At 44.2% G+C, this 61,709-nt stretch overlaps 2 protein-coding genes and 1 pseudogene across 2 annotated transcripts; 2 read left to right on the plus strand and 1 right to left on the minus strand.

Moving 5' to 3' along the window:
- The first annotated feature begins 12,435 nt into the window (after positions 1-12,435).
- LOC120837856 lies at positions 12,436-13,517 on the plus strand (annotated as a pseudogene).
- Positions 13,518-26,462: 12,945 nt separating this feature from the next.
- On the plus strand, positions 26,463-27,672 carry LOC121833418. Its single transcript, XM_042286688.1, has one exon. The coding sequence runs from the start codon at positions 26,538-26,540 to the stop codon at positions 26,988-26,990; it is 453 nt and encodes a 150-aa protein (XP_042142622.1). The 5' UTR covers positions 26,463-26,537; the 3' UTR covers positions 26,991-27,672.
- Positions 27,585-51,731, minus strand: LOC115322009. The gene is made up of 2 exons (XM_042286819.1): positions 51,114-51,731; positions 27,585-27,698 (listed from the first exon to the last, which is right to left on the minus strand). The coding sequence occupies exons 1-2, from the start codon at positions 51,729-51,731 to the stop codon at positions 27,585-27,587; spliced, it is 732 nt and encodes a 243-aa protein (XP_042142753.1).
- Between the last annotated feature and the right edge of the window lie 9,978 nt (positions 51,732-61,709).

The raw sequence follows: 61,709 nt of genomic DNA on the forward strand, positions 1-61,709 counted from the left end.
GCTAGACTTTTTGTTCCGGTTATCAGCGGACGGCTTGACCGTGAAAGCCCCCACTTAACCCACCCATCCTGTCCCACCGCCCTGCAGACGGCTCTGCGCCCTGCGAGCTGCGAGATTTGCTTTGTTTTTTATTCGTTCAAAAAGAGGATAGCGGGGAGTGTTGTGGTCCTCCGAGGCCATTGCGAAGGGTCACTGTCATTTCGGCCGATAGTCGCATTACGCCCGAGAGTACATTATGGCCGAAAGGAGCGAATGGGCAGGGAGTGGTTTTCAAGCCGAATAAGGCAGAACGGCCGAGAAGTGCATTCAGACCGATAGTCTCTGAATGGGCTAGTATGGCCGCCTTCTCGGGGGGCGCGTTTTGGTTGATAACTTTAGTTGCCACCAAATAAGAAAGATTGTGCAACATATTTATTTTATTTGTCAGTGCACATTGTATCTCGGTGACGGCAAATTCTGCGTTTTTTGGTTTTATTGCTTTATCCTTTACGACTAATTAAACATATAGCGCTTTGACCGTTTAGACTAGCTTTTCTTTTTTGCTACACTCCGTGACATAATTTTTTGGCAAAGGGCGAAGCTATGCCCTCGTGAGCCAATTAGAGAGACGGAACGAAGCACGTGGCACTTCTCTAAGGCAAGAATGCACTCCGACGGTGAGTTAATTGTCATGTTCTGACATTCTGATGGCTCATGTGTTTTTCATATTTCCTATTATGTGTTTTCTTCAACGTTTCGCTGTGAAAAAGATTGAAAATAAAATTCGAAAATCAATCGCACTCATCGTTTTCGTGGCTGCCTGGTAGAATCAGAGACATAACTAATTTAGTTAAAGTGCTGAAATTTGAAAAGGCCCAATAAATGTTTCACTGAACTCCTAAAAAGTGGATGATTAAAATATAGAAACGTTGTACCGAAGAGGCGCCCTAAATTCATACCATTTATTTTGAAATACGTGTGCGTGTGTGTACATAATCCAAATATGCAGATGAAGGAACTACTGATCAAACGAATCAGAAATGATAACGCGCATAAAAGCAAATAAATAAATGAGAAATTTGGATTGGCAAGGCCGGCGAACCGACTGTGCCGGCCGTGAAGGGTGAAAACAAACCAAAAACCGCAGTATTTGCAGTCACCGGCAGATACACTCTTAAAAATGTCATAAGTTTACTTTCCCGCAGAACATTGTAAACAACTTATTTTTCGCAATTAGGTCAAAGCTGGAGTTCTAGAATGATTTGCGGGTTCTAATTTTCGCGACGCGGTAAGATCTCAATTTCGATTCTAATGTGTTTACATTTTAACGGAATTGTTCGCGGGACCCATTTTTCGCGAATTATAGGCGATTGGCGAAAATTAGGTCCTCTCGAAAATTAAGTAGTTTATACTATTCGGAGCGCCAATCATTGTAATCTGAGAAGAGACCACGGCGACTGACGAGACTGAAAATATGTTGATTTCATCCGCCACGCTCAATGTGGCGCCATCTATTTTATTTGGTGGCAACTAAAGTCGTCAACCACAACGCGACCCCCGAGAAGGTGGCCACACCAGCTCATTCAGAGACTATCGGTCTTAATGCAGTTTTCGGCCGTTATGCCCCATTCGACTTCAAAGCCACCCCCGGCCCCTTTCGCCCTTCTCGGCCTTAATGCACTCTCGGCCGTAATGCGACTATCGGCCTTAGCGAGATGCTCCCATCGCGAAGGGGCCCTTTGTCACATTCTTACCGGATTAGGAAGAAAAAAAAAAATCGCGGTTAGAGAACGCCTTATTTAGCTGCCTGATACTTTGGATTCATTTGGCTCGGCAATCTTCGCGTTCCGAGGTTTCTCGTACGATACGATTTTCAAATAGCATGTAGACTGTTGATATCGTCATTACAAAAACGAAATATGGCATATCGTAATTACAAATTTAATTATGCAATGTGTCGTGTCCAGGGCCGTAACCAGGGGGGGGGGGTTAGGGGGTTCTGACACCCCCCCCCCCTCCCCCCCCGGAAATTTTTTTTCTGCGTACGGCCCTGGATGGTGCACTTGCAGCCAGCCGATTTTAATCTCCACCTCTGCGCACGCGCAGTGGCACCGGTCGGCTACCGGGTACCAAACCGGGACCGGTTCTCTGGTTTGCTATAACTCTCCATTATATGCCACTGATGCACATGATTCATAGGCGAAAATAAGACAATAGACATTTTCAAAATGGCCGCCGTTGTCCCCAAACCCCCCCCCCCCCCCCCCCCGAAATTTTTTTCTGGGTACGGCCCTGGTCGTGTCATAATGTTGCGAAATAATCTACAACAAGTCAGAATGGTGTTGCGTCCTAAATAACGGCCCCTCAGAGCCTACTTTTCATTCCCGCGGAGCAGTGCTTTAAAAATAAAGCTACTTACTCTAAAAAGTGTCTGATCTCCTTGTGCGAAAAAAGAAACGAAATGAACCAGTTCCCGATACCATAAGCAGCCATTAGAGTCCCAACTTATTTTTCTAGAGCACCGGATTTCAGCGGTCACCCCGATTCCTAAATCGGTGTGCGTTTTCTAAATGGGACGAAATCAGAACTATCTGTCGTACTGCCGAAATGCCAAAAAATTAATAACCACAAGTTTAGATAGTGATGCGTCCTATATACGTACTGACCAAAGCGTAGTTTTATAGTGATAAAGCTATGCTTTAAACATGTTTTTAAAGCAATAACTTCCATAATTACGTGTTCCGATTAATCGCTTCTCAGAATTGAATTGCCACTAAGGCCCTAGCACATTTCACCGAGCACCGGATTTGTTGTTGCTTTGTTCGACCGGACGAGACGCCGCCACCGCAAATCACTCAAATAAGGAAACGCTGTTGCCCATAGTAAAAGAGTAAAAGTGCGCTGGTTGATTTGTGGGCCGTGTGATTATATTTTTTTATAAAATCATAGGGAGAATGTTTTTTTTTTCTTTCTTTTTTTGAAATGAGTTAATTATATGTAGGGTTCGGAGTTTTCGGTTTAAACCGATAAAAACCGATAAAGTACGCCAAATTCATTTTTGGAAATTCGGTTTTAACCGAAAAAGGTCAGTTTGTAGGTTCGGCGTTTTAGGTTTAAACCGATAAAAGTATGTCTAATCCGTTTTATAAAATTTTGTTATAACCGAAAAAGGTTACTTTCTTGGGGCCGCGTCGAGGTAGGGGGTGGGGGGAGGGCAGAGAGGGCTTTGCAAGGTTCGACATTGTGTGACGCCTTCGTGATTGCCCTCTCCCAAGGTTCAACATGCAACAAAAGAGATCTTGAACTGGCCTTCACGGGACATCTGTGTCCTTTCTGTGATCGGGCCTAGTTTGTCAAGTTCCTGTTCCTAAAAAAAGTTTGGGTGTCATGCACTTCAGAAGACATCGAGGAAACCCGTTGATACCTTCTTATCACCCTGTCTCAAACTTCCCTGTGGTTAAAAACATAAATACAATAGATTTTGTTTTGCCATTTCACTTGTTTCTGTACGGTCATCACCTGAGACGGTCACGCCGTCAGAGTGGGAAGGAAAAAGAAGCGTGCTGAAGATTACGCCCGCGAATTCCGCGATTTTGAGATGTGTCCTGACGGAAGTTGTAGCGAAGACCACGTATATATATGTGTCATTATTCTTTGAGTGATCATCTGATCCAGTGTCCGATGGTGTTTCTTCCATTTTCACCAAAAAAAAAAAAAAACGGTAACATTTTTTGAGAATAAATATACACCGAAAAAAACCGAAAATCGAATTTTAAAATAAACACCGAAAGAAGTACGCCGAATTTTGAAAAAATAAAAACCGAAAACGCGGAACCCGATTTATATGTCAAGCGAAACTGAGATAAGGTGGAATGTCTGCGTATCAGTAAGCCATGTACTGCGGCCACCTCCGCAGCGGTCTTCGTCGCATACTATGACCGATTCAAGTTTAAAAACATGAGATCGGTGCACCGACGGGTACAGTCCTTATTTCAGCAGAGAATACCTTATTTCAGTTTCTAGATTTATCTATTTAAAAGAAAAAGAAGAAAAAGTTTTTTGAGCAGAGTTTTAGAGCCGTCTCGGAAGCGATTTAGTATTGGCTGATAATATATTCCATTCCATGAGCGAAGCGAGTCGTCATCGATTGTCTCGTCGCTGTCGCCGTCGCTCGTCTCGTCGCTCGCTAAATTGCTTACATGCGGTTCAGCCTTTACACATGGTACTCGGCGACAACAAGGACATTAAAACGGCACGCCCCTGAGATAAACTGCTTTCTCCTCTTCTGTTCAACGAAGCTTCTTCAACGATATGAAATTAGCACACACTACCAACGTACGACCGCGTACCCAAGCCAGTCAAACCGCGACCTCGAACATGGCGGATCGACGGTGGCGTTTCCTGGCAAGATAGAATCTGCAGGCTCAGCGAATACCACCCCTACGCTTTAAAAAGAGGAAAAAAGTCTTTACAACTACAAATACAGGAATACGTTGTAGAGAGGGCAGAAATACAAATGCTGAAATACGGAAACTGCATACATTTTTCAAATTTGTTTGAGACGCCAACTGAGAAAAAGCTTGAAGTTTGAAGTGGAAGCTTTTGCTCCCGAAATTACTTTCCCGCAGGCTTGGCACTTTGCCTTGAAGGCAGTGGTTTCGGACGGGCTCAGAAGGCAGTGAGCTCAGAAAACGTTCCATCAAGTCGAATAACATAACAGCGCACAAGAGAAGCATGCCCCCCCCCCCCCCCAAACTCAGACACACCAAAAAATATACATTCACTCGGCGCTGACACACCAAAAAATATACAAGTGTATATTTTTTGGTGTGTCTGAGTTTGCGAGTGTTTCTCTTGTTGGGTGCGCTGTTACGTTATACGTCATGAACTAACAACTCGCCCAGTCAGCAGTCTTGTTCCATCAAGGATTGACCGCGGTCCTTTCCCTGACATCCTGTCTGTCTGATGAGCTATGCGAAAAAACTTGGACCTTTAAATAAATTTTATGTTACCCTAAATACCATCAGAACTTCACCACGCTCCTGTCCAATTAGGTGATATGGGCGCCCCTGTCAAGAGTGATCACATGACGTCACGGTGGAATGAACTGGTATTATTTATCCATAGGCGTGGCCTTGAACATGAAACTTTACCCACGCTGCTGTATGAAAAGAAAATACGTACTTTCGTTCTAGGTAACCTCGTTGAAGATCGTGCAGGAAGTTGAATTTGGAATCTTCGAGAATAGTGGACAACCTAAAACTTCCTGGAACACATGTTCTATCTTCTGTTGGGGTTGAAAAACGATACGGTGGCATCGCTGTTGTGACGGTCCTTCCTGCCGACCTGCCGACGCTATGACGCATGGATGGCAGTCCCCAAAGCTCGCCTAGCGTTATCCAAACGATCCAAACAGAGGTCCTCTTGCAGTGCGACCTGAGGTTGCCGGCGCAGGTGCGAGCTTTCCGAGAAACAGCGCGCTCGAGACGAGTCGCAGGTGTACGAAGTCTGGGTCGGCACAGCGAGGCCACGTCTGGCCTCTTTCCTGGGTATCAGACCACCAGAGCAGCGGGTCACCGGGTCACGTTCACGTCGAGTGATGACGTACCCTTGAGCCCTGTAATATTACGGGCGCAGACGCATTCGGATATCTGCTGAACTTCACTGCGTGAGTCATGCTACTATTCCAAGTCAACCACTGCCAGGCTCGTGGTGCCGGACTGTGACTCAGCTTTTCCGGCTGGTTGTACTGTTTACGCTAAGGCAAGAAAAACGAGAGACGGTTAGAAGCGGGCATTGGCGGCCTGCAAACAATGACTCATGAAATCCTTACCTAGGGACGTGCGACAGAAGATGCTAAGACTCCACTCCTGGCACGCCACCTGGTTCGAGTCCCCGACTACGCAACACTTCTCAGAAGCGAGAAGAGGACTCATTAAAATATAGTTTGGAAAACCGGAAGGAACCTTGGTCAGCATAGTAACAATGCCCCAGCACCTCCTTAAACGTAAAACCCTAAGAAAAAAACAAACAAACAAACGCTTGTGGTTTTCTTTTTTTTTTCTTGGGGGGGGGGGTTATTTTTGAAGAAATGTAACGAAACACATTTAATCATAATTGTATCGCGATACAAATAAACATTTTAAATATATATTGATACAGGAATATAGATAGTGGCGAAAAAATGTATTGCAATACAGAAATACAGATACGAAATATATTTCTGAAATGCTATCGCGATTTGTATCGCGATACTGCCCGGCCCTGGTTTATACAAGGTCAATTCATATAGACGCTTTGCACACGAGCTATATTGCAGCCGCCATTACTGACCTTCTCTTGTCTTACCGAGATACCAAGCCGCTGAAGCGCGCTTCGAGGAGCCTCCACAAAGGCCATTGCTGGGGAGAAAGACACAGTCGGATCTAAAATGGCAATAACCTGTCCTGCTGGGGCAATGGTGGAGGGAAATGATCAAAATAAAAGGAAACAAAAACTGAAGGTCTCTTATGGCGGCGCCCATGAACAGCTGCTGAAAAGCGCCTATAGGTCGCGAAAGTGGAACAAAAAAGCGGCCCAAAACCAATCGTTAGCGTCATCACCCTGGAGGCCGCGCTACCGCAGCGCGACTATGTTTTGCGCGGCCAAACACTAAGCTGATAAAATATTAAAGACACACTTTCAGTGTCTTATATAGTTGACTTTAAATCAAAGTATTATTTATTATAATAACTTAGTTTAGACATCTTTAGAGTGGTGAATTTTTCAGGTTATGTTCTATATGTATTATGTTGTGCATACTTGTTGCGACATCTACAACGTTGCTATTTTTCGCCGTCGGCAGAAGTTCGCAGTCCTGATACGCCTCGTGTTTGCGTTTTTTGCGTTCGCCAGTGTGCCTACATTTCTGTAGCTCCCGTCGAACTTTCACTTTTTGCAATAGTTTAAAACGACTTCGTAGTCTTAAGTTTTCCCACGAACGGTCTGCACTAGTTGAATCCTATTGCGCCGTTCTGTTGCTTTTGTCGTCGAGCGCCGGACGGGCGCGTTCAAGGCTCTGTCGTCGGGACGAGGCGCCCGCCCCATGTAAAGAGGCGCTGCGCGGTAGCGCGATGCCCAAGTGATGACTGCACCGCTGGCATCACACTCCATCGTTTTCCTGTAGACGCTGCAAGGTGAAGCTTGTAGCAGCTGTGTCCGCTGCAACTATGTGTGATGTCCTGATGTCCGTTGTCCGGTGATGTCTGGTAAGCTCTTGACCTTTTCTATGGGCACTCATGCATGCTCATTTAGTAATAAGCACCCGTTGATCGAGCTTTTTTGGGCCCAGTCTCCGTTCCAAGCTTCGCGAGACGAAACTAATCTTAGATATTAGTGGCGGCTTTGCTTGACCTCTGCTGAACGGCTGCGTGACCCCAAAAACCTAATAAGAAACAATGACTGAACATTTCAGTTTTAACGAACTTTTATAATATGGTGTGAATAACACTAAAACGTCCTTTCTGCTTGAAACGTGTTTGGTGTCGTCCCTCTAACGTGCTGGCGACTATCAGGTCTACTTGCTGTGGATGTTGTGCTCGGGAATCTAGTAATGTAATCGTCTGCGTTGTGAACCTATCTAACCTCACGGGCACAGAGGTGTGCTCCGCGCTCATGGCGTTCGCTGGACCCAGACGGGAGACCAAGTACAATGATGTGACTAGTTTATCGCTAACATTATTGTGTAATCTTTTCTTTCTTAAATGTCAACTTTAGCCAAGGGTATGCAAAGTAATACACTGCTTCACATTCAGGCGGAGGGTCTGGGTTGAGTTCTGCCGGAACACAAGCCTACAGAACAAGACACCACAGCAGCTGCGGGAACGGGCGGTATGCTCCAGGCACTTCAAACCCTCTGCATTTCTTTACCGAGGAAGGCTGCGTCGTGATGCAATACCAGCATATTTGACCACTGAGGGTGAGCACGAAATATTGTTTTCATTATTACTGAGAATAATAATGACTTTATTTTACCATACAAGTATGGTGGGAGCTGAGGAAAAAAGCTGTGCAAGCAGCTTGACTGGTCCTCAGCCCCCCACAGGTACACAGCATTGGGGAAGTCATACACAAGAATTTATATAATACAAAATACTTAACAACAAAAAAGTAACGAAACAAGAACAAAAGCAAAAATCTTCTAGCTAATCAACAGCAGTAAGGATTGTTTAATTAGAAAGAAAATAATCCTTAAGCGCACACATATTGGAAGATTCGACATCAAAATAGAGCCCATAAGAGTGTTCAGTAATGTTGGCAAGGTTATTTTAATAATTTGGAGGCAATAATCTGTTCGTGACGTTTCTACTGCCCAAACATTGGAGTGACGGGTGGAATATGTTGCAGCTTTTTTTCGAAGTGATGATAATGACAATAAAAAACTGTTTAACTCGCGACATTCCTGTTTATACTTTATGCTAAGTCTGAAAGCATAGTGATCGAATATCTTCACTACACGCAGCTCTCTGAAAAGTTGGTCTTTTGACCAACTTTGAAAAGATGAGCTTATTCAGAAAGTATTTTACATGCAGATACAGGGAACTTTTTTAGTGTACATAACGTGTGTGCTTAACTTTGCATAGGTGCCGGGGATGCCGTCCAGAGCAGCAGCCCTGGCCAATTGACTAGCGAGGGCGAGCCCACACTGGCCAGCAGCAGTAGCACCGATGGGCCCACATCATCACGGTGTCACACGCACCACACTACAGAAGGTAAAAGCAATTGCATATTTATTTATTTATTTATTTCAATACCCTCAGGGCCCAGAGGGCATTACAGAGGGGGTGGACAAGAACAACAACAATGCAAAAACATAAAAAAGCAAAGCAAAGGCCAACAATGCACTTCTGCTAGAGAGAAGAAAAGATTAGCCTAATATGTATTAGCAAAAATGATTAACTAATGCAGCTCTAAATAAATCAACTGATGATATGTTTACAAAAGATGCGGGAAGGTGGTTCCAATCGGAGGACGTTCGAGGAATGAAGGAGTCAATGTATGCCGAGGTTTTGCAAAGAGGTATGCCGACTTTGAAGCGATGATCGATGCGGGGAGAAATGAAAGATGGGCTCAGAAGTAGTTTGTCCTTCAGCGAGGCGTTAGAATGATACATTTTGAAAAACAGACATAGGCGTGATATTTTTCGTCGTAGTGAAAGAAGAGGCAGAGATAGAGTTGATTTCATAGATGATACACTAGCAGTGCGGTGATAATTGCAGAAAATGAAACGCACCGCACGATTTTTCATGGCTTCAATGTTATTCATGAGCGTCGTTTGGCCGGGATCCCAGATTGCTGCAGCATACTCGAGCTTTGAGCGAACTAGAGTTTTGTATAAAATTAGTTTGAGGGACATAGGGACTGAAGAGAAGTTTCTTTTGAGATACCCAAGCATAGAGTTAGCATTAGCGATAATGTGATCAGTATGAGCTTTCCATGACATGTTAGAAGTAATATGTACGCCAAGATATTTATAAGAAGACACAAACTGCAGAGGAGTGTTACAAATTGAGTATGACGATGGGGTCTTGATACCACGAGAGACACTCATAGCTTTACATTTATTAGTATTAAGAGACATCTGCCAAAGGTTACACCAGTCGGATACCACGCATAGGTCATCTTGGAGAAGTGTGGTATCAGAATCGTTAGTAATTTCACGGTAGATTACACAGTCGTCGGCGAATAAACAAATGGATGATGATACACACATGGGTAGGTCATTTATATAAATAAGAAACAAAAGGGGCCCTAAAACGGACCCTTGGGGAACACCAGATATAACGGGACTGAGAGAGGACTTAGCTTCATTGGTAGTAACAAATTGAGAACGATCAGTTAAAAAACATTTAATCCATGACAAAACATTCGGGTCTATCTTAAGTTTACTAAGTTTATAAAATAGGAGTTTGTGAGAAACTTTATCGAACGCTTTGCAAAAGTCGAGGAAGACGCAGTCAACCCGGGATCCACGGTCAAGAATGGAAAGGAGGTCATTAGTGAAAGTTAAAAGTTGAGTTTCACATTACAGTGATTTGCGGAAGCCATGTTGTGAAGGCGAAAAAAAAAATTCGAATCTAAGAAATTCACCAGATGAGAGTAAATGATGTGCTCTAAAAGTTTACAGGGCGTGCTGGTTAAGGAAATGGGTCGATAGTTAAGAGGACTATGTTTGTCACCTGTCTTGTGAAGCGGAACCACCTTCCCTATTTTCCAGTCACTTCGCAAGACACCAAGGCTAAGGGATTGTTCAAAAATTTTAACAAGATAAACGGAGATGTAAACTTTAGTATGCTTTATAAATTTAGGGGTAATATTGTCAATGCAACAAGAAGAAGATATTTTAAATTGTCGATAAGTTTAACAATTCCGTCATAATCAAGTATAAGAGGATTCATGGGGAAAAAATCATAATCTGGATACATAGGAAAACATGACCCAACGTCACTGGAGTATGCCTTAACAAACATATCATTTAAAACAAAGGCACACTGCTCTCTCGGAATGTCGACGCCACCAACCCCAGTAAGCGTAATATCAGTCCTCTTTGGTCCGTTTACGACACTCCAAAATTGCTTAATACTATTGGATAGCATAGAAGGTAGAGTTACATTAAAAAAGATTCTCTTGTCTTCATTGATGGCTGCCTTATAAGCATTTGCGATGTAAAACATGTATGACCATGTTTTTAATCTATAGTCCGCTGCAACCTGAGAACGAAGGGCGAGGGAAAGACGGGCCGGGGAGGAGGAAGCAGACGGAACGCTAAAGAGAGAAGGAGGTTTTCCTCTCTCTTCTCCAGCGTTCCGTCTGCTTCTTCCTCCCCGGCCCGTCCTACCCTCGCCCTTCGTTCTTAGGTTGCAACGGGCTACATCTTGTCACATGCCGCAGGAATTTCCTGAAACAATACCATGACTGATGTTTTTGACAGATTTTTTAATTGCCTCGTCATTGCTTTGCAGATGTGGGGAGCAGTCTCACGGCTCTGACCTCTGGCACGAAGACTAGCCCTCCAACCAGAGTTCATGGTAAGTTTTCGTAGTGTGCCTTGTTTAGGACAGTCTTTGAAGATTACTTTGTTGCGTAATACTTGACCAGTCATAGCTGGTTCAGCTTTTTGCAACCACTCTGTCACTTTGTTTCCTTTGTTTTGTTTCTTGTAGTGGATCACACATACGCGATGCAAGGCGCGATGGATGGACATGGCCCGCCGTCTGCAGGAAACGATGTGTGGGCACCTGAACGTTCCCCTGCCGATTATGATGCGTCGGTGTCTTCGACTTCTGCGGTTCCTCACCAACGTAGGTGTCCGTCATGATGCACAAAGTTTACTTGTACTTCCACATTTTCTACAGTGAAGGCACATTGTTTATTTCATTATTTCTCGAAATGTTTCATAATCGCTTTTTCTTTCCCCTTGTAGGGTCCTGTGCCACCCGCACCGAGGGCAAGGGGAAGATGGACGTGTTGAGGGCCAGACTTCGACAGCTTCGGAAACATAACAAGAGACTCCAGCAACGACTGCAGCGACGGCGTCATATGCTGACTGTCACTGAGATAGTTGAAAGTGTACGTAGCCTTGTCTCTCCAGCCATTGCTGCCCTTGTGGAAGGTCAGCTGAAGATGACCAATGCGAGCAGGTTCGGTAGGCGGTGGTGCAGCCGGAACAAAGCCTTTGCCTTGGGCTTCTACTTTCACAGCCCTAAGGGTTACCGGTACTGTAGGCAATTGTTGAGGCTCCCATCCGTTAGGTCGCTACAGCTTTGGCTTCAGCGTGTTCCCCTGAGGGTTGGTTTTTACCCAGAAGTTTTCAAACTAGTCAAAAGACGTGCAGCTTCTTTTTCACCAGAAAACAAGCCATGCATTATTGCCTTTGACGAGATGCACGTCACGAAAGAGCTCTCGTACAACCCCTCTGTGGACAGGTTTGAAGGGCTCGAAGAAAGTAACACTGGAAGAGGCCATAACCTTGCAAACAAAGCTCTTGTGTTTATGGCTAAAGGCATTCGCACGCCATGGAAGCAGCCACTTGGCTATTTTTTTGCTCATGGGGGAACACCTGCCAACATTTTGCGTGACCTTCTTTTCCAGTGCCACAATTTGCTTGTGAAAGCTGGCCTGGAGCCAGTAGCTGTAGTATGTTACCAAGGCAATCAAAATGTCGCTCTTTTTAATTGCCTTGTTACCCCTGAGAAGCCCTACGTAACTGTGAATGAGAAGCCACTTTTTTTTCTATTTGATGTTCCACATCTGCTGAAGTGCTTACGAAATATGTTCTTCAAGTACAATTTTCAAGTTGGGGACCAAACGTTGAGAAGCTCCTTCCTCAGGGAAGCTTACGAAAAAGACAAACAGCTTGAAATCTGATCCATGCCAAGGCTCAGTGGGAAGCATTTTAATTTGACTTTTGCCTCCAAAATGTTAGTGAAACTAGCAGCGCAAATATTCAGTAATCACTGTGCTGCTGCAATGTTTGCCATGGTAACTTTCCAGCAACTGCCAGTTGAAGCTATCAACACGGCCCGGTTTATTGAACAAATGGATCGTCTTTTTGATAGCTTGAACAGCTCACAGAAACGCGGGAAGAGTGCATATGTGTCTGCAATGCACGAAGGCTTTGTTCACAAGGAGTTTCTGAAAGAATGCCTTCATATGTTCGAAAGCCTTACCGTTCTTGGGTGCCCACGGCAGCCTGCTTGCATTCGCGGTTTCTCCTTGACCATTCGGTCTATTATGCTGATTTGTGAGCACCTGACATCTGAGTATGGTTTCAGATACCTCCTGACTCGCCATCTCAACCAAGATTCACTCGAAAGCACATTCTCCGTAATAAGGTCAACGTCTGGTGCGAACGCCAATTCCTCTTGCCGGCAGTTTCAGGCAGCCTTTAGACATCTCCTAGTTAGCAACTTGTTTAAAGTGTCTGACAAGAGCAACTGCGAAGAGGACATGGTAACTCTTTTAGCGGCTCTTCCGGTTGGTTTCTCAGCTCCCTCAGCTTCACTTAGTCTAGGAATCTCACTTCCACAATGTGCAGCTGACCTCACATCCTGTAGTTATCCCACTTTATTATCACTTAACAACATGGTTTACTTTGCTGGATGGCTTGTAACAAGGTTTGTCAAATATCACACATGTCAAAACGTGACTCAGCAATGTGAATTGCAAATCAAGAATGCCACTTTTTCTGATGACAGCCAAGTGTTGTATTTGAGTGTGAAAGGAACGGCTGAAGGAGACTTTGGAAGCCTCTCGGTCCCCTCACCTTGCTTTGTTTCTTTCGTTCAAGCTTGTGAGAAGGTTTTTGTGGCGTCAATTGACAGCCTTGTTTTGAAAGAAGGCGTTGGGAAGGCGTTGTGCATCACTCTTCATGAGAAGGTCGAAAAGCTGCTGACACTCTGCAGTGAGGATGTCTATGGTGATTTATTTGCTTTGTTTACAAGGGTGAGGCTTCATTGGTTCGCCCGTAAAAAATACTGAGCTCCTTGATGCAGCTGTGAGACGCAAAACCTAGCAACGAGTCCAGTGGCTGTGCAGATGAGACAACACTTCGTTATGCCCACAGGAAGTCCCTTTAGTTTGTCTTACGTGTTGCATTCAACGATCACGCTGGCATACCGGATTGTGCGAGTACATACCTCTAAATTATCACACGCTTTGCCGAAACTGCCTACTGCGATGACCAAATGAGTCTGTCATACTTTAAATAAAGTGTAAAAGTTTGTTTCGCATGCTCAGACAGTGCGATCAACGTATAGGTTCAGCTAGATGAACTTGAATTTTCAATTAATCAATATCAAAATTTCAGTGTCACAGCATGCAAAACTAATTTTTTGTTCTAAGTAAAATATGTTAGAGTCATTCGACCCTCGCTGGATAATGCTAGATGCCGTTGCTCACTGAATGATGGGACAGGGTGTCTACCAAATCACTTATTCCAAATTTCCCAATTTTCCCAAGGTTTTCCTCTCTATTTCGATAAAATGTTGACCGTTACTTCGGTTCAGGGAGTGCCTGGTGGCCCGCGCTGCCTAGTGACGTGTCGGGCAACGTTATTCAGTGCAGAGGCACCACCGTGAAATCCTTGTGCAATCATCGGGCTTCGTTGCACGCTGCCGTTCCACTTTCGCTTATCATTTTTACTGATTAGGAACTTTTTTACGGTTCCCTTTATATTACCCTGTTCTTTAAATATAATCCGCCTTACTTAAATATTTTAAGTTTTCCAGGTTGGTAGACACCCTACACACCCTGTGCATTATTGAGGAGTGTGTGAGAAGAAGCGTTGACCTCGATGTTTTCTTGTACAGTGTGACGACTTGAGACATAAACCTGGATTAATGTTTGGTTGTGTGAGGTATAAAAAAGCATATCAAACTGCGATGAAAGGTAACTCAGTGAGTCAGTATGGTGCTAACAATTTGCCACAAAGGGAATTATTATCCTTTTTCTAATCCTTTCTTTCCTGTCATTTTGTGGCAGTTTCCTGCGTACTAATCCTCACATAAATAGCCAAGCTGTGGAGCACAATATGTGTGTGACGAGCGCATGTGCTATAACGAAACGTCTCAATTTTCAATGTCTTGAAGCATTAATTCATGTGGACATTCAAATGCAAAAGACATGCATAGCCCCGCACCTCCACCTGTGATTGATATAGTTAAATCTAGTTACGAGCTCTCAACGTGAACAGTGCAAGATAAATGCGTAAACGTGCCTCCCGTTGAGAGTATTAAGTGCGTGCATAGAGTTGTCCAGACATTACTTCACTTCGTTTTTAATGCCATATCTATCTTCAAGTGTTCAGTGGTGGTGTTGTAAGTTTGTATATAATAAACTGTGTAAACCAAGCTTGTGCCTTTTTGTCTTTCTTGGCGAACAATCCGTTGTTACAATGATAAGTACGCCTTCATAGGCGTGCTGTAACACACTGCTTAGTTCAAGAAGATAGTAACTTATTGGTGGTTTCCAGAACTGATAAAAACTGGTTCTTTTGGAAGAGGGATTACGTGGGAGTGACTGATACAAACAAGTCTATTAGGCGTGAAGCAAGGTTCGAAGGACGGTAGCAGGCATGTAGAACATCTGAAAAACTTTAAATTTCGCGCCACCGGCGAAAATAATTTAAATTTCGCGCCGAAAACAATCGTGACGTCACAGTCTTGAGGAAAATGCGTCATATCGTGTTTCTTTGTTCCTTTTTTAATAAAGCGTCACTTCCTGTACGTCACGGGCGAGCATGACTAATGAAAATGCCGCGCAACTAACAGATGGCGCTGTGCCCCATGAGCCGCCATCTTTTGCGCCTATGGGCTCCATGGAAGCTTCGCTACCATCTATACATATACCTTGGTTTATACACAACCATCTAATATAATCGAAGTCGTGGGTCATCCAAACCACACACTCAATATTAAAAATAGAAACAAAATATGATAAGTATTTTTTTGTGACTTCTAAAAAACTGCAAATACGTTGACTGAAAAAAAAAAAAAAGTTACCCCGCTACGCGATTTTCGGCAACACTCTCTTCGTTTATATTTATTCTTCTTCCCAATTCTAGTTTTGGTTTCGGTTTAAGTACTGACCAGTTGACCAGTTGCGTTTTTTTTACTTTATTAAAAAAACAAAAAAAACATGTGACTCTGCGGCAGAAATATTGTCTGGGTAGTCTTCTGACACCATAATAAATTACCAAACAAAAAATAAAATGAATACATTTTGGGGGGTGTCAGTGTCCCTTTATGGTGAGCAAGGTGGTGGCATAATTTCATGAAAAAGCAGGCAAGCTTGTGCAAGACAAAACGTATATGCACTGACCGATGCAAGATCAAGCTTTTTTGTACAATTAGATCTGTATGTGCCCGCCTCCCTCAGTCACACCCTTTATCGGTCTGTGTGGGTGTGCGCGTACAAGTTTTGATTGTTTTCTTCGCATCAAGATATGCTTGCATGAGATGCCACGTGATTAAAGAAGAAGTACAAGATAGATACCATTTTTGACCACCTGAGACTGGATGGAAGAAACACGACGACGTCTTTGAGACGTCGTCGTGTTTCTTCCACCCAGTCTCAGGTGGTCAAAAATGGTAAACTTACACCAGCTCGCCTGCGCCCTAACTGTTTTCTCATTATAGATACCAAGTTCACCTCTCCGTTTATCGCAGAAGAGCACCGCATATTGCTCGTATTCAGCATGCAACACATTCTTATTTGCCAGATATTTTTGTTCTATTAAAACAAAATAGATTTACATGGATGGTATCAAATTACAAAGAAACAATAATACACGTTTTTATGGTATTAGATTTGCGGGAAATGATCTTTGTGAAAAAGGTGTTCCGAAAAATGATCATAGCAATATTCATGTGGCTTAAACCATGATTTAAATCTTATCGTTTTTTTCTTATTCACCCTGAACTTAATGGATTTGTGATAGATAATCTTTCAGGATGTAAATGCCTCGTCGATTTTGTGAGAAAGTGCAGTGGTTGCGCCTTCTAGAAACCGGAAAGGTTTGTCGTCGGAAGCCAGCCTAAATTGTGATTGATAAAATATGTAAAATTTATTTTTTGGGACATAAAAAGCGGAGGACAGGTAGATATCCCTCTTAGGTCTGCCCCAGCTTTCATGCAACGTCATCCTCAACGTATCGACTCAAGAAGCCAAAGTTCCGTCCGTGCGCGCTTCCGCCGCCACAGCTTCGCTCGCGAAAAGGTGTCTCAGGCTACTGAATTAACGTGTCTCACTGTGGATGCCCAGCTCCTCCGCTAGCGGCGCTACGCGCGTTTCTCAAAACGCCTCCTATAGTTGTCGCATGTAGTGTACAGTTCAATCTCCTCGAGAGGCTATTCGACTGGCGTGTTTCTGTATTGCCGTCTGTCCTCCAGATCGTTATTTTTTTACAGGGTTTAGTTATTCAATGTGAAAGAAAGTGCCTCAAGGTCAAAGCCACCGTGATAAAGTGTTGTGCAGCTTAGGTGAATGTGTCTGGATGTTAAGAGGTCATCCGCTTACTGTGTCCACAAAGAGTGCGTCCTTGAAGAGGTCCATGATGTCAGCATCGGGTGCATATAAGGATTCAGAAAAATGAATTATTCAAGCTGCGTTCGAGACGTTCTCCGAAAGTTGTCTTTTTCTTCGATTTGAAAGTCCCCCAATTTTTGCGCACCGCAGTATCAGGCGTTACATTAAAACTAATTATCAACGGTTTGCCCGCACGCTCATTGTTATTACAGGAAATACACCGCCCACACTGCCTGCACCGGCCTAAGTAAATCGAATATAATCTCCCAATTTAGGCAATTTCCAGTTTTGCCTCCTGCAAACCGCTGTCTTTCGAGTGTAAAATACGTTGTACCCCAACACCACCTAGAATAATGAAAGCCTGTGCACTAAACTTTTGATCTCATCACAATGAGATCGAGCGAAGACACCGATTGGATACCGAGTGCTGCGTCAGTGCTCTGCTCGGCCTCCTTTCCACTGAACGCGTCGAACGACGCTCGGCATCGGGCTCCAGTCCAATAGACCCTTTGCAAAAATCCCAAAAGCCCGCGCGCGCCGCGCGACGAGTGACGGTAGTCCTCGGTACGCCCCTTGCATCGTTTTTCCTCCCGCTACCACGTGGCATAAGCGAGCAGGCACAGGTTACCATAGCAACAACGTTCGAGCAGCCCAGAGCCGAGTCGGATCGTTGGACGAGCGACGACGAGCGCAGGGGGAGAGGGTCAGCCCCTGTTTTCATCCCTCTCCTTTGTACCGCACCGCCTCTGTTGCGGTACAAAGGAGTCTTTAAGGTCTACCGTAATAAACTTACAAAAGTTTATTACGGTAGACCCTTAAAGTCTTTAAGGTCTACCGTAATAAACTTACTTAAAGTCTTTAAGGTCTACCGTAATAAACTTACTTAAAGTCTTTAAGGTCTACCGTAATAAACTTACTTAAAGTCTTTAATGTCTACCGTAATAAACTTACAAAAGAATTAAAGAGTGCCAGAGAAAGATATTTCAACAAATCATTTCTATCATCAGCACAAAGAACGGACATCATGTGGAAAAAGCTTAATAATGTTCTTAATCGTTCATCTGAAATAAAACAAATAGATAAAATCTGTGCAGATGGCACAGACCTAAGAGATCGTGAGCTGGCAAACGCCTTTAATAATTATTTTGTGAACTTGCCAAGAGATAACCCAGGAGAAAACGCTTGTGCTTACATTGAAAATCAATGTGAGTGTTCCATATTTCTTCAGCCAGTTGTGGAAGCCGAGGTGACGCTTGCATTCTTGGCATTAAGGAATAGTAAAAGTTGCGACACTGACGACATGCAAATAGGGCCAATAAAATACGTGTTGGATGTCATATCTCCCTGTATGACTATATTTTTAATTTGTGCTTGCAGGCCGGGGTTTTCCCGCAGAGAACACAAATCGCAAGGGTAACGGTTTTGTACAAAAAGGGTGACAAAAACGATTTCGGTAATTATAGGCCTATTTCAATTTTATCCGTTTTTTCGAAGGGTTTTGAAAAACTTTTGTTGTCCCGTATGGTAACATTTGCCGACAAAAATAATATAATCACTTCATCGCAATACGGATTTCGTAAAGGCCGGTCTACAGAGCTGGCCCTTCTGGAACAAAAGGAATGCATTTTGCGTAGCTTTGAGGATAAACAGATGATTCTTGGTATTTTCCTTGATTTTACGAAAGCCTTTGATTATTTAAACCATGACTTGATGATAAAAAAACTTGAAAGGTACGGATTTCGCGGACCAGCGTCAGCTATCATTTCATCATATCTTGCTCATCGTAAACAATATGTTCATATCAACGGGTACTCTTCAGATATCCAACCTATCTTATCTGGCGTTCCACAAGGCAGTATTTTAGGCCCTTTTTTGTTCAATTTATACATTAATGACATCGTGAACGTAGATAAAAATACCAAATTTATCATCTATGCTGACGATACAAGTTTGTTTTTCACAGGTGTTTGCTGTGATGACTTAGCACATAAGGCGAATCAAACTCTGCAGAAGTTTAGTAGTTGGAGCCAAGCTAACGCTTTAAAGATCAACGTGAACAAGACTAAGGCTATTTTGTTTAAACCGAAAAATAAAAATGCAGCTATTACAAGAGATATCGTTTTAAATTCAAGAAAAATAGAAGTTTTGACCAGTTTTAAAACTCTTGGAGTTGTTTTCACGCAACATATGACTTGGGATGAAAATGTAAACCATATCTTGATAAAACTCTCACATGTGATTGGCATAATGTATCGTCACCGCTCTATTATTCCAAAAAATGCTAAATTGTTAATCTTTAACTCGTTATTTCTTTCACATATACATTACTGTCACCTCGTCTGGGGAAATACTACAATGGCAAATTTGAACAAGATACTTATGCTACAAAAAAGATGCTGCGAATAATATGTAATGTTTCATACGATTACCCCAGTAAACCTCTGTTCACTAAGTTAAATTTAATGCATATTTACAATATCTATAAATATCGGTTATGTCTAAGTTATAGGTCTGAAATCAAAAATAATGCTATCAATCTTAGTGAACTAGCGTCCTTATCGCTGAAATTGACAACATATCCCACTCGTAGCCTAGACAACTGGAAAGTCCCCAGTTGCAGAACAACCTATGGTGAGCAAATGCTATCCAACGTTCTTCCGACCCTACTTAATTACCTTAATACTCATCATATTGATCCTTTAACATCAACAGTAAAATATATCAAAGAATTTTTCTTTCTTGTAGAGTGAATTGCATAGCAAGTGAATATTCCACTGAATGTCCTCATTTATATGTTACATTTATATTTGTTTCGAATGAATTTAGTGGATGAGTATAGTATTACATACTCGTGCTATATATCTTGAATCTTGATTGTCTTGAATATCTTGAACCCTTAAATTTGCACATAAACCGTTTGTTTAGCAGTGCTAATTTATCTGCTACATTGGAATGTTGTACATTGATTTACTAATCTGCGTTTGTTTTGTGTGTTTTGTTTTTTTCGTTTTGTTTACAAAGTGATGCATATCTTTTGTGACCTGCCGCTGTTGCCAATTGGGGAGGGGGCTCAGGACTCGTCAAGCTGCACAAATGCAGCTTTTTTCCTCCGTCCCCTTCTATCATGTACTTGTGCTTGATGGAAAAATAAACATTATTATTATTATATTATTATTATTATTGTTGTCTGCTGCGCCAACGCTTTGTCGAACCTGGTCGAACCCTGCCACGGTCGCGGTGCAAAATAAGTTGATTCTGTGATACTGGAAGACATGAAGGTAAGTTACGACCAATAACCTATTCAAATCACCTTTCGCTATGCGTTTACGCTGCCACAGATGAGGTACACCGTCAACGACGTACGACGTTCAAGCAAATGAACGGGATGGCTGCTGGCGGTGGCTGCCGCGACGCGCGCGCAGTCGCGGTGGCGCAACGAAAAAGCGCGTGATCTGTACCTAGGGTTCCCGAAATTCCCTGCCGTCGTGGCGCTGTACATTTTACAGCAGGTCTATTGCCGAGTTGGCGCCATCCAACTGTGATGACGTTTCATGACGGAATGAGTGGGGCGTTCAGGAGCCTTCATTATTCTAGATCAGGGGTAGTCAACCCACGGCCCGCGAGCCAGTTTCATGCTGCCCCCGGCGGGACACCAGAAAAAGACCCTCCCCCCAATGGCCGCTTTTTTTTTCCTGATTCCTCACACAGAACAGACTCAAGAAGCATGCGACAGTTTTGACTCCAAATCAGTGTTGCGGAATGGGCAGCCCCCTTCAATTCCAATTTCATTGCGGGGAATTTGAGTTTTCGATAATTCAATTCCTTTCAACTCCTAGAAATAGGGACATTGGGCCCATTCCCTCCAGGGCCCGTTTGCTCGAAGCGCTAACCGCGGCTAAAGTTAGCCGCAGTACCTAGGAGAGGGATTTTGAAATCACGTGACTGGCTTGGTAGGGATGTGGGGAAACATGGCGGTGCCCCCGTGAGTGAGCGCCGCTCGCTTTGGAACTCATATGTCGTTGTAGCCATAGGCGTAGACTTCCGGAGTACATCAACACTCGTACCCCTCCCCCCCCCCCCCGGACCCGGGCCCGGGCCATGATCCTTACCGAAGCGCTGTTTCCGTGCCATGTAACGAGCTTCTAGTAGTGGCACTTAAACAAAATAACGCCCACGTTGCCTTTATTGACAAAATACATGGGAAATGGAATCCAAGCGTGCTTTTGTTAGCTTCAATCTACAGTTCTGGCGAAACAATAATGTGCAGCACCCCCCCCCCCCCCAAAGAACTTTTCAGCCTGCCCCCCCCCCCCCCCCCCCCCCCCCCCTTGGGAAAATGGAAAAACTACGCCGCCGGTTGTAGCTGCACTATCGGGCGCGTTAGTCAGCAACGAATGGTGCAGAAGGCTTTCGCTTTGCCTTGCCTCACCTAAATCGCAAAGCACGAGCATGATTTTGCCGCATTTCTTAGATAGTCTTTCGATTCTGGCCATTCCTAAGCCTAAATGAACGCGATAATTGGCGGCATGGCAACATCTTTGGGAAGTGGATTGTCTTGACTGAACCAGCCGGGTATTGATAACACACAAAAAGCAGACAGCGTCCCGATTGGTGACGTGCGCGACCGAAAGCGTCGCTGTGGTCGGCCGGCCATGATTGGCCGAATGCTGACTATGACGTCAGGAAAGGATTTCTCGTCAAAGCAAATAAGAGGAATGTAAGAGCTTTAATTTTGATGGTGTTGGCAGTGTCGTTTTGAGAGGGTAATGATTTCAAGCTTCCACCATGCTCATTGCCAACACCATCAAACTCGTTGTTCGCAAGGTAATGACGTCACGAAAGGGAGCCATGGGAGGGTGCTACCAAAACATATCGCCGCTAATAGACCTTTTTCTAAATTACCCAAGGATCGAGGAGAACGCTGGTAGTGTAATTCTAGGGTCCGCGCGCGCTGGCCTTCCTCTTATAAAAGATTCCAAGTAATATTTATAATAAGGCTTTGACTAACGAGCGTGCAAGGCAAAATTTGTTTTATACTGTTTGAAGGGGTATTCACACGAGGGAGAAATCCCGGGGATTTCTCCCCGGCACGCGCATTCCACGACGAAAACGGCAGGCTTTGCGATGTGCAAAAGCCTCGCGTTTTCATCTCGCGATGCGCGCGTGCCGGGGAGAAATCCCCGGGATTTCTCCCTCGCCAGCACGTGCAAGGCATGTAACTACACTCGTAGCATGCACCTCGGGGCTTGGGAAATTTAGCGAAACACCTATAGGGACCGCTGTCTGCTTTTGTGTGCTATCAATACCCGGCCGATTGAGTCAAGGCAATTAACTTTCCAAAGACGTTGCCATGCCGACAACTATCGCCCTCATTTAGGCTTAGGAATGGCCAGAATGGAAAGACTATCTAAAAAATACGGCGAGGTCATTGCTCATGCTTTCCGATTTAAGTGAGGTAAGGCAAAGCGAAAGCCTCCTGCACGATTCGTTGGTGACTAACGAGCCCGATATTGCAGCTACAACGACATATTAGTTCCAAAGCGAGCGGCGCTCACTCACCGGGGCACCGCCATGTTTCCCCGCATCCCTACCGAGCCCCCCAGTCACGTAATTTCAAAATCCCTCTCCTAGGTACTGCGGCAAACTTTAGCCGCGGTTAGCGCTTCGAGCAAACGGGCCCAGGGTCCGTTTGCTCGAAGCGCTAACCGCGGCTGAATCGTTCCATTCCATTTCTCTAATTCCTAAACATAAAAAATGACTCTTTGCAGTTACATTCTGTTCAAAGCGTTGCCGGCATAAGCAGCATAAAGCAATTACTAAAAAATGCTAAATGCTTCAATAACAGCACGGATTCTACTAACCTCACGGTGCTGGATTGCCTGGGGTAACTGGTAGCGTCCGCAGCAGTCCATCGCAAGGTGGAACAAAGTACGCAGATATTAAAGTCAAAGGAAATGAGCGGGAATCCGCTAGCTTGCTTGTAACCCTAACCCATTTGAATTTAAAACATATAACACAGAAAACAAGCACCGGAACAATCACCAAGCTCATTACCAACACAACAAAGGGGCAGACTTACACGGAGCAAAGCGCAAGAGGAGAAGAAAGAAGTGAATCTCCCTCTGTTTTAATGCCGAAGAAAACCAGATTTCGCACTTCAAAGGTGTGCGCGCGAATGCACGTGGAAAGCAGCAGGGTTGGCCACCTGCTGAACAACGCTCCTTGAACAATAAGAAAACAATAACTGATCATCTATCGGTGGCGCGCGAGTCGACGAGTTATTAGAGCTTTGTGAGTTATGAGTCGCCACCTGCTCCCTCAGTCTGTGCGCGCGCGTGCATTATCCATGCAGTCGCAAAAAAAAAAAAAAGAAAAGCAAGGCAAGAAGGAAGATAAGGAGCCGTGCATGGCGGTTTCTTGCTGTGCCGCCCTCTTCATTCTTTTCGCTTGGTGCTTGGTTTCTTGTTTCGCTCTCGTGTAACACCAGTGAAACCCGTCGCCTGCGGCCTGCGCGTTAGTGAAAAGCGCCACCGTTAACCCCCCCCCCCCCCCCCCCCCTGCTGGTTGGTTTGACTCCTGTTTTCCGTATCGAATTTTTTTTTTTGTTAATTTATTCCTGAGCAACTAACTCGCTGACTGGCTCGGTTTAGCAAAACGCCCCCCCCCCGCCCCCCCCCCCCCCCAAAAAATAAATAAATAAATAAAAACAAATAAAGAGTTAGGCCCATTCTATTCCCGTTCCATTCCGGGCGAAATGCATCTAATTCCATTCCCATTCCGTTCCCCTCAACGTTGCCGCCATTCCATTCCGCGGTCGCGAAAATGCGGAATGATTCCGGAATCATTCCAGCTCCGGGGTGCCAACTCCGCAACACTGTAATAAGGTAGAAAGTTGGGCTAGTTGGTTTTGGTTATACATAATGACAAATTTTATTTTGCGCTGTGTATTTGTCATTATGTATATCCACAACACTGCTCCAAATGGGGTTCCACAAGCACTCTAATTGGCATTGTCCGGCATCCCCATACACTTGACTTGGACCGAGAACGTGTTCCCTCCCTTTTTTCCTTCTCCTCACCTGCACCCTTTCTCTCCCCTCCCCCTTCGCTACTTGCGCGTTCAACATGAGGGTGAGTAAAACAAACTATCTCTGCTCCTTTTTATCGGAACCGAGCTGCCATGACACGTTGAACATCCCCGTTTAAGCAACTTCGAAATATGCACCTGAAACGATCGCGACCGTCACAGTAGTTATCTGTACCCAAACCACGTTATCGATACGCCATCTGTTTCTTCAAACAGCCGTGTGACAACTAGAAAGATAGTGCTCGAGTTGCTCGAGCCAGACGGCTAGCGTCGAGGAAGAGCGCCGACTGCGCCCACTCCGGGAGACCTCGGAGATAATGCTTAAATCGAGCAGAAAAGCTGATTCGCACATTTGTGTCGGTTGCGTTCCCAACAGCCGAAACGACAAAGTCACCGGGGCGAGCGTTCGGCGTACACGACGGGGTGAGCGATGCAGAAGGTAGCTTCGCGAAGAAATCGTGAACCGCGGTTGGCCCGGAGTTTTGGTCGTTTGTGTTGGTTCGGCCGTTGTGGACGCAACCGTTGCAAATGTTTGAACAAGCCGTAAAGCGGAACTGCACTGTTCGATCTTGCACGAGCCACGGTCGTTTACAACCATGTGTCGTGTCAGCATATCTAGGCACGATAACAGGGCGTATAAAAATATTAAAATAAACGAAAGTAAAGTACAATTTGAATGCTTTTTTTTAGCATTTTTGTTCTTGTTATTTTTCACAGAGTTAAATCGACCAATGAAATTCTGCCAGCTTAGCGTTCGCGAGTAACGTCAAAAAGCGCAATCACGCACAATTGAAACGCGACCGAGATACATCCGATTTTGCTCGCCAGAGGCGCTAGCCAAACTTGACAGCTAAGGCCCTTATTGACAGCGCATCCAGATGCCGGCCGGCGCTACCCGCTTCGGGGCACCCCGCTGGCCAATCTCGATCCCTTCTTGACTTCGGGAGCTCTAGTTTGAACTGGCGTCGTATCGCCAGAGGAGCGGGTAGGCGGGCCACAGTCTGGCGCCGGGCGACGCGGCCGCTAGAACCTTCGGAGAGGTCGACCCCACGCAGGCACTGCTGCGTTGTTCCAGGGAAGCAAAGGCTGAACTCCCTCGAGGTTAGTCCTTGCTCGTTCATCTGCCGTCACTCGCTTCGCAGAGCGAGCGTTGATGTCCTCGTCGTCCCGTATGTCATCACAAACGCGATTTCAACTTGATGTCACCGCGTTTGTCAGTTCTTCGTGCTGTGTTTTTATGCACAAGCAATAAGTCCTTTACCGCATTCAACGTCACAGGAATAGGACTCGCCAACGGCTTGCAACGCCAACCGTTGTAAATATTTTTTTTTTCTGGTCTGACTCAATAAGCCGGACGCCTTGGAGATAAAATGAACCGACTTCGCGGACGATAACCTGGGCACACTGTTCAGCTAAGGCGAAACAGCCAGCGGGACTTTCATTGGGAGCTGCCCGCGGGCTCCGACACACGCCTTCTGTAGTTTCCAATCATGTGTCGGTTCTCGTATAGATCGACACGCTGTTTACAAACAAGCCCGCGTTTGCCCACACCAGGTGTGGGCACTGCGCATGCGCAGAAACCGAATTCGAGTGAACGGAAGCTTCTGCGCATGCGCAGTGCCGTCGACAGCGCCACCGCAGCTGCGTGACGCCAGGGACGCGTGTTGGTCTATAGATGGATGAATCCGGCTGAACCTTTTGGATCGGGCGGTAGCTTACGCCACCTAGCCATTTTGTTTTACGATTTAAGTTTAGAATATTTAAATGCGAAAACTATGTTTACTCCGCACTGAAAAGAAAGTGAGGCTATAAAACCCCCTTGCCATTAGTTAATAAGAAAATACCTAGTTTTATCTCGCTTTCTGCCACCATTCACTTAATCTTTGCTTGGTAATCTCAACTGTCTTGAAATCTACTTTTCCTTTGCTGTCTCTAAAACCTAATGACTTTATTAAATCTATGTTGCCTTCGGTAGGCAGAGGGTGAAACCATTTTACAGTAGAGTATCCAATGCTCAGCCGTCTCGTCTTTCGAAAGAAGACTTCTTTTGAAACACCGCCCCCTGTTGGCAGCTGTGGAATCCCAGCACAATGGCGGACTAAAACCGTAAAGTCACGGCACACTTTACGCGTTTGGTCGGATGAAAAGGCAAAAACACACCCGCAGAAAAAGGTGATCGGCGCAGTGACGCTACACTTTGGAAGCTGCTTCATTGGCTCGTTGCATCCCAGCGTTGGGTGTGATCCAACTTTCGCTATCCTATAGAATGACTCGCACGTTTCACGATGTCAGTTGTTCCGCCATTGTGCAGCTTTTCCGAGCATCTAGTAATCAACGCGTGACTTGCGGAAGGGGTTTATTGAGTGACACGTTCCCGCTCGCTTCGTTCCCCATCTTAACCACGCAGATGCAGCACCCCGACGCAGTTCGTTCCGGCTCGTCGTCGTCGTCGTCGTCGTCCGGCTGGGCCAGCGCCCGTCACAAGGCCTACACCCTGCTTGGTGCCTCCGTCTCGGTCAGCCTAGCCGTGCTGGGCACGTACCTGACCGCCGCCGTGCATCCGGGCTTTCTGCCCGTTCCCTTCTTCGCGCTCTTCGTGCTGTGCCACGTGCTCGTGCACCCGTCGACCGCCAAGAGCTGCTACTTCGGCCCCCCGGTCATCCGCTACGCCATGCCCAGAGAGTTCTCCTACGAGATCATGGTCCTCAAGGCTCAGCCAGACTACATGACCGTCCCCGTCAGGAAGGAAGCTCCGCCGCGGCCTCGACCACCTGTCCGAGTGACTACGAACCGCGGAGCGTACTGCGCCCCGATCGTGCCCAGTTTCCAGGTGCCGCCCGTGGCCATTGTTGTGATGTAAGCCTGGAACTCTGGTTCCTGAAGCGCGTCTACGTCTTCTGCATGTTTACCGTGTCCTAAACAGTCTATCGCTCTGCAGAAGAATCTGGAAACAGATTGCGTCTGATGAAATCGTAGAAGCGTCGCGCTGTCGCCGGCCGCTCTCGTGGTGGCCTTACAGCAGTGGTGCACGGTGGACGAGGCAGACGCCTTTTCTGCAGCAGGTCACTCTTCAGCCCGAGTGTCCACGGAGGCTTCAGCAGGCGGGAGGAGTTGGGATGTTCACTCCGGGGCTTCTAACGCCAACCACCAGTATCGCGACGTCCGAGAACATGACGTGGCGGCTTTTATGAGGTCATTTGATGCCACTTCGGGACCATTTTCGATGTACAGGCTGGGCACGACACGAAACAAACACACCAGTCGGAGACGCTCTTCAGGTTCCATACTGAAACGTGAAGAACTGGCTTTCTCAGTTTCCACGGGTAAACTATTCGGGGGAGTTTGTTAGGCGATGCTGAATGGTGCTATCTGACGTGACTGACCTCTCCGGGCAGTCTCTTTTTCTACCTATCGTGGTCGTGCGGCCTTCATCGTGATCCAACTTCATAATATTTCACTGCCAATGTAAATACGTATTTATGGTGTACATAACGAGGAGGTGTTCCTGCATCAAAAGCAATAAATGTTTTGTTTTCCTGGTATGCTGCTTTTTGTCTTTGAACTTCTTCTGAAATGCTTTTTTTTTTTGTCAAAAAAAGGCGGTTGCAGATTGTTTTTTGATTTCTCTTCTCGTCTGCGTGCACGTGACTGCTCATATTGTGAACTTTAACATATTTCAATTATAGAGCGTGGGCCCAACGAATGGGACACATTTTAAATTAACCTCGAAAATCGGTTTTCTATGCTCGCGACAGTACTTTAGCAAAAAAAAAAAAAAAAAAAAAAAGCGACTGCGTGATGCATTTTTTTACTATTAAAAATCTAGGTGGAGTTAAAATTTACTAATGGAAAGTAAAATCGTCTTATGCAATTCGACCTTTGTGGAGAGTGAAAAAGTGGACCATTAGAGCCGTTTTATTGCGCGAAACAGGGAAGTCGGAATTGTTTTCTTCGTCCACTTAGTTATTTACGCAAAATAAACGTTCACAACAACGCTTGTTTTTCAACACTGGCACACTATTTGCTGAACTGCATACTGAGCTATACAACTTCTTGCGTTTCAGTTTAATTTTTGAATGATACACGCATTTTTTTATTTTTAAACAAAACAACTAAAAATGCACCACCCAGCCCCACCTTTGTGCTAAATTAGTGTCGGAGCAAGCGGAACTGACATCTTAAAGTTATTTAAAGTGTGCTCGATCCGTCAAGCCCTCACCGTAGTGCCACCACCATTTCAGCCGTTAAGAAAGAAGTAGGAAAAATCGCTGACTGAATCTAGCGTGTATCCAGTTTTCGTCAAATATTTGTGAAGTGCATTTCAGCAGTCTGTTTTTCGTTCCGAAGTATTAGGGTGTACTCATCTAAACGGGTGCATTGAACGGGTTCTACCCTTTTCATCACCCAAACGTTTGCAAGATAGAACGGGTACCAAGTAAGGCTGCCGGATTCATATCCAATCGCTATCGATGCACAAGCTGTCTGCATCGAAGTTCGCCGCAAACTTTTCGACCGATAAGTACCGAGGCAATGCTGACTCGGATGAAACTATTTTTGTCCCCTTCTGCGTAATCGTTACTTCGGAAATATTTACGAATCTGATACGTTTGCAAACTGTGATAGTGCAACTAAAGAAAGGACAGTAAACCCATTATGCCTCATCGCATTCACAGACGGACACTTCTATGAACTCTCTTTCATTAAATGCATGAACGAATGAAAGTGTCCGTCAACGAATGCTGTAAATAGCGCAAGCGTGTCTGCTCGGTCAACGCGCTGTTTCCAAACACACGAGGCGTGGTCAAACGCGCAGTTCCCGCACGAGGTGTGGGCACTGCTCCTGCGCAGTGCCCAGATAGTGTCTGGATATGCGCCCTGCCAATAGCAGCGCCACCGCAGCGGCCGTGACGTCAGGGCCGCGTCTTTGTGTATACCTGCCTGCTTTGGCCTTATGGCTGGCCGCGTGTTTAAAATAAGGAAAAAAGAAAAATAAGCTTCGTTGTTCGGTTTTACTTCACAAGATGGGGCTACAGGAAGAGGGGCTATTTCTGCAGTGACGAAAGTATGTTTGAATTACGAAGAGCGCCCGAAGCAGCGGAGCAAGTTTTTATAATAGCATCTTCGATCAACCCGCACCGGAATCGCACTGAAACCAGCACAGTGCACAGCGCTCCTCGGTCGTGCAGCGCGATGTCGGTGCAACATCGAGGACAAACTGCGCCGCGCCGGTGCACCGCGGCGAGCTCCACCTTGCGTCACTTCGCGCTTTGTTCGTTTATTTTGCGTTGGTCAGCGCACGGTGCCCGTCTGCTGTCAATTTCTTTTATTTTTTTACTCGCGGATTTGACGGTCCCACAGAAATAAACATCGTGGACGTGATTGTCGATGGGGTCACGAAGCGGGTGACAATTCCACATGTATATGTTGGCCATCATTATTAGTTCAAGAAAACGAAACACCAGATAATAGCCGTACCTCGCTGTCATCGAAACGCCTCGCGCCGCTTTCCACGAAGTTCGTGCTTTTCGGGCGTTCCTTGCCACCAAAGCAATCGCTAGCAATCGCGGCGATGGTGGGAAGCTCGTCGTCTCGCCGTCAGAAGACCCGAGGAAATCATCTAGTGCAGCTGCGAGGCGTGTTCGTTTTTGCAAGATCGCAATCTCGATAGTCTGCGCGTCTGCTACTGCCGCCATCTTTTCGATTCCTGCTCCTGGCCGCAATGCCTGATGGGACTGCCCCACGGCGCACCGCCGATTTTCTTGGTGCACGTTGGGGCAACGAAAAGCCGCACCGGGAGGGTGCGCTTCGTTGATCGAGGACGTACGGTGCGCACCGGTGCACTTGATGGAAGATGAAGGGGCGAACCTCAGTGCCCCGGTGCGCACCGGTGCGGATGATCGAGGATGCTATAAACTTTTGAATGCGTTTCTGTATTTTGACATCCTGCGCAGGCCAGGCCGAATAAAGCTAATCTACAGTCTTACCGGTACAAATCATTATTTTCCCTCATCTTCGGGTATATGAAAAAGATAAAGTATTATCATTATTAGTTTTGTGATAGTTCTACTGATATGGTGTCCAAATAATATAAACCTTTGTTTACTTCATAACGTTTACATCCTTTACGCCTCAAACTTAAAATATATATAACGAGTTTTTTTTTTCTGTGTGAATGTTTACGTAAATGTAAATGAATGTGCTGAAGTCGTCTTCGCAGATACAGCTCAGCGCTAACTCACCGCTACAGACACACCGCTGACGTTGAGCGCTGTAGCAACAACAACAACAGCAACAGAAACAATCAATCAATCAATCAATCAATCAATCAAATTTTTATTATAGAGTGCCCAGGACCAAACCTGAGGTCTTGGTGCTGGTACACTGGTAGATAAAAATACATTATACACATCTCTGCAGAAAAGGAGATACATTTCGAAGCATGATACAAGGCAGTACTGGAGTAATTAGCAGAATAAATCTAAAAATGAGGCAGTGATAGTAGACGCGGAACACAAGCCCGTAGGACAACAAGTGCACCACCAGAAAGCACGCCATGGAGATGACGAAATTCAGACATAACAGAGCCATTCAGCAACGCTTATCCTGCACGGGCAAGTTTTTAATAGAAAGGACAAACGTCCTGTAGCAAGGGTGGAAAATATTGCCGCCCGCAGAGCCGAGAAAGCAACGCTTCGTCACGGTCTTCTAGAAGATTCCCGTTCATTCTCGCACCAGACGTAACTTTTCCTCTGCTTTGTTATTCTCGAAAGTGCCAGTTCATCCTCGGCCCGAGCGTGCGACGCTCGAGCCTTCTTTGCCGAACTTTCGAGATAGTGACGCACGGTAGATAAGCAGCTACCCGCGACCTTGTGGAGTCAGTCACGCTGGTGCTTTCTGTTTCGCCGCCGAGTCGCCGCCTGCTTTTCTGCTCCCTCTACGCTCTTTCGTTACATATTTTGTTGGCACAAGTTCGCCCATTAAACCTTTATCTTCAGTTTAATTTTCAACTTCTCGTCGCCTTAATTCGTGACAATATAATTTTTTTCAGAGTAATGATTCAAACGCTGTGCCATTCTCACCATTGGGTTTACCGGACTAAACGTTCTAGAAACATATAGAAACATAAAAAGATGACAGAAGACGAGTAGGCACATGTGGGACCCTAAGACACAGTTCAGATAACAGGCTCGGAGAATTGATGAGTTCATGCAGCGTTTTAAACAAAGAGTAAGTCCGCGTTCTCCCGACGCCGGTGCAAGCTAAGCAAACCAACACGCTTTAACGCAGACTTATATGTTAAACAGTGAACATCCTCCTTTATGCCCCGATGTTTAAAGATAGAAACAAACATTTTTTGCACACGTTCGATTTCCAAGGAGTGACTTTTAGAAATTCCATTCCAAACAACTGAGGCATATTCTAACTGCGACCTGGATAGCGACCAGTATACACGAACTCAACTCTGTGACGTCACGGCGCGGTGGTAGCGCGTCAGTCGCACTTCCGATCTGGGGCTGTGGGCAGAAGTTTCCATGCCAGACGTGTATTCCTGCGTTGTTTGAAAGGAACCAGACAAAAACCTGCCTTCTCGTCAAAACGCCGCGACTGGGGCCATACCAAAAGCGTCAAAAAAGGTTTGGAGGTCAGTTTTCACGTGCTCGGTTCGTCCGAGAATCTGGATATGTGCCGTGAAAAGGGAAAAGCAGACGCCGTCGCTTAGGCGGGAAGCACTTTGGGTTGAATTCACGGATACTTGTGGTCATCAGATTTGTTTGTTTTGTTCCAAGAAGAAGGCCAGAAAACTGTCAAGTTGTGCGGACCAACTGCGGACTACGTTCGGTGCGTCTTCAAGTTCAAACGGCCACCTGATCGTTCGAACTGTTGTCTGCTGTTTCAAACGTTTCTGCTTGGCGTCTGCTCTCTTAGACGACGCCGGCCCGTAGACGAAATGTTGGCCTGGTATACTTGCGATAAGAAGTTAGTGTAGGCCTCAAAAGACTTAAATTTGAAGGCTGGTAAGCAGGCTCGATGTAAACAGTAGATACAAGGAGTTGTTGATCATTGTTACCAGCGACTATCACCGACTTGTTATCTATATTTCACTTGGTCCGATTCTGCTTGCGATTTTCAGTATCGACGTGGAACATCTCAGCTACGGTTCACGCTTTTGCAGCCCGAGAGGCGTCGCGACTGAAAATTTCGAGCGAAATCGCATCATGCGAATCAGGCTCTACACTCTTAAAAAAAAAAGAGTCGCTGTGACTTTCTTTGGGGGGTATTGGCGCGCCGCAGATTTGACTCCTCCACGACTCCAGTTTGTAGAGTCACTTGACTCTTATTTAAAAAAGAGTCCTGCGACTCTCATCACACTGGAGTCATGGTAGTGTATGGGCGACTCCAGGTGACATAGTCAACTGCGACTCTTTAACGAGTCTTATCCAACGGAGAAAAAGAGTCACACGACTCCTTCCTGGTAATCCCCGTTACCCTGTAACAAGAGTTGTGAGGACCCTCCTTTTATGAAGAGTCCCCCGACTCCTGTTGCAAAAGAGTCATGGGAGTGTATGAGGGACTCTCCGAAAGATAGTCAGTGCTGACTCTCACTTTGTCTGGAGTATAGCAGCCCTATTCAAGTATCAGTTTGTTGAACAAAGGGAGGCATTGTGATCGTTAGGAGACTTCTTGCCACCTGCGAGGTTCAACTTGAATTTCCCTAAAACAAGGCTAGAAACATCAACTGTGTGAAAGTATAAAAGTTGAAATGGAAACTGCGATTCCACCTAAAAGAAGCGGTAACATCAATTGTCTGCAAGTGTAAACGTTGAAATGCAGAACTTATATCTTACAATTTCCTGTAATGAAACATGAAAAAATGAACGATGATGGTCTTAACGATGCTGAACTGAATGCTGGTGTAAAAGTTATCATGAAACACAACCGAAGCTTTTAGGACAGCATTGTGTTGTTACAGTGGAATTTGCACAAAAAAAGAAAAAAAAATTCAAAGTTTTTTTAATCGGCAGCTTAACTTTCTATTAGTTTGATTATACTTATCATTTACAATAGGTTGTATACCTTCTTTATCCCATGTCTAGACTATTGCCAAGAGCTGGTGTGAACGAGCATGTTCTGTTGCTTCATGCCTGCTTTGAGTGGACAGGTGGGTGGTAATACATTGCAGGAATCTTCAAATTTAACAATAAAGATAGCTGTTTTGTCTCAGCTCATATCACTGCCATTTGTGCAAATGCAACTTCATGAGTCCTACCATGCAGGTACTGCAAAACAAACCACAAGTATTTAAAACAATTACTTTATTAGAAACTAATGTGATACATATTGGCTCAAAAGCCTGCTTCGGCTTATCACAGGGGTTTTATCACAATAACTAAAAAAATAACATCACAAGAAATAATACTAATACATAAAACTGGTATAACTATTAGACAAGAACGAAAATAAATTACAATGAGAAGTTTTGTGAAGGCTTGCTTTGCCTGCTTGGTGTTGAGGATTAAATAGAATAAAAAAAATGACAACAAGTTTCCTAAAAGCTTTGTTTGCCTACTTGCTATTTATTCAAAGCTTTGTTTTTCTTTTTGCAGTTTCTTCATTTATGGTTTGGATCCTCACATCAACAGATGCACAAAAAAAAAGAAATCTAACAGAAGTTTGGATACACAATGGAACACACGTACCTTTTTATTATAGCTGGAATATTCACCAAATACATATGGAAAACATTAAAACAGTAACCGTCATTGGTAATTCTTTTTCCTTTTTCTAGGAATGTGCTCCGAGTGCTGTCACAACTTTCACAGCTTTTACTGAAATCGTTGTATTTTTTTACCCATGAGGTGCTCAAGCACAAAAAGTGTGCTTCGTCGATTCCCCCCCATATACTGACCTTTCTATGCCAGTACATGGCTAATACCCGAAAGATTCTTGCTGAAAAGTCCAGGACGTCGATTCATAGGTCCTCGCAGACAAGGCACATGCTTTCAGATGTCCATGGGTGCTTTCCAGTGAAAAGTAACGCCGTGTTCCCGAAAGTCTTTACTGGGTGCTGGGGAAAAAAAGCCAATGATAAGAAATAAGTTCTGGAAGTCAGAAGAAGTTGTAGGTGAGCAAAGTAAAATTGTCGAGGACATGTTAAGTGCCCACAGTGTCATAGATGGAAAGTCCATGCAGCAGAATGAAGGCAAGTGAGGTAGACGCCCCTTGCTGCCTTTCTATATTTCGTTTTCCCCAATTCTCACTTGATTGTGAAGTGTTTCGTACGGTGGAACCATTGCATCAGGGTGTCTACCAAATTACTGATTTCAAATTCCTTGACTTTTCTAGAATTTCCTCTGACTATTTTGATAAAAACTTTCTGACCACTTCTGGGTCGAAGGTTCATAATTCGGGAACGTTATTCAGCATAGTCGTGCCCATGCGCAACCGCCAAGCTTTGTTCCGTATCGCCGTTCCACTTTCAGTGGTCATTTTCCCCGATGAACCCAACTTTTTGACGATTTCCCTGAAAATTTCAGGTCGGTAGACACCCTGATGACGTATCAGGTTACAGATGAACAGCATAAAAATGCAGACTATTGCATTCAAAATTATTTTAGCCATCAGGAGGAACCTAAAATATTCCCATGGAGAGAGATAGAGAGTGGAGGGGCGGGGGAGGCTGCTGCTGCTATTGTCTACTTTTTTTTTAAAAAGAATATCAATTTAAGGCTCAAAGGGAACGTAAGTAATAAATCAGTAAGTGCACTGAGAGCACCTGAAGCACAAGGGGCACGGTCCCTACTAAGGAAAGAGGGGAGGGTACCAAGTCTAGCTGAACCTGTTCTGCAGCACCCTGCATAAGCTAGGTGATAGGCAAGACTGGGGCTTATCTACTGAGATTGTCTAGTACAGTCAAAGAAAACATTATAAAATGCTTTGCTGCGCAAGCTGCTTTGTGGCTGCAATGAAAAAAAGAGTACATTAAGACAGGGACAGGGAAGGGAGGGAAGACTTTTTTTCTGAATAAACTAGATAGTAATGAGCGCTTGTTTCTTCCTTTCTCGTCCCCGTCTTATTGTGCTCCCTTTTTAGTCGTAACGAAAGCAAGCCACGATAGAAATTAGAGAGGGCTTAAAGCTTGCTTTAACATCTGTGTGCATGTGAGGGAGCGCTTCATGTACAAGGCCTACTACAAGGTAGTAATCATCACAATTTTCCATCTGAGTAACAAAATAATGCATCTCTGCATTACAAAGTATCCTATAACTTTTCGTGTGCTGTACCGATATAGGCATCTTTTGCATGCAGAAATGGCGGGACACTAAAACTAATAGTAATTTGTTTATCATTGCTTAGATAAATGTTTCTGAAGTTTGGCAGCAAAGAACCGCCTTCCAACATGAGCCCAAATCTGGTGTTTGCTTTGTTTTAAGTCATGGCCAAGTACTCCTAATAAAATATTGAAATAACCAGTTGAGAAGACAGCAGATGATACTTACCTCACTTGGTCTCCAGTTTTAAAAAAATATGTTTACAGATTGGCATAGCGAAGACACCCTTTCAAACAGATTTATCTTAAACAACCATAGTTAAATGTGATTTATCTTTAGCGTGAGTAGTTACATCGACCACGCAAACGGCACGGCTTTCCCCCGCTATTGTCTCTTCCCCTATCTTGTTTTCTTTTGCGAAGATCGGCATCGATAAGAATAGCGTAGGCCCTGACAGCAAACAAAGCTTGTTAGTGGTTGTCTTCACCAATTTAATCATAGCAGTCTAACCCTCTTTTTTAAGAATGCAAGCAAAAAGATGCTCTCCCACTGAAAAAAAAGGAGTAAAATGGATTAGAGTATGACCATAGCACCTTTATACTCACAAAGCCTGCCAGTTCGACGACGGAGTCATAGAGTGCCTGGTCACAGATTTGGAGCGTGAGGATTTGGTAACACAGAGCATTAAAGAGCCATTCCTCGGGGAACCTGGACTTTTGCAGTGGCGAGTACCCAAAACATACTTTTTTCGTGTTTCGCGTCCGCTGCGGCGAGACTTCTCCGTTGTTTGCCACTCCACCTTTTCCATTTCGGCGACCGCTTCTCGTGGCAATCTGCCAGGTTTTGTCAGTATAAAGGAGGCTATGGTACGACATACACTGGTGCTCTGTGGCGGGGCGCCATCCTGCCGTGTAATCTTTGGGCAGCCCCTTTGTCCACAGAACTCTGAGAATGTAGAGGTTATCTATCCTACCTGTGACCATTATCTGCAACTCACAAATTTCAGTGCTGCATTGGATTGTTTACAACAAGGCATGCAAGTGAGTCATGTTTTTTTTATCCGCAAAACTTTGAAATGGCCCAATTGTTTACCTCGGCCAAAACTGCACGGTTCGGGGCACAGCCACGCAGGCGGCAAGGCGTTGACACCAAGAGGTCCCGTTCTCTTTCCCTCGCTGGCTCTTGTGGTACCCTTGTCTCCGTCGACTGAAAGGAAAGTCCCTTCAGTGTCGTGCATACTTGAGCCTCCACTGAAGCGAAAATGATTCCATATGAACCTACTTGCCATTAAAGACCAAAGTTCACTTCTTCACTCTTATTTTCTAACCTCCTAATACAAAGGTTTGTTAACAGGAACACCACCGCTAACTAGAAAACTCATTCGTAATGCAAGTCGTCCGCAGTAAGGATTTATGCTCAAGGTCTAATTAAACAACAAGCATGGGCACTGAAGACACCCTCCTACATGGGTGGGTATTAGTGGACCCGATTTGGCTAACATTTGCGAGGCCTAGCTTGACAACATAATAAATGACATTGTTTCTGGTCACATTATTTTTTTTAGATGCCTTGGCATTAGTTCTGACCTTGGACTGGTTTTGAGCGCACCAATATAATGTTTGCAACTTCGCCATGGGAACCACGAAGTTCTTTCAAAACTAAATTGCAAGCTTTAAAATAAAATAACAAAAAAAAGTTGTACAGATGCGCGAATATAATTACCATTGTCTATGCCCGTACCTGGTGGCACCTGTTTCCAGAAAAATCAACAAATACCAAAGTAATGCACATATTATGCATCGTGAAGAGGCCTGCTGACAACCTGATGAAATGCCAAGAACGCATGAACTGTTAAGTTTTCCGTTCACTGCATGGTTCTCCAAAGGCCCGTTCACACTCTTGCGACCTCTTTAAAGGTTCCTTAAAACCTCTTACAACGAGAGGACACACTTGCGGCATCTATTGGGTAGCAGTGTAAGCTTGGCGGTCCAGCATATTTACTATTTCTCTTGCGCATTATCCTTTCTTTCTTGGCTCGAAAAACTTTTGTCAACGTTATAAACAAGCCTTTCTTACAGGTATTACACACATTTGACCGCGGAAATCCCGCGAAGCCTTCGCTCCTGTAAAATGCAGTTCCAGAGTCACCGCATAGATGGCGCCAGAATAGCACTGTGTACCCTCGTCCTAAGAACTTTTAAGAAGCTTTAACAGATCTCGTCTTTCTCGGTCGTACTCGGTTGCAAGAGTGTGAACGGGCCTTAAGACGCAAGTTTTTACCGACTGTGTTCATTTTCTTTAATCTTGGAAAGTGCTTCCAAGATAGCAGTGCCCATGTATCCTCCCGAAGTTGCTAGTGCATGCTTGGGACACCCTCGGAAGCTTCTGCCGTTGACTTCGGAAACCTGTGGACGCGCACATAATGCGGTTCCATCCTCCAGCAAAGGCTACCCGCTTGCGCTTGCACAGCTTTCGCAGTTAGTTCATGCTGAGGCGAGACGAGGTATAGTGGCATTTGCACATTCAAGATAGCAAAACCCACCACATGTCGGCTCCGAGCGGCATGATGATGATACCCAAGAGCTATTTCGAATATGGTCTATAAAACCTATATAATGCACGATGCTCAACCTGCCAATTGCTACATAGTTTAGAGCCGGGAAGGCGGACATGCAGCAAGGCACGCACCTGCAATTGCATCCACTTTGGCAGGTGTAATGGGCTTCCTTCCCACGGCGCCATACTTTGTCACGCCTGGAAGGTCGGCCTGTTACACTCCTATTGACCAGGTCCTCGCCCTTGTAGAGGCACCGGGACAACAGTATCAGCAGCGCGACTCGAACTTGGCCTTGCCTATGGCCCAGTAAAATTTTTCTTCTGGTAGGGAACGTTGCAAGTGTAAAGATAATCATAAATAAACAGGTGCTCAAGCAAGTTTTAGTACAGTCATAGTGCGTGGACGTATTCCCCACTGGTGCAATTGCCATCCTGTACCTCCCATTATTAAGAGTTGTCCTAAGGAAGCAACAATGATGTTACAAAACCGAAAGTGTCATGCTGTCGAAAGTCTGCAGTTGGTCTTCAAACCTCTAGTGAATAAGACAAGCAGGCACAAGTGCCGATGTCATCATGGCGTCCCAACTTGTTACTGTGAAGTGACTGTGAACTGTCGAGGCACCAAAAAGAATGGTGCGGCAAACACACCGAATGGCTAACCCCGCCTAAAGCCCATTGACGAGTTTGTGCTAGTTTGGTATGTGGGATCAAAGCGCCTGAGCAGGAGGCCCGTGCGGGACTTGGAAGCAAATGGCGAAGTAGCCCTGAAATGAGAGGCACTTGGAAGTGAGTGGCAGCACGGCACTCACTCGTGGCACGGGTCTCTCGCTTTCAGACAATTAAGGCTGGACCGCATGTAAGCGATTTAGTGAGCAACGAGACGAGCATCGGCAACAGCGACGGAGATTTCTCACTGTCGCTTGTAACGCTGCTCGGTTTTTGAATTACTAGAAAACGTCGCTCATCACATTAGTCACTTGCTCCTGTCGCTTTCATGCAGTGTGCCTCGTCGTGCGGCTCAGCGATAGCAAAAAGGGTCGCCATCGCTTGTCCCGTCGCTCCCTTTATGGTTGTCAGGGCTAGCAAAAATGTGAAGTGTGAAATTTATGTAGGGCTTTGTCCATGCCGGGTCTCAGACTGCTGGCAGAACTTTGGGTTTCAGTGAAATACGACCACATGGTTTCTCACTTTGCTTATGTACTGAGGAGGAAAGCTGACGAGGAAGTAGTTGAAAAATCAGTTCATGATTTCTTCAAGAAAGTTGTTCGAAACACCTCGTTTTCTGTTGTTTTTTTGGCTGTGTACAGGGTCGTCCGACGGCACTCCACCCGCGCTTACAAGTGCCGTCCGAAAGAAAGTAGAACAGCACATGTATCCCTGGAGAGCTCGTTAACCAACCCCCCGGATACATTCATGCCACCTCGCGGCAACAGTATGCGGCTGCTAATTACAGAACTATTAACCTACTTGGCCCCGTTGCACATGACGCCTCGCAGCGTCCAGCCCCTCTGTCTCATACCAAGCCCCGCTGTCCCCCATGTACCTCCGGAAAGGGATGCCCATACCATTTTGTTAAAGGGGCCCTGCAATCATATTTAAGCGCCTACCTTCTTTGTGGGGTGAACGTAGACACGGTCGGCGATGCAAACCGGTGCGCTAGCTTTGACTGCGTTGCATGTTATGTATGAAACGGAGTATAGTCTTAAATAAGCTGCTGTACCTTCACTCACTCCCAGAGACGCACCCCACGACAGTTCTAGAAATATGTAAAATGCAGAGGCAGGATTCGGTATCGAATAATATGCACGAGGCGAAACTTGTTGAATCTCGTATAAAACGAATTCTCAAAACGAGTACTCGCAGGTGTAGCTATGTGGAAAGATGCCCGCCTCATACGGAGCGAACCCAGGTTCGGTGCAAGAAATGAACATATATGTTTTTTTTTTTGACAATTATTCTTGAGAAAAATGAATGTCAACGAAACTTAGTGCATAATTTTTTTCTTTTCCTTTTTAATTTTTTTTTTCACAATTATTATTGAAAAAAATAATGTTGTCGACAAAGCTCTGAACTAGATGGTATCGAACTCCCTTTCTGGAGACATAGGGAAACGACGGGGCTTGGGTTGCCGGCTGGACACCGCGAAGCAGCATTCATACTTTTTTTTTTTCGGTAGGGCAAATCCTGCTGACCTGTGACTTCCGTTGAGAAGGGGAAGAGTCAAAACAGAGTCACACGAATCATTGACTCTCTAAGAGAGTCGTGAAGTGTCAAAGGGAGTCATGGAAGCAGCGACTCCCTTTGGACTCGTTTTTCTTAAGAGTGTAGCGTACATACTGCGGCGCAGACTTGTGCCTATATCAAATACTCTACTCAAGATACTGTATCTTAAATACTTTTTGGAGTATCTTGGTATCTTGCAAATACCTTTGATGGAGAGTATTTAATACTCTATTTTAATTACAATTCCGACTATCTTGTACTCATTATCTTAAATACATTTTTGACATTCCGCCATTTTTCGAGTTTTTCGGTATGAAGTGGGGTGGGAGTGGCACGGGCAAACGTGAACATTCTTTCGAGCAACCGAATCCTGTTGCTAGCTCAGATTAGCTACGGTGACTTTAACTGAGCTCGTGGAAATATCGCTTTTTTGCCGACTGTGACTCATATTTCAGCCCAAAGTTCGTACAATGAAGGTTCTCCGCTCGCCTTCCCAAAGGCGCCTTTTGTTTCTATAAAGTTTCCCCCCCCCAAAAAATCCTCAAACCAAAGGTGTGGTTTTACAGAAGTAAAGATGCCACCCTGATGCGCAAGCAGACCGGGAAACGACAGACGAGGACAATGCGAACTTAAGTGTCAAGAAATAACGAATAGAAGAAAATGAGAAGTGGACACACACAAAAAAGTAGACATTTTTGTTTTGCTTTTTGTATATTTGTATATTTCTTTTTTCTTTGTGTTGTCAGTCCGGCATTATTGCTCTCGTGAGCACAATCTGTAAGCGAACATTGATAAGCAGAGAACAGTACAGGAAAGAAACTAGGAGCTGGGTGACCTCTCAATATAGACCAACACGCGGAGCGGCTCTGTTTACCAACACGGCCGGAAGGCCGCGCATGCGCGGTAGCTATGTGGGCAAAAGCAGTCCGGCTCTCCGTGTTTTCGCCATTGCGCTCTATGGCGTGCGCTCGTTGTTGGCGTTGTAGGGACGCTTGTATCTTTATTTGTGCGTCTTATTTCCTCACAACGTATGTCGTATGCTATGCCCGACTATTTGAGCTCGTTGCCCGAGCCTGAACGGCAGCGGTATAGAAACAAACGGTGCTTGGACGGCGTTGACTACGAGGATCCGTACGCCGTATAAACAAGAGCTGCTGGACTTCCGACGTAAAGTTGCTGCCACCGACGTCGATGGCTCACGTCGTCGTTTATTTAGTTTTTTCGCCAAGCCAGTTCACGGCCGACACGTTGCAGGCGTACACGTCTCTCGAGGTCTACGATTACTTCGAGTTGGTTTCCGCACTGCCGGCGGGATCAGCTGCCTGTGGGTCCGCGGAAGTGTGTGTATTCATTACTTGATTAAATACACACAGCGTCTTCAAGTCAAGGTGTGATATTTTCCATGCCCTCATGACCACAAGGCATGACAAGCAGTAACGCTTTGTCCGTTCTGCAGTCTTGGCGGTAACAGGTTACAAGTAACGGCGTTGTTGGTAACGCGTTACTTTTTTCAGTAACGTAGTAACCCACTCGTTACGTTTTCGACACAGTAACGGGTAACGTACTTGTGTTACTATTTCAAGTAACGTAGTTACGTTACCCGTTACTACTTCCTAAGTCTTAAAGAAATTACACTTCAACTTTTTACGTGTTTTAGGCGTCAAACCATGGTTTTCTGTGCGTTTTTTCTCGTAAGTATTTAGGTGAAACCGTAAAAAGAGATAAAGTAATTATGTTCAGTTTCTGTATGAACATAATGTTTCTTGATATATTACCTGTATTGTCAAAACCGTAAAATGTGTTAAATCATAATTTAAAAAAGTAACGCAGAATCAGAAGTAACGTGCGTTACTTTTTATCGGTAGCGGTAACGCGTTCCTTTTATTTTTAGGTAACGTAGCTCAGTAACACGTACCTTTTATTTGCAAGTAACGAGTAACGTATTTCGTTACTTTTTTTCGGTAACGCCCACAACACTGCCGTTCTGTCGCCGTTCCCCTTCTGCTGGGTAGCACGGGCGTAACGAGCCTCCGACGAGCGCTTGGTCGGTGCTTTGTGCGCGAACACCATGGGAACAAAATCCGGGTGGTCTCGATCAGACAACGGGTTTCCTGCACATAAGCAAGCCTCGGAACGGAGATTGAAATGGAAGCCGCACTTGCCTTCAAGAAAAAGTGTTTGCCGCACAAACGGTCGTTCGGGCGAGGCGACCATACTTTTCGATTCACAGATATTATCCACCTTCTATGCCTTTCAGAGTCTGCCGGGAACTTGTGGAAACTCAGTCTGCTGCTTTTCTTGTACATTTTGGCGCAATTAACGGCAACACAGCTTCGCGGCATGCTGAAATGCTATGACGCCCATGCGAAACGTGCGCGCTTTTGCCCACACCCCCCGGCTCCGGCGCGATCGCAGCGCCGCCGCAGCTCCGTGACGTCAATCCCGCGTGTCGGTCTATACCAACAAAGTGTCCCCCAACGTTGAGTGCTTTTCTGAACGCAACCTACTTGAAGAAGGTGAGACCACTGCCGTGGCTATTATGTGGGTTCTCTTTGTTATCCATTCACTCATATCCGTGTCCCAAGTTCGTTTATAGTGAACTCCCCGTATAGGGGATATGGAGTGTAGTTAAACGATGCGTCTAAGGTGCGCCGCAGGATGTGATATTCAGCGATGTCACTATTGGCGAAGCGCTCTGACCCGTTTGTCACCCCCACACCTCGGCGTTTGCCCAACACCAGGCCTGTGCACATGCCCACAGGCCTTGTGGGCATGTTCGTGTCATCTTTTTTAATAGAGCGCGGGGCATAGTGTAATAAAGAAATACCAACAATTAGTGAAGTGACGTTAAGTGCCAGATCTCCCCGGAAAGCAGTCGTCAGAGGATGCGAACTTGACCCACTTGGGCTTTTGTGCTGAGCTGGGCAGGGTGCATGCTGCATTGTTCATGCAGGCCGGAGTGGTAACAAAAGAGCCCCTCCTCCTCCCCCTCACCGGAGAACATGAACTCCAGCCAAACGCTGACGCCGCGTTCGGTTAAGTCAGCCGAGCGCTGAGCCATTGTACTTGTTGTCGCCATCCATCTAGTTCTAAAGTTAACCGCTTGGGGCGCCACGGTCTGATCTCCTCCCCAATTGTTAAAGCGACCTCTTTCTTGTTGTCCCATAAATGTTTCTTAACATCTATCAGTGATATTGCCACGTGGGCCACGTGCGCTGCCCAGCGAGCGCGTGGCCGAATGGTTACCGTGCTTGGCTTTCGCGCGGAGGCTCCGGGTTCGATACCAGCAAGCGGACTTCTATTTATTTATTTCTTCAACTTGACATTCTGGTAAGTTCGAGAATTTTGTCGTCTGATCGAATTACGAATGTTCGACGCGCCGACCTTTCTACGCCGAATGTTCCAGAAACACACGCGGGTACAAAAGGTGCTTCGAGTGGCGGTCCGGAGTCAGTCTCGCCCCAGCGGTCGATCCTGCTGGTTCGCCGCCATCGACGCCTGCGTTGCTAGCCCTTCTCTCTTTTGTTTTGGGAACAAGTTCGCTGCATTAAACGTTTAGTTTCTTCAGTTATTCGCCGCCTCACCATTTATCATTCGTGACAATATTTTGTTCTTTATAGTCGGACTGCATAAATAAGCCCTACGATACTTTATTTTCCGTTTTGTGTTGTTACGTGCTAATAAACCATTAGTAACCCAGATTTGGGTAGCTGCATAATTTTTGTTGTCAATGACGTCGATACAAATTAAGCAATGCGCAAATATCTTCAAAAGTAATTGAAATACATTTCTAAGTATGTGTACTCTACTCAAGATACTTTGCAGTGAAAGTAACTCGAGCAGTATTTTAAATACTTTATGACGCAGGTATTTAGCAACTGAAATACTTTTATCGAGTATTTTGTCCAACACTGCTGCGGCGTCCACGCGGAATGAATCGCCAGATGTCAGATTATTCACGCGAAATTTTGTGGTGTAACGAGCCTCGGTGATTTCGCTAATGCCGCGCAAGTAGTCAGACATCGCCAGGAAGACGCAGAATTAACAACTCGAACGTGAAAAAGGGCAAGGGGACTCACACCGACGCCGACAACATCGCATTCCAATGGTTTGTTTATGGGCGACGTCGAGCTTCTTGCCCACACCCCCCTCGCGCATGCGCGGCGCCGGAGGCTTCCGCTAGGGGCGCTGCGGTTTGTTTGTAAATATATATATAAATAAAAGTATATAATAGGTAAGGGCAACAGAAATGCAGCTGTAATGAAAAATAGAGCACTTTGGAATTAGAACAGGTGTGAGGTGGTGAGCGAGATTTGGAAAGGGGTCATGGTCCCTGGCTTGACTTTTGGAAACGCAGTGCTATGCATGAAATCCGAAGTGCATGCAAGACTAGAAATAAAACAGCGCGTAGTAGGTAGGCTGACTTTGGGGGCACATTGCAAAACGCCAAACCGGGGAGTACAAGGAGACATGGGATGGGTGTCTTTTGAGAGCTGGGAAGCGGTGAGCAAGATTGAATTTGAGGATCGGTTGAGGCAAATGGATGGGGACCAATGGGCACGAAAGGTTTTCAGCTATTTATACATGAGGAGTATAGACACAAAGTGGAAACAGCGCACTAGGAAATTAAGAGGAAAGTTTCTACGCTATAGTGGAGATACGGAAGAGCAGGTCTCAGTTAAGAAGAAAGTTAAGGCCACAGAAAGAGATCGGTGGCTAGACGGAATGCAGACAAAGACGGCTCTTTGTCTGCATTCCGTCAACAAAACAGTTATTGCCAAAGAAAGCATTTATGACAGTTCTAGGGGAAGCTCATTGTTGTTTGAGGCGAGGACGGGTGTTCTGCGAACCAGAACATACAGAGTGAGGTACCAGGAAATAGATACAGTGTGCACTGCTTGTGGAGGGGAGGACGAGACGGCTGAGCACTTGATACACCACTGTAAAGGTCTTCACCCTATGCCTACCGAAGACAACATGGATTTAATGAAGTCATTGGGTTTTAGAGACAGCGAAGGGATAGTGGATTTCTAAACGGTAGAGATTACCAAGCAAAGATTAAGTGAATGGTGGCAGGTATTTTCTTATTAACTGATGGCAAGGGGGTTTTATAGCCCCACTTTCTTTGCAGTGCGGAGTCAATATAGATTTCACATTTAAATATTTTAAGCTTAAATGGTAAAACAAAATGGCTAGGTGGCATAAGCTACCGCCCGATCCAAAGGGCTCAGCCGCATTCATCCATCCATCCATCCATCCAAACATGAGTTGGTGTATAACGTGATAAATGCAGTCGGGTTGTCGAACTCCCTGGTTAAGCGAGAGGCAACACCCAGCATTCGCAATGACGAGTTAACCAGCCTACCAACGTGATCAGAGAAACGCAACCCAGAATCAACCATGACTCCGAGATCTTTCATTACACTTACTCGAGACAAAGTCTCTCCTTGAATATTATATGCAAAAGAGATAATGTGAGTTTTCCTAGAGAGTCTCATGACCTTGGTTTTGGACGGGTTCAAGAAAAGGTCGTTTTCAGAGCACCATCGGTAGAGAGAACACGCATCTTCCTGGAGCTTAGCACAATCATGTCCAGTAACTATTTCTCGATAAATTTTTATATCGTGAGCATATTGCAGGAATGAAGAATTTAAAACAGCAAAGGAGACGTCATTTACGAAAATTGTGAACAGGAGGGGTCCTAAAACAGATCCCTGTGGAACGCCAGAGCGAGTCTTGTGTAACAAAAAGTTCATGTTGTTGACCCGGACATACGCCTCTCTCTCTGCCAGGTAGCTCTTTAACCAGTCATGTACTGAGCCACATACTCCATAGGAGGAAAGTTTGGATAAAAGAATAATGTGATTGACTACGTCAAAAGCCTTACTTAAGTCAAAGTAAACAACGTCTAACCGACCTCTGTTACATACCACACGAGATGCGGCAGACATAACGCTAACTAGATTGGTAGTAGTTGATCTGCCGCTCATAAAACTATGCTGATTGGGCATTGCTAAGTTTCGAAATTTGAAAGACAGGGATTGATGGACTACCATTTCAAAGAGCTTAGAAAATGAAGAGAGAAGAGAAATAGTTCTATAGACACAAATATCACCTTTGTAGCCCGACTTTAAGACTGGAACAACAGCAGCGACTTTCCACGTTCAGGAAAGGTTCCCAACCTTAACGAGTTGTTAAATATAGAGCACAGTACCGGCGTGAATATGTCGTGATAAGTCTGGAGAATCGCAGAGGAAATGCCGTCGGGCCCTACTGATAAGGTTGCTCTTATTTTCTTAATACAGGATCGTACGCACTCCTCATCGACATTAATGCAATTTAACAAGTCACCAAACCCATCTAAGTGAGGCAGCCCAGGTGCAGAACGCTGCCGACTATCCCTGTAGACGGACCTAAAATGCTCAGCAAATAACTCAGACACAGACTTCCAATCGCTCTCGTGATTATCCAGGACAATCTTTGACTCGATATGCCTCCCAGAACGTGAATTAATGTACCTCCGGAATTTCTTCCGATTATTGACAAGATCTGATTCCACTGAGCAACGGTGAGCCTGGCGGTCGCGATCTAGGACCGTCTTATATTGCTTTCTGCAGTTCTTGAATTCTACCTCCCACTTTAAAAGGCCACTTTTTTTAAACTTCCTGTGAAAGAAGTGTTTTCTTTTCAGTAGTGTTTCTAGCTCACTGGAAAACCAGTTAGGAAAGCGAGATTAATAATCAATCAATCAATCAATCAATCAATCAATCAATCAATCAATCTTTATTATACAGTGCCCAGGAACAACCCTGAGGTCTTGGTGCTGGTACACTGGTGGATAAAAAAACAACAAAAAAAAACAAATAAAAAAAACACACTATACACATCTCCGTAGAAAATAAGATACATTTTTAGCATAATACTAGGCAGTGCACGAGTAATTAGTACAATGAAATAAAAACGAGGCAGTAACAGTAGAGACGGAACACAAGACCGAAGGACAACAAGTGCACCACCAGAAAACACGACATGGAGATGACGACATTCAGACATAACAAAGCAATTCAGCAATGCTCATCCTGCACGGGCAAGTTTTTAATAGAAAGGACAAACGTCCTGTAGCAAGGGTTGAAAATATCAAGCTTTTCAGAGTAATGATTCAAACGCTGAGCCATTCTCACAATTGGGTTTACCGGACTAAACGTTCTAGAAACATAAAAAGATGACAGAAGACGAGTAGGCACACGCGGGACCCTAAGGCACAGTTCAGATAACAGGCTCGGAGAATTGATGAGTCCATGCAGCGTTTTAAACAAAAATAGTAAGTCCGCGTTCTCCCGACGCCGGTGCAAGCTAAGCAAACCAACACGCTCTAACGCAGACTCATATGTTAAACAGTGAATAATAATAATAATAATAAGTAAATAAATAATAAATAAATAAATAAATAAATTTTTTATTTCACGTATTTCATAACAACATACAAGAATGCGGGTCCGTCGAAAGCCAAAAGAGGCTTGTGGGACTGGACCCAGCAGCGGCGTGAAGAAAATCAAATTCTGACGCTTGATTACAAAAAACAAACAAAACACTTAAAAAAAAAATTCCAAGAACTATGCATAAATAACTCTTAAAAAAAATTACTGACATGTAATCATACACCACAATAAATACACTAAAGGGGATTAAGAACGGATGGCCACGGAATACACTCTTTCACCACAAAAAAATCTTCTATTCAAGAACTGGGAAGTGTGAAAACAAAAAAAAAAAACGAAAAAAAACACAAGATGCACAAAAAGGACATGTTCAGAAGCAGGATATTTAGCAAATTGTTTTTAGTTGTTTTTTCAACTGACGCTTTGACCTGAGTTCCAAGAATGACTCTGACAATGTATTGAAAAGTTCAGGGACATAGAAAGAGCGCATACGTTTTCCATACTTTGTGTATACACGAGGAATGAAAAATCGTTCACTTTCTCTTAAGTTGCGCTGCAGGACACGGGGCGTTTTGAAAGGGCTGTGCCAATAGTGTTTGCCAATTACACATCTTTTATAAAGTGCTGAAAAACGCGGGAGACACAACGAAGAAAACAACTCTTCACTTGGCAGATCAAAAGAGGTGTACGCTACGCTTTTTAAAAGACTTTTTAAGATGCTATCTATTTTGTGATACCAGAGCATGGAACAATTCGCATAAATAGTAATTCCGTAACGTAACAGGCCGTAGGCTAAGGCATTGACTATCATTTTTCGGACAGACAGCGGTAAAAACGTTTTTGTAGTATATAACATACAAGATACACTCCTTAACTTTTTGGCTAAGTAGCTGAGGTGTGAATTCCACGATAAATCGCTATCAAAGAAAATGCCTAAGTACTTTGTTGTGTTTACATATTGAAGAGGCATACAGGAGCAGTGAGTACATTTCGACGAGTGCAATATAAAAGGAATATCAAGGCTTTTGCGTTTCGACGGACTACTGAAACACATAATTTTTGTTTTCTGAACATTTATTTTAATAAGATTTGCTTCGAACCAGTCCATAACTTTGGTCGAATTCTCTTGCAATGATACAGTCGCACTGCTCAGATTTAAATGTCTAGATACTAGCAGCGTATCATCAGCGTACTGATATATTTCGCACCCGGATATAGTTTTAGAAAGGCCATTGACATATAAATTAAACAAAAGGGGGGCTAAAACAGAGCCCTGCGGTACACCAGCTTTCAAAAGCACTTTGGCACTCCGGCTATCACACACGGAAACTTGCTGTGTGCGGTTCGTTAAAAAGTCTTTGAGTAAAGAAAAAAATGGTCCCCTGAAACCATAGTCGAATATTTTTTTCATTAGTATCTTATGGCTAATGGAGTCGAATGCCTTTGAGACATCAAGAAAGAGGGCACAGGCATATTTGTTATTTTCAAAAGTTCCATGCAAAGTGTCCACGAGTTCTTCGAGTAAAGAATCTGTTCCACGTCCAGCAACAAAGCCGTACTGACACGGCGATAGCATATTAAACTTTCCAAGAAACGCGGTCATTGTTCTGAAAATATGCTTTTCTAGTACTAATGCTAAACATGGTAAAATCGAGATAGGCCTATAACTTTCAACGCTATCACGTGCACCACCTTTGTAAAGGGGCCGAACAATGGCACTTTTCAGGCCACCGGGAATGATACTAGAATTTATAACCCCGTTTATGATGTATAGCAAAACTGTGCTCAGCGCTTCAAAATTACGTCGTAAGTCGCAGAGACGAATATTATCTGAGCCGGGCGCCTTATTGGGTTTAAAGCTAAACAAAATCAAGCGTAACTCTTCGATTGTCAGGTTCGGTAAAAATGCAGAATGTAAAGAAGGACACTCTAGATTAGTCGGGGTCACGGTTTCGTCGCGCGCTACACCCGAGACTGAAGCAAAGAAGCGATTAAATTTATCAGTTATAGATGACACATGTGCGCCAAAGTTTTTTTTAATCGTGTCATCGATCGACGATTTAGACGAGCATCCCTTCACTTCGTTAACTAGGGACCAGGTTTTTGCGACGTCATGTCGGGAGCGGAAAAACTTTTCATTAAAGTGTTGGCGCTTCTTAGGACGTACAAGGGCATTTACACGATTTCTAAGGCTTTGGTACTGTAACCTTAGCTCTTGGTTTTCAGGGAAACGGCGACATCGTGCCCATAAAGTATCCTTTTCTTTGATTGCAGAAAGAACATTTGACGTTAGCCAAGGACGATTTTTCCGCCTTTTTCTTATCGTGACATGTTTTGTGCTTTGATCTCTAAAGTTCAAAAGAATTTCACAAAGATTTAAGTAGGCACCATGATAATCATTGTTCTCGATTAAGGCACTCCAGTCATAAGTGGAAATTAGACTGTCAAGACGACGTGAATCGACAATGTTTACTTGTTTGGGTTGTTCTACCTTCTCAGGAGCGACAGCGAAATTAATTCGACAGGCCACGAAATAATGGTCCGCTAATTTCTGTGCGATAACGGCGGAGTCTACAGGTACCCCTGAATTTCTAATGTTAATATGATCAATGCATGATATAACGAGGTTGCCAGACATATATTCTTCTCTGGTAGGGATGTTAATAAGGTTTTCAATACCATGATTTGCAAGAATATTTAAGTAATTGCAGACAACAGATATCGATGGCTTCAAGATATCAATGTTCAGATCCCCTACAAGACATAACTTATCTGTAGGCACCATGTTTCCTAGAGTCATGTTCAGTTCATCTAAATAGTTAGAAACATTTTCCGATGGGGGTCGATAAAATGCCAAAAAGGAAATAACAAAATCACCTTTACTGAGTTTCAAAGATAGACACTCTGCATAGTTAAACGATACCCCCGACTCCACTGCTAACCAAGATTTTTTAACATACACAGCTATCCCTCCTCCCCTAGATGCACTACGCGTCAGAAAGAACGCCTCAAATTCGGGAAAAGAAAACTGACCGCGCGAAATTCCAACGTCCCGAACGTTTATTTCTGTTAAGACAAAAACGTCGACAGTATTTTCAAGTGCATGCACAACTAGTTGAAACTCATCCCAGTATTTCCTAATACTTCTGATATTTACATGTAAAACGGTAAGTGCGCTAGCACTAGGTGGAAAGGAGTCAAGAAACGAAGGAATATCAGCGCTCAATATTGTGTCTTCCATTTCTACACTATTTTTTCTAAGTCTCTAGCGCTAGCGATCCTCACCAGTGATGCGTTTTCGTCCTTTTTCGCGAAGATTGTGGCATTTTTCACCCAAACGAATTTGTAAGATTTTTCCCTGCCCTTAGTTCTCGCCTGCCAGAAGAGGTCCTTGTTTGCTCGTGTAAGGTTGTCATTGAAATATACTTTTTGTTGGCTTACGGACCGAGGAAGCGTGGCCAACTTCTTCCGAGCACTCATCCACTTTTCTTTTACAGACGTCGAGGAGAACTGAACCAAAATGGGGGCTGCCCCCTCGCGCCTCGAGCGCAGGCGGTGGCAAGCCACCACTTCGGCAGGATGGTGTCTACCGATGTTCAGTTTCTCGGCAAGGTCTTCGATAACTACCTTCACATCTTCGTCATCTGTGATAGGAATGCCATGAATTTCCATGTTGCACCTCCTACTGTATTGTTCAGTGGAGTTTAGGTTTGTCTGTAGTTGTTCGATCATAGAAGTTTGATTGGACACTGTGGCTTGTAGCGCTCCAACTTCTGATCGCAGTAGTTTTACTTCTTGATCGTTCTGCTGAACAAGCTTCATCATGGATTCACATTTGCGAACAGAATCTTGAAGACTCGAGATCGTTACCTTCATTGCATCAACAGATGGCTTCAATAACAAAAGGTCGTCTACTTTTGCCGGGAGGTCACAGAGCCGGTCCACGTTTGCTTTCAAAGTGTGAAGAAGCTCAAGTTTTTGGCTTATTGCGGCAAGTTGCGTGGACACGGTATCTTCTTGCGATGCTGACGCAGCCTCCTCGCTGACGCCTAATCTGCTTTCACGCAATCGGCACGTGCGACAGACCCATTTTTCGCGTTTCCCGGTTCCCATTGATCTGAAAGTTCTGTCCGAAATGCCGGAGCAGGCATCAAGATGATATACGTGATTACAGGAGCAGCATTTCATAAAAGCCCCGTCAGTTGGTACAGACGTAAAACATACAATGCAATCTGTGGTGTTTGCATTAGCCATGACTTAGACAAAAATACTTTCAGGCACAGACAAAAATTCAGTTCCCAATAACAGATTTCACAAGAAGAAGCTTTCAATACACAAAAAGAAATATAATTCAAGTCACATTTGTTGCAGTCGGCTGCGTACACAGAAACAAAGAAACTAGGAAATCATGGCTATGAAAACAAGACTCTCACCTGCCAAAAAACGGCAAAGTTAGTTCTCTGTGGGTGACAGGCCGCCGACTGCGCCGACGAAAGGCCTCGGATCCGTTCTTATGGGTGCCAAATCCGGTTGCCCGGATGATGAAATGATGCTCGTCCACGTGGTCCTGGTCTTTGTCGACGCACGCTGCGTCAGAAGTCCCTCACGCGCCGGCAGCTGGAAGCGACGATGACCGCGCTCAAAACCAGACAGTGCCGGTACGGTGGAGGCAATCCGTTCTGCCAAAAAACGGCAAAGTTAGTTCTCTGTGGGTGACAGGCCGCCGACTGCGCCGACGAAAGGCCTCGGATCCGTTCTTATGGGCGCCAAATCCGGTTGCCCGGATGATGAAATGATGCTCGTCCACGTGGTCCTGGTCTTTGTCGACGCACGCTGCGTCAGAAGTCCCTCACGCGCCGGCAGCTGGGAGCGACGATGACCGCGCTCAAAACCAGACAGTGCCGGTACGGTGGAGGCAATCCGTTCTGCCAAAAAACGGCAAAGTTAGTTCTCTGTGGGTGACAGGCCGCCGACTGCCGACAATAATAATAATCAATCAATCAATCAATCAATCAATCTTTATTATACAGTGCCCAGGAACAACCCTGAGGTCTTGGTGCTGGTACACTGGTGAATAAAAAAAAACAAAAAACAAAAAAAAAAACACTTTACACATCTCCGCAGAAAATAAGATACATTTTTAGCATAATACTAGGCAGTGCACGAGTAATTAGTACAATGAAATAAAAACGAGGCAGTAACAGTAGAGACGGAACACAAGACCGAAGGACAACAACTGCACCACCAGAAAACACGACATGGAGATGACGACATTCAGACATAACAAAGCAATTCAGCAATGCTCATCCTGCACGGGCAAGTTTTTAATAGAAAGGACAAACGTCCTGTAGCAAGGGTTGAAAATATCAAGTTTTTCAGAGAAATGATTCAAACGCTGAGCCATTCTCACAATTGGGTTTACCGGACTAAACATTCTAGAAACATAAAAAGATGACAGAAGACGAGTAGGCACACGTGGGACCCTAAGGCACAGTTCAGATAACAGGCTCGGAGAATTGATGAGTCCATGCAGCGTTTTAAACAAAAATAGTAAGTCCGCGTTCTCCCGACGCCGGTGCAAGCTAAGCAAACCAACACGCTCTAACGCAGACTCATATGTTAAACAGTGAACATCCTCCTTTATGTAGCGATGTTTAAAGATAGAAACAAACTTTTTTTGCACACGTTCGATCTCCAAGGAGTGACTTTTAGAAATTCCATTCCAAACAACTGAGGCATATTCTAACTGTGACCTGGATAGCGAGCAGTATAACGTGATAAAAGCCGTCGGGCTTTTGAACTCCCTGGTTAAGCGAGAGGAAACACCCAACATTCGCAAAGACGAGTTAACCAGTTTACCAACGTGATCAGAGAAACGCAACCCAGAATCAACCATGACTCCGAGATCTTTCATTACACTTACTCGAGACAAAGTCTCTCCTTGAATATTATATGCAAAAGAGATATTGTGAGTTTTCCGAGAGAGCGTCATGACCTTGGTTTTGGACGGGTTCAAGAGAAGGTCATTTTCAGAGCACCATCGGTAGAAAGAACGTGCATCTTCCTGGAGCTTAGCACAATCACGTTCAGTAACTATTTCTCGATAAATTTTTATATCGTCAGCATATTGCAGGAATGAAGAATTTAAAACAGCAAAAGAGACGTCATTTACGAAAATTGTGAACAGAAGGGGTCCTAAAACAGATCCCTGAGGAACGCCAGAGCGAGTCCTGTACAACGAAGAGTTCATGTTGTTAACCCGGACATATGCCTCTCTCTCTGACAAGTAGCTTTTTAACCAGTCATGTACTGAGCCACATACTCCATAGGAGGAAAGTTTGGATAAAAGAATAATGTGATTGACTACGTCAAAAGCCTTACTTAAGTCAAAGTAGACAACGTCCAACTGACCTCTGTTACATATTACACGAGATGCAGCAGACATAAAGCTAACGAGATTGGTAGTTGTTGATCTGCCGCTCATAAAACCATGCTGATTGGGAATTGCTAAGTTTCGAAATTTGAAAGACAGGAACTGATGAACTACCATTTCAAAGAGCTTAGAAAATGGAGAGAGAAGAGAAATAGGTCTATAGTTACAAATATCACCTTTTTTTCCCGACTTTAAGACTGGAACAACAGCAGCGACTTTCCACGTTTCAGGAAAGGTTCCCAACCTTAACGAGTTGTTAAATATAGAGCACAGTACCGGCGTGAATATGTCGTGATACGTTAACAATAATAATAATAATAATAATAATAATAATAATAATAATAATAATAATAATAATAATAATAATAATAATAATAATAATAATAATAATAATAATAATAATAATAATAATAATAATAATAATAATAATAATAATAATAATAATAATAATCAATCAATCAATCAATCAATCAATGTTTATTAAAGTGTCCAGGAACAACCAATCGGTCTTAGTGCTGGCACACTAAAAAAAAAATGAGCAAAAACACACACATACAAACACGCATACACACGAGTGCAGAAGGAGAACGTAGTTCTCCAGTCTGAGAATAAAAATATTAACAAGTATGAAAAACACTCAGATTAACAAGGGAAATCAAAAGCACAAAACAGAGACATCACCAGGTGTGAGAGCAAAAAGCAAATACTACATCAGCGCTTCAACTGATCAGCCCTTTTCCTGCAAGAGGAAGATTTGAACAGCATTTCCGAACTTGCTCCCGCATGAGTTAAAAATATCAATTGTGTCAGAGTAGCGATTATAACACTCCGCCGATCTTTGGATCGGGTTTAGGTTGCTAAAATGTCGAGCTATATAAAAAGATGATTGGAGCCGTGTAGGCACACGTGGAACTCTGAGGCTCACTTCGGACAGAAGGCTGGGAGAGTTAATCGAGCCGTGCAGGGTCTTAAACAAAAACAACAAATCTGCCTTCACCCGACGCTGCTGGAGGCTCAACAAGTTGACAAGTTGCGAGTTACACACACCGTTCAGACAAGGATCACCATTCTCAAGGTAACGATATTTAAAGATAGAAATAAATTTGTTTTGGACTCGCTCGACAGATGAACTGTTAGTTTTGGAAATGCCGTTCCAAACAACCGAGGCGTACTCTAGCTGGGATCTAACTAAGGAACAATACAGCGTAAAAAAAGCGGACGGGCTTTTGAACTCCTTCGTTATGCGAGACACGGCACCTAACGTGCGCAAGGCCGATTGAACCACTTTGATGACGTGAGTGTCAAATCTCAAGGTTGAATCAAAGACAACTTCAAGGTCCCTCAGTTCACTTACACGTGACAGCAGTTCGCCATGATAACTATATGGAAAGAATATATCATGGGTCTTGCGAGAATATGTCATTATTTTTGTTTTAGAATGATTCAAACGGAGGTCATTGTCTAAACACCAACGACCGAAGGAATATGCGTCATTCTGAAGCGCGATGCAATCCTCTAAGTTCGATATTTTTTTGTAAAGTTTTATATCATCAGCGTACTGCAGAAATGAAGAATTTAATATAACTCGAGAGACATCATTTACAAAAATATTAAAAAGGAGGGGGCCCAAGACAGATCCCTGAGGCACTCCAGAGCTTGCCTTGTACAAGGACGAGGTAGTATTGTTGACGCGGACGTAGGCATGCCTATCAGACAAATAGCTTTTTAACAAATTGTATACCGAACCACATACTCCGTACGAAGAAAGCTTGTATAAGAGGATGTTGTGGTTGACTACGTCGAATGCCTTACTCAGGTCGAAATAAAAAACGTCAAGCTGACCTCTATTACAAACTACTTCAGAGGCAGCAGACATAAAAGATACGAGATTGGTGGATGTCGATCTGCCGGACATGAAACCATGCTGATTAGGAATGACTATACTACGAAACTTGAAGGAGAGAAATTGATGGATTACCATTTCAAAGAGTTTGGAAAAAGAAGAGAGAAGAGAAATCGGTCTGTAATTAAGAACATCACCACTATTTCCAGATTTCAGTACCGGAACAACCACTGCCAGTTTCCAGTCGTCAGGGAATATCCCTGACGTCAAGGAGTTATTGAAAATTGTGCACAGTATAGGCGTAAGTAATTCATGATAAGCCTTAACAATTGCAGCGGGTATCCCGTCATGACCTGCAGACAATGTGGGTTTCATTTTCTTAATACATAGCTTAACACATTCCTCATCGACAACCACAGAACCTAATGAGTCGCCAAAAACGTCCGAGTGAGGCAAAATAGATGAGGAGCAGTTATTATTATTAATGTAAACTGTAAAATGTAAACTATAATAATAATAATAATAATAATAATAATAATAATAATAATAATAATAATAATAATAATAATAATAATAATAATAATCTTTATTTACGCGTGTAGTTCACTTCATAGTGAGGCGGGTCTGTCAAAGCCAGACAAAAGGCTTGTTGGACAAGACCCTACAGTTTGTGATTAAAAAGCGTCCCCACACACGTAAGCTTCCAAGCTCAACATACATCACAATATAAACGATTATGGTCACACAAACACATGCACATACACAGCACAGTTAAAAACTTGCACTTTTAGATCGGAGCATTTGCTTCAGTTTGTTTAGTGAGTCCACAGTGTAAACATCGTCCGGTAGGCTATTAAATATATAGGGAACATAAAAATTCCGAATTCTTTTTCCGTAGTTTGTCACAACAAAAGGCATTTCATAGCGCTCGGTATGTCGAAGTGATCTAGATACGACATGAGGTACTCTGAAATTATCGCACCAAAAGTGTTTCAATATAACGGTCTGAACCAATAAGGAGTGGAACAATGGCAAGCCCAAGACTGCTATGATCTCTTCTTCAGTTTGCGATATGGAACCATAAACAATGCTTTTAAATATTCCTTTTAAGACTGAGTCTATTTTTTGACCCCATCGTCCTGGGCTGTGACCAAAAATAGTTATTCCGTAACGCAAAACACTGTATGCCAAAGCGTGAGCTATTGTCTTTTTCGTTGAATAAGGTATTAAAGATCTGGTATTGTACAGTAAACAAGATACATTTCTCAGTCGTTTACAAAGTTTTGACAGATGAGAATTCCACGACAAATCACTTTCGAATTGAATTCCTAAATATTTAACTTGATCTACATAAGATATGGGACAACAGTTACAAGATGTACAAAGAGAGGTATGCATATATATAGGATGATTGGGCGTTAACATCTTAAGAGGATTACGAAAGCAGACAAGCTGAGTTTTAGATGCATTTATCGTCAGACAATTTGTCTTAAACCAGTCATTAAGTTGACAAGTGTCCTCTTGGAGTAATGCGATTGCTACAGGATAATCAAGATGTTTTGAAAGCAACACCGTGTCATCCGCATATTGGAACAATTTACATGTTGAAACTGGGTTAGACATATCGTTTACAAAAATGTTAAAAAGAAGAGGTGACAGAACAGAACCTTGGGGAACACCAGCCTTTAAGGTAACTCGGGAGCTTCGACTATTACCTATAGAAACTAGCTGTGTCCTCTCAGTTAAAAAGTTCCGGAGAAGAGAAAGAAATGGGCCGCGGAATCCAATGTTTTGCAATTTTGTTAGTAAAATAATGTGAATCACTGAATCGAACGCCTTTGCTATATCAATAAAAAGTGCGCAAGCAATCTGATGCCTCTCGAAGGCTAGATGTAATTCACCTGAAAAATCTTCCAAAAGTGGCTGTGTCCCACGTCCGTTGACAAACCCATATTGACTGGGCGACAGAATATTAAAGTGATCAAGAAAGGCCGTCATAGTTTGAAAAATATGTTTTTCTAAGATTTGGACAATACAGGGCAAAATGGAAATTGGTCGATAATTGTCAAGTTTTTTATGCTCTCCCCCCTTAAATACGGGCTTCACTAGCGCACTTTTCAAATCAACCGGGATCATTCCGGAGGAAATGAAACCATTTAACATGTGAAGGAGCACAAGTTTTATAGAATCATAATTTCGGCGCAGATCATTTGCACTGATACCATCGATACCGGGTGCCTTGTTAGTTTTGAAACTAAAAAGCAAAGTGCGTAGATCACGTTCAGACATTTCGGGAAGGAATGCCGAGGAAACATTATAATCAAGAAAATCTGCCGTGAACATAGTATCATCCCGAGCTACTCCAGAAAATTTAGCGAAGAACATATTGAAATCCTCTACTAGTTTTGTCGTATTGTTCCCAAACACTTTCTCGAGGGAGGCATCTATCGATCTCTTTACACCCGTGCCTCGTAATTGATTTATTAAACTCCAAGTCATTGAAATATTTGACCTTGCTTTAAAAAACTTATCTCGAAAGTATTTTCTTTTTGCTGATCGAATAAGCGCGGTTACACGGTTTCGCATACTACGGAATTCTTTTTTCAAGTTTGTATTGGTTGGTGATCGCCGACATCTGGCCCAAAGAACATCTTTACAGCGGATAGCTGACAAAATGTCACTCGTTAACCATTCTTGTTCGCTACGACGTCGCCTCAGGGTAATAACCTTTTTAGATTTGCCCTTGAAGTAGTCAAATATATCTCTAAACCTACAGTACACTTCATCAAAGTCTTGAATAGAGAGTAAACTATTCCAATCATAGGTTTTAACCAAATTATCAAATCTAATTTTATCAGTTATTTCCAGTGTTTTTGTTATCGGTATTGTTGATTTCATCGTGAGTTGGGATGCAAGTTGACACGCCACAAAGTAGTGGTCGGCTAATTTTTGCTCTATTACGGCCGATTTTGCAACAGCATTCGGAGCGCGTATGCTTATATGATCCAGACATGAGGCCACAAGGTGATTATCCAAGAGTTCTTCTCGAGTTGGAGCTAAAATCAGTTCCTCCAGACCAAAATGGGCTAAAAGATTCAGATAGTCACATACAATAGACTTGGCGGGTTGAAGCGTATCAATGTTGAAATCACCTACTAAACAGATGTCGACAGACTGAAAATTGCCAAGTGTATTTTTTAGTTCTTCTAAAAATCTTAAAGGATTAACTGAAGGAGGTCTGTAAAAAGCTAATAAAATCAAGGACCACTTATCATTCCATAGCCTCATAGACAAAGACTCGCAATGGCAAAACTCTACATCAAGTGTTTCAGTACACCACAAGTCCTTAACAAATATCGCAATTCCTCCTCCTCGTCCAATCGGCCGTGTAAGAAAGAATGATTTATATCCCGGTATCCGGAACTCACCACAGAAATCGTCTTTAACATTGATCTCTGTTAGCACAAAAACATCAAACAGTGGTGACGTATTGTTTACAGTTATTACAAACTGGTCCCAATATTTACGAATACTTCGAATATTTACATGTAAGAGCCCAAGAGTACTATCACTAGCCGGTTCCGAGAAACGTTGAAATGAAGAAAAATCTGAACATTGACGAAACTGTACTTCTATTATTCGATGCGGTTGTTATCCACTGGTAGTTTTAAGCCGCTTAGCAACAAAAAGAGTTACACAATCAATTCCAGGTCGGCCAACCGGTGGATGCGAACCAGTGACGAGGTTCCTGACTTTTTTGCAAATAGCTTCCCATTTTTCACCCAAGTGAATTGGTACTGCTTGCTTCTTGCTTTCTCCCGTACCATCCAAAAGAGTTCCCTGTTCTTTCGCGTTAGGTTCTCGTTGAGGAAGAGTTTGGGCAACGAACCCTCTGCTGCCAGAGTTCTCAGCTTACCTCGCATGGCGAGCCATTGTTCTCTTAGCGACACTGATGCCAATTTAACCAAGATAACTGGAGGGCCGTCGCGCCGCGATGGCAGACGATGCACCGCCAGTATGTCCCTTGGCTGAAAGTTTTCAAGGCCTAGCTTGCCAGCCAACTCGCCCACAACGGAGACTAAGTTTTCATTTGGGGCATGAGGGAGTCCATGTATCTCAAGGTTTGAGAGACGACTGTACTGGTCGCTATCGTTCAGCTCTTCTTTCAGGTGCTCGATGGTCTGAGACTGCTCTGTTACCACGCTTCTTAGCAATGCCGTTTCCTCACGGAGCTCTGTTATCGCTGTTGAGTTGGTAGTGGCTGTAGACAGCTGAGAGTCGTACCGAGCCGACAGAAAGTCTACGGCCTTCTGAACCTCCGTTACTGCGGATTTCAGGCTCTCGACTACTGGCTTCAATGTCAGGAGTTGATTCATCTGAGTTGGTAAGTCGAGGAGGGTGTCAACATTGGCCTTCAGCAAGGTGAGACACTCCAGTTTAGCTTCCAGCGACCGAAGATGTTCCGTACCAGCAGGAGACGCGCATTGTGACGAGCTGGCTTCACTTCGAGACTCATTCCCGCTATGTCGCTGTCGGCACACACGGCAGCGCCAGACCTCTCGTTTTCCAACAGCCATGGCATTGAATGTGTTTTCCGCAACACCGGAGCAAAGCTTCCCCAGATGATACGATGCTCTGCACTCGGCGCATGACATGTGCCGACCATCGTTCACAATCTTCTCGTGGCAATGAGCGCACTTGAGTGGAGAAGACATAGCACACACGCAGAAGGGAAAGATGTGAAGTGGTGTACTCCCGTGTCACGTGCGTCGCCTTGATGTGTTGGGCAGGCTTGCGCGAGATGCTTTGCTCACCGTGGAGATCGTCGTGCCAGGCAAGCTCGCGCACAACGGGCGTTCTAGGAGCCGAGCCGGGCGAAGACGCAAAGTCGCTTAGGCCTACCCGTTGGAATGCTGTCAGTGAAGACGTTGGGTACCCGATCTTGAGCAAAGTCGGTGCCCACCACGACGCAGAGGAATCGTCCGAGTCACAAAAAGCTCGTTGGCGTCAGATGTTCCGATTGAAAGCGATTACGAGTGAAAACTCGCAGAGCAGTAAAAAGGAGCGACGGTTCCTGGGGACTTCTTGATGATGATAATGATGATAATAATAATAATATTAATAATAATATTATTATTATTAAATAAAACTCGCAGAGCAGTAAAAAGGAGCGACGGTTCCTGGGGACTTCTTGATGATGATAATGATGATAATAATAATAATATTAATAATAATAATAAATTTATTTACGCAGGATGTATTCAGGACGGCACTAGGCAGGTTCGTCGAAGCCAGTAGGGGCTTGTAGGACTGAACCTAAGTAGCAGTGGTAAATTAGAGAGTTTTGGTAAAAAATAAAATAAAGCAGAAAAAACACCACATGCTTTCTTCAGTTGTGAAAACTACACAAAAATGTCAGTCCGAAAGTTATTGTCAGAGTCAAGGAAACAAATATACAATGCAAATATAAGCTATTTTTCTAGTAGAAGGAAAAAAAGAGGTATGGCTAAGTTTCAGTCGTATCGTATAAGAACTTGATGATAGAAGGAGTCATACACATGCACACACACGCAGATACGCGCACACACAAATACACAGACATTACTGCATTACACTACACAAAAAAATGTTGACTCGAAAAAGATTCATGTGAAGAAGCAGCACCAATTATGACGAAACCAAAAATGAGATATTATAAGGCCTCTTCATCGATGGAAAGTGTCCGGAGTGCCTTTTTGAGTTTCTTTTTGGAAGTAATCTCTGAAAGGCTTGGGGGCAATAGGTTAAAAATCTGAGGGACGTAGTACGAACGCAT

This window comes from Ixodes scapularis, unplaced genomic scaffold, assembly GCF_016920785.2.
Source record: "Ixodes scapularis isolate PalLabHiFi unplaced genomic scaffold, ASM1692078v2 PGA_scaffold8__174_contigs__length_109621045, whole genome shotgun sequence".
In the NCBI taxonomy this organism is placed as follows: domain Eukaryota; kingdom Metazoa; phylum Arthropoda; class Arachnida; order Ixodida; family Ixodidae; genus Ixodes; species Ixodes scapularis.

Bases quoted from the DNA above. Each gene is read 5' to 3' on its own strand.
- LOC121833418 (XM_042286688.1), top strand. From the start codon at position 26,538: ATGCAGCACCCCGACGCAGTTCGTTCCGGCTCGTCGTCGTCGTCGTCG.
- LOC115322009 (XM_042286819.1), bottom strand. From the start codon at position 51,731: ATGGGAACCGGGAAACGCGAAAAATGGGTCTGTCGCACGTGCCGATTG. The intron at 27,699-51,113 runs GTAAAAGAAAAG...AAAGCATTTCAG, and splicing joins TTCAGTTCTCCTCGACGTCT to AAGAAGTTCAAAGACAAAAA.